The sequence below is a fragment of the Salvia hispanica genome, chromosome 6, assembly GCF_029641045.1.
Source record: "Salvia hispanica isolate PSC_SH4W2 chromosome 6, Shi_PSC_v1, whole genome shotgun sequence".
NCBI classification, from domain to species: domain Eukaryota; kingdom Viridiplantae; phylum Streptophyta; class Magnoliopsida; order Lamiales; family Lamiaceae; genus Salvia; species Salvia hispanica.
In genome coordinates, this window is record NC_142697.1 from 31,429,112 (window position 1) to 31,501,200 (window position 72,089).

General features: G+C 34.6%; 4 protein-coding genes and 2 long non-coding RNA genes across 9 annotated transcripts; 3 read left to right on the plus strand and 3 right to left on the minus strand.

Annotated features, from left to right (window-relative positions):
• Positions 1–5,173: 5,173 nt before the first annotated feature.
• LOC148923572 (pectin acetylesterase 11-like) lies at positions 5,174–7,150 on the minus strand. The gene is made up of 5 exons (XM_089061541.1): positions 7,098–7,150; positions 6,081–6,175; positions 5,670–5,749; positions 5,376–5,462; positions 5,174–5,302 (listed from the first exon to the last, which is right to left on the minus strand). Exons 1-5 carry the CDS (start codon positions 7,148–7,150, stop codon positions 5,174–5,176), a joined length of 444 nt encoding a protein of 147 aa, XP_088917667.1.
• Positions 7,048–11,087, minus strand: LOC125208644 (pectin acetylesterase 11-like). 2 transcript variants are annotated; one of them, XM_048108296.2, is made up of 14 exons: positions 10,938–11,087; positions 10,705–10,846; positions 9,687–9,810; positions 9,525–9,607; positions 9,279–9,423; positions 9,107–9,186; positions 8,815–8,901; positions 8,608–8,732; positions 8,446–8,506; positions 8,282–8,335; positions 7,891–7,968; positions 7,696–7,792; positions 7,463–7,620; positions 7,048–7,381 (listed from the first exon to the last, which is right to left on the minus strand). In XM_048108296.2, exons 3-14 carry the CDS (start codon positions 9,796–9,798, stop codon positions 7,226–7,228), a joined length of 1,236 nt encoding a protein of 411 aa, XP_047964253.1. In that variant the 5' UTR covers positions 9,799–9,810; positions 10,705–10,846; positions 10,938–11,087; the 3' UTR covers positions 7,048–7,225. The 2 variants fall into 2 exon arrangements, with proteins under 2 accessions (XP_047964253.1, XP_047964252.1); XM_048108295.2 differs by having other exon boundaries at positions 9,107–9,198.
• An 11,887-nt stretch (positions 11,088–22,974) lies between these two features.
• LOC148923573 (uncharacterized) lies at positions 22,975–24,699 on the plus strand. The gene is made up of 2 exons (XM_089061542.1): positions 22,975–23,440; positions 23,543–24,699. The coding sequence occupies exons 1-2, from the start codon at positions 22,975–22,977 to the stop codon at positions 24,697–24,699; spliced, it is 1,623 nt and encodes a 540-aa protein (XP_088917668.1).
• A 756-nt stretch (positions 24,700–25,455) lies between these two features.
• LOC148923574 (uncharacterized) lies at positions 25,456–26,053 on the plus strand. The gene is made up of 3 exons (XR_016132485.1): positions 25,456–25,614; positions 25,685–25,811; positions 26,015–26,053. It is a non-coding gene; the product is annotated as an uncharacterized LOC148923574 (long non-coding RNA).
• A 20,156-nt stretch (positions 26,054–46,209) lies between these two features.
• On the plus strand, positions 46,210–49,605 carry LOC125204104 (uncharacterized). Of its 3 annotated transcripts, none has more exons than XM_048102662.2 (8): positions 46,210–46,345; positions 46,478–46,558; positions 47,316–47,554; positions 47,660–47,742; positions 47,927–48,038; positions 48,139–48,213; positions 48,295–48,508; positions 49,124–49,605. In XM_048102662.2, exons 2-7 carry the CDS (start codon positions 46,483–46,485, stop codon positions 48,475–48,477), a joined length of 768 nt encoding a protein of 255 aa, XP_047958619.1. In that variant the 5' UTR covers positions 46,210–46,345; positions 46,478–46,482; the 3' UTR covers positions 48,478–48,508; positions 49,124–49,605. The 3 variants fall into 3 exon arrangements, with proteins under 3 accessions (XP_047958619.1, XP_047958618.1, XP_047958617.1); XM_048102661.2 differs by having other exon boundaries at positions 49,231–49,605; XM_048102660.2 differs by lacking the exon at positions 49,124–49,605 and having other exon boundaries at positions 48,295–48,672.
• Positions 49,606–51,843: 2,238 nt separating this feature from the next.
• LOC148923575 (uncharacterized) lies at positions 51,844–52,783 on the minus strand. The gene is made up of 2 exons (XR_016132339.1): positions 52,711–52,783; positions 51,844–52,230 (listed from the first exon to the last, which is right to left on the minus strand). It is a non-coding gene; the product is annotated as an uncharacterized LOC148923575 (long non-coding RNA).
• Positions 52,784–72,089: the final 19,306 nt, after the last annotated feature.

Consider the following 72,089-nt stretch of genomic DNA (forward strand, 5'->3'; position numbering starts at 1 on the left):
GATAAGGTTCAAGATGGATAATGCCAAAGCTGCTTCAACTCCTCTATCACAGAGTTTTAAACTATCTAAGGAGCAGGCCCCTAAGTCTATGCAAGAAGCAAGGGAGATGGAGTCTATTCCTTATGCTAGTGTGGTTGGAAGTGTCATGTACACTATGATCTGTACTAGGCCAGATTTGGCCCATGCTATCTCAGTAACTAGCAGATATATGGCTGATCCTGGGAAGGAGCATTGGAATGCTCTTAAATGGATTTTGAGGTATATGAAGAGCACTAGTAGTTGGGGTATTGTGTTTAGTGGCTGTGATAAGGAGAGTGAAGAGTTGGTGGTGGGATATTGTGATGCAGACTATGCTACAAATCTTGATAATAGAAAGTCCCAAACTGGTTATCTTTTTACCTTATTTGGCACTGTGATCAGCTGGAAGTCAGGGCTGCAGAGTGTTGTGGCTTTGTCAACAACAGAGGCTGAGTACATGGCTCTCACAGCAGCTGTGCAAGAGAGTTTCTGGATTCAAGGTGTTATCTCAGAGTTTGGTTTGAAACAGAAGACCATGGTGGTACATTGTGATAGTAGCTCAGCTATGTGCTTGGCTAAACATCAATATTTTCATGAGAGAAGCAAGCACATAGATGTGAGACTACATTTCATTAGAGATGAAGTTGAGAAAGGAAGAGTGAAGGTGGTCAAGATTCACACCTTGCACAATCCAACTGATATGCTTACTAAGTCCCTAGGAAGGGACAAGTTTGATCACTGCAAGGAACTGATAAATGTTTGCTGTAAGGTCTGAGGTGTGTACTCAGGTGGAGATTTGTTAGAATGAGTGCGCACTCAGAATTCTGGAAGAAATAGAAGAGGGAAGCAGTTTCAAGAGTTAGAAACTAGCCGTTAGAAAGTTAGTTAGTTTGTTACAATTCTTGTTTCTTGTTTCTTGATTGGTTAGTGGCAGTTACCACTCTTGTGCCAGCTTTAAATAGCTCGGCTTTTGTATCTTAGAGTCAGATTTTAGTCAATAAAAGAGAATCCCCTTCTCCAAGAAAACTCTCTCAATTTTCATCAAGATTCTAGTGTGTGTGTTCTCTGTGTGTGAGTGATTGTTCATACCGAGTGAGTGTGTGAGATAATCAAGGTGTGTGAGTCTTGCTAAGCTAACAGTTATCAATCACGTTGAGACGGAGAAGTTCGGACACTAGTCTTTAATCCTTTAATCCATGAACAAATTTGAACAATTTCATATTTTTAATCTATTGAGTACTACTAACTAATAAATTTGAACCACAAACTCTAGTGGATGAGTGTGTGATCGACTATCGATTCCCATCTATACATATGTCATGTAAATTGACAATCGTCCAAAAACATAAATCATAGTAACAACATTATCAATTGTAATTATATTTAAAGGTTGGTCAAATTGAAATTAACTTAAATACCTCCCAACACATTTTATTGTGACACTCAATAATGGAATCTTACAAGACCTAAAATTTTACTAATAATGGAGTAATATGCTAGTTTTGCTTTTAATTGCTCTATTTGCTTTACTAAAGATGATAATGGGCTTTTTTATTTTATTTTACTAGTGATGTTTAGACTTAAGTCCCACACACTTCCACTTGTACCTTTTAGGGGCACTTTCTTTTTGGATTTGTGTTTCATGGGCAGAAATTATTAGTGTTGCACTAATTTATGTATTTATTTATTTTTTTTCATAAAGGAAATACACTGATTCAAAGAGAACTTTATTTTTATTTTCGAAGTTGTATATACTCTTTTTTTTGAAGTGTTTATATATGTTTATTTGGATACGACAGTTTTTAGTGCACTTTTGCAATCTATCACTCATTGCACTAAATCTAACAATTTTAATGTTAAATTTGTTGTCTTAATGTGAACTACTTATGTCTCCAGTACACTGATGACTTTATTTATTTATTTTTCGAAATGGGTTTTATAGTGTCTAATTGCGATTAATAGGATAGGAATGTTGATCGTCGATGAATTGGACATTGCTCTTTGAAATACTGGTCATGTAAATCCCACAATGAAAACACAAATATATCACACAAATTGACTAATTTAATTGATGATATAAATCAAAAAGCAGGTTCGCTAGTCGATAGAAATCCATGGATTCTGTCCTAAAACCAATTGGTGATAGGAGGAGGGCCCATGAGACTTGTATACTCATTTCAGTTCTCTTTGTACACCGATGTGGGATAGTTCTAATATTATTTTTTAGTTTCAATTGCCAACACCCTCCCTCAAACCCTTCAAGGTGAACCTTGGAGGGGTTGGACTTCTTTCTAATTGGTTGAACGATTGGCCCAATTTTTTTTTCGATCGGTTGGACCACTGGCCCAAATTTTAAGCCCAGTATAATATACTGCTGGGTCAGTCATTTTTTTTCGGTTTCGACCCAGATATACTGCTGGGTCAGTTAAGTTTGACCCACAGTCGGCGACCTGCTCTGATACCATGATAGAAATCCATGGGTTCCATCCTAAAACCAATTGGTGATAGGAGGAGGGCCCATGAGACTTATATACTGATTTCAGTTCTCTTTGTACACTGTGGGATAGTTCTAATATTATTTTTTAGTTTCAATTGCCAAGACTAGTAAATTATTTGAGAGAAAGATGCAATATAAATTATGAAACTCGATTTATTTTGCAAATTGAGTTGTTTGTCTATAATATTGCGAATATAATATGAAATTATAATAATCCTCTTGACGAATTATCGTCTAGTCCCTTCCCATGTCTTCGGAAATAGTACATTCTAAAAATCTGAAATCAAATTCAAATATTATGCCAGACAAAATTAATAGAAAACTTTATATGTAGTACTATATTTGAAAATTGAAATACTAAGAATTTTGATTACCCATCATGAGATGTAGTCGAAATAAATGGGTTGTATATATGGGCTTGTCAATAAAGAGGCTAAATGGGCCACGAGTCATACAATTCTACTCATTTTGTATTTTTTCAGCCCAATCGGCGTGGACCGACGGTCAAGTATTTCATCGAACATTCTCAGTGCAACATTTAAATACTAAATCAGTAGCAATCCAATACATAATACTATCTTATTGGTAGTAGATATGATAATCTTTGGTTAGGTAATCTTCTCTTTTTTTCAACAACTAAAATAGAGTACTAGATTAGATCATAAGATAAAAAGACATTGGTTTTAAGTAATTAATCTTATATAATTTGAATAAACAATTTGTATCTATAATAATACAATTATTAAATAAAGTTTGAAATATATTATAGGAGTATCAGCCTTGACAATGAGTAAGTACGGATGAAGCTCTACTGCTAGCCACGTCTGGGTGTTGGCAAGGGTAATTGTTTTTTAAGTCATCAACAATAGCAAAGTAGCATTCCCAATACGCCGTATCCTGAAGGAGAAAACAACAAATACCCCGAGGGTAATCATTAGTAAAGTTGCAGATCTCTTTCAGCAGCCCAAATTTACATTCATCAATCCAAATCTTGTAGCACTCTTTCAGATCGACACTCATCACAACCAAACTACTTATCATAATCAACATCACCATCACCATCACTGAGTTTTGAGGACTCATGCTTCTAAGATACTTAATATAGTTCCACCATCTTGGTTTTATACATGTCATATCACCTACTTAATTAATTTCATAACTCGTAACCTATATTATCAGTTACCACCATCAATTAACTTGTAATTAATAAGTAAAATTTAACCAACCATCACTTAAATTGTAATTATGAAGCTGAATTTAACTGAAAATTTTAAGCCTTCATTCATAACTGAAAATAGAAATTCAAATTCACGGGCTATCAATTCATGGCATCTAATGATGCATATAATCCCTACACTTTTTCTCCAAAGTAGGTTGGTTGTCGCCAGTGCAGTTCCGTGGCAAGTCCTTGAGCATGCCTATCTGATACGATCATGGAGGCCGTGCGTCAAGGATTTCAGCTACAGCTGGATTCAACCGGCAACCATCCTATTGAGATGATATCCGAAAGCCATGAAACTGCCACCATCGTCTTCGTCTTGAAAATAGCTTCGCGTGGATATCTTTCGCATCCCAATCGGAGTTCGAATGAGGGAGTTATGGCAGTTTTACAGAAGTCGCGCAGAACTGGTGAGAGTTCCAGAAGGAACACCCGGCCGGGTGTTTTCACTCTGAAAATCACCCGACCGGGTGAAATAGCGAAATGGAGAGGGAGTCCAGAGAGAACACCCGGGCGGGTGTTTTGCACCATGTAATTCACCCGACCGGGTGAATCACTCGAGACTTAGTTTTTGTGGGCCTTTTTCACATTTTGGGCTCTTAGTATAAATACCTTTTTGGTGTCATTTTTCATTCGAGAGAAGATTGTGATTGAAGTTACCTCCCTAGTGAGTTTTTCCTCTTTGAGGAATATATCCAATTCCTTCCTTAAAGGTTGCTTGTCTCAATTTCATAGATTGATTCAAGTAGATGTATGCATCAATGGGGTGTATCCAATTGAGTAGTGGAGCCAAGGGGTGATATAGCTATTGAAAGTTGCCTAGGGTTGTTTCCGTTATTTTGGTCAAGGTCCTATGGTCATAACTCTTTCATCTCATCATTATACACATGCTTTCCATTCCTAATCTTCCATCAATTCTTGTTTAGATTCAATTTTTGTTGGTTGGATGATCTATTATCTTTTGTCTTGTGTTGATAAATCGAAAATAGAATCACAAAAATAGTTAGATCAAGCATCATAAATGGGTAATCCTTGGGAAATGGATCATAAAATATATGGATCCTTATCACTATCTCCTGGAACTCCCTGATATGAGTCAAATGCTGATTCCATTAAAATTAAAGGGGTTTGGATATTTGAGACCAAATTTTCAGGAAATAAACACTACAAATATCGATATGATTATGAGGAATACTTAATTATATTATCCAGAAAAGTAATGAAAATTTGGATGTGCATGGTGTGGGTAACATATTCGTCAAACCCTATATATGTACATAGCAAAAATTGAGGAATAAATGTAAGAATACACATGTTAATAAATGAGATAAAAAGAATACATACATGTGTTGTTAAGAAAAATTAATCAATGACATAGTTTACAATAATATATTCAATAAAAAAATATTTTGATAATTAGGTAATTAGTCTAGATAGTCTTACCCATGAATAAAAAAGCCTGAATCAGATAAGCACTTCACTCTTGTTGTTTTGTGTAACAAAGATTGAAACTTATCACAATGTAAAGTAGTGGCTAGTTCACCAACCGAAGTTCCTGATAATAAAGCCTATAAAATAATATAAATTAATATCAAGTAGCAATCATAATTTAATTAATTAAAGAGTTACTATAACACATACATTTTTAGCATTTCCCATTCCGATTTGTAGAAGCTCATCCATCATGGCATCATATATTCTCACACATCTATAAGTCAGGTTGTGATCCTGTGTAAATGTTTCAAAAATTGAACAATTGAGTGAAGCGATGTAGCTATAATTGAATTGAGTAAAACATACAATTGGGACTAGACCGCACTCACCAGTTTTCTAGTTCGTGTCAAACTGTCTAGTTCGGGTTTTAAAAGAGTGCAGGTAAGGTTAAATATAACTAATTGTGCTTATTGGTGATATGGAAGAAATTTAAAAACTTACCGGGTCTACATCCTCAACATCGGACATGAAAGATGAGCCGTCACAGTAGAAGATTTTGAACACGTGCAAGTTGTAGAAATCTGAAATCATACATATGCAAGCATTAAGTTATACTCCCTTCGTCCCGCTTTAGCAGTCCCATTGACTTTTATGCCTTCTTTTTGTAAAAATGATAAAAAATAGTTAAAGTGGAGAAACGGTAAAGTAGAGACAATAATGTAGATAAGACTCTTTTCTATATTATTCTCTTTCTTAATTTACCATTTCTCATCTTTAACTATTTTTTATCATTTTTACAAAAAGAGGACAGAAAAGTCAATGAGACTGCTAAAGCGGGACGGAGGGAGTAGTATATTTCAAATTAGAGAAATGAATTTGTGATTTTGATTGGATTTAACTAGACATATATACTGGGATTAAAAGTGGAATTGTTGTCGAGCATCCCATCGAAGGGTACGCTACCATTATTCGTCGATATTAGCTTAGCACTACTTCCTAAAGGATATCTGACTTACAACCGATCGAGATGATCAACGACACTCAAGCTCACATACAAAATGCTCTCTACAATTACAACAAGAACAACTATGAATCTCATCAAGAAAGTATCTCTCTATTCTGATCTCTCTTGTACTCTCGGATAGTGGAAGAAGAAGTTGAATCTCTCTACACTCTTCACTCCCTTTTACTTGAGCTAAAGAAAGTGTTAGCTCTCCCAAAAAATCCCAACTCTTTTTGGCCGTTTCAACTCCCAAAAACAAGATGACTAAAGCATTTTCCTTTTATCTCACTTCAGTCCCAAACTCTTCCTTATTTGTTAGTTCCACCCCCAACATATATTAAGTGGCAGTAGTAATGTAGCCATGACTTGTGTCTCTACATAATAATTAAAATAAAAAGTGGAATGTTCTGATCTTTCAATTTCAGTTGTTTCCTTCTATAGTTAACTGGAAACATTTTATTAGAGTTTTGTTAATCAAATGGGAAATTCTAAAGTAATTTCGTTTTATTTTTCATTTTATTAAATTCTAGGAAGACATGTTGAGGTAACTTCCCCTTCATTTTTCGACTAAACAATACTTGATCATCATATTTTGGCACCTTGAAAATTGTGTTTTGCAGGTATGGGCTTATATTCTCAATTGGTAACACACAATTTTGTTGATTAAAGGCTGAGCTTCGTCCCTAGAATGCCAACGAGCAGCTCCGGCCCGAGTAGGTATGATAGACTTTGGTTATGTCACTCTTTTCCAACAAATAAAACATAAGAAATCATAAGATACAAAGATATTGGTTTTGAGCAATTAATCTTACATTGTTTGATCACCAATTATTAAATGAAGTTTGAAAGAAAGTATTGACAATAAGCAAACATATCTGTAGCAATAATTGCAACATCAACAATTGTGTATTTATTAAGTCATCAACAATTGCAGAGTAGCAATTTCATAATCACCATCACCATCACTGAGTTGCAACATCTAGGTTTTATAGATGACATATCACCCACATAATTCATAACTGAAAATGGAAATTCAAATTCACATGCTATCAATTCATGGCATCTGATGATGAATATAATAATCGCTACACTTTTTCTCCAAAATAGGTCGGTCGTCGCCAGTGCAGTTCCGTGGCAAGTTGTTGACCATATCCATCTCCTGGAACTCGCTCCGGTCGAAATACCAATCTCCCACGGCTTCTGCTATATTCTGAAAAATACACTTCATATTAAATCAGTAGTTTGTGACCAACCAATTTGTGTGACAGATACTTTATATAGTTTCACTTACTTTGTTAGCAAGTCCGTTTCCAACAATCAATGAGCATGTCGAACTGCTTATGTCTTCCATATGGCCATGTAGGTAGCAGCTATGTACAAAATAGCCTCTTCTGGAGGAGCTATTTGCAATTGTACTTTTCAGCGTATTTATCAATATCAACCTAAAATCTAAATAAAACAAATAGTATGAGAGATTGATTCATATTAAATCGAGTTAAAAAATGGTAATTATATTGTATATACCTTTCATGATTTCTAGCTCAGTCGAATTGCAAAGCATCAAGTTTAGGATGCAACTAGTCCATTGCGGGCTTCTATCCGGGAACAAAGTAACTCCTATCTGTGATGGGTAGATTGGAAATAAAAAATATATATAATTAATGACATCAATGATATTAATGAATACCAATAATTATTACATTATAAAGTTGCTCATACCTGATATGCGTCAAATGCTGATTCAATTAAAAATAGTGGGGTTTGGATATCTGGGACCAAATTTTCAGGAAATAAACACTACAAATACAAATATGATTATGAGGAATGCTTAATTATATTATTGGAAAAGTAATGAAGATAAGTTAACTAATACTCCCTCTGTCTCACGTTACTTAAGTCACTTCTTTTTTGCACTCGTTTCGAAAAATGATAATAAATAGTTAATGTGTAGAGAGAGTAAATTAAGAGGAAGAATAATACAGAGAAGAGTCTTCTCATTCGTATTCCCTCACTTACTTTATACTCTTTTTTCAACTATTTATTATCATTTTTTCAAAATAAGTGCAAAAAAAAAATGACTCGGGTAACGTGAGATAAAGAGAGTTCATACCAGAGTTGGGCTAAATTTGGATGTGCATGATGTGGGCAACATATCCGTCAAACCCTATATATACATAGCAAAAATGAGGAATTGATGTAAGAATCCACGTGTTAATAATATATAATATTACTTGATTATATAACAAAGTAGACTGAAATAAAAAGAATACATACATGTGTGGATACCACTCTAGAGAAGAAAGATTCCCTCCAATCAGCCCCATAAAAATGCTCTCTAGTGAGCCAAACAAAATTAATCAATGATATAGTAGTTTACAATAATATATTTCATAAAAAAAATTTCGATAATTAAGTAATTAATCTAGATAGTCTTACCCATGAATGAAAAAGCCTGAATCAGATACGCACTTTACTCTAGTTGTGTTGTGAAACAACGATTGAAACTTATCACAATGTAAAGTTGTGGCTAATCCACCTGCCGAACCGCCTGACAATAAAGCCTATAAAAGTAATATAAATTAATATAAAGTAGCAATCAAAATTTAATTAAATCAAGAGTTATTATAATTTAATAGCACATACATTTTTTGCATTTCCCATTCCGATTCGTAGGAGCTCATCCATCATGGCATCATATATTCTTGCACCTCTATAAGTCAGGTTGTACTTCTACGTAAATGTTTCAGAAATTGAAAAATGAGTGAAACGATGTAGCTATAATTGAATTGAGTAAAACATACAATTAGGACTAAACTGGACTCATCAACCTTCTAGTTCATGTTGAACCATCCAGTCCGGTTTTTAAAAGAGTGAATGTTAGGTTAGTATAACTAATTGTGCTTATTGGTAACATGGAAGAAATTTTAAAACTTACCGGGTCTACATCCTCAACATCGGACATGAAAGATGAGCCGTCACAGTAGAAGATTTTGACCACGTGCCAATTGTAGAAATCTGAAATCATACCTATGCAAGAATTTAGTTATATATTTCAAATTAGAGAAATGAAATTGTGATTTTGATTAGATTTAACTACACATACATACCGGGATTAAAGGTGGAATTGGAGTCGAGCATCCCTCCAAAGAATGTGACACCATTCTGCGCCGTCGACATAAGCTTAGCACTACTTCCTAAGTGATATCCGGTTTTATCGAGGCATTCAGCTACATTCCGACACCACCCACCACCCTTGCAACTCCAAATTGTTAGTCGTATTATTATAAAAGCTTATAAAGTCAACAATAATGGAAGTAAATGATAAAAATCCAAAAAAGTTCATATTCATATACCTCTAGGTATACGTGCCAGTTGTCTACTCCGTCTCCGAACCCTGGGCTGTAAGCATAGGCCGGAGGGGTGCAGTCTAGACAGACTATATATACAAATAGTTAAGCAATGAATTAGCAACAATTTAGAATTAAACATATGTATATATGTGTGTGTGTGCGTACCAGCTCCTCTGGCTACAGCGGAGTCCAACAGAGTGATGGTGACGTTGTGGCCTGCTACGATTCCGGCCGCAACCAGAGATAGGATAGTAAGTGCCAGTAGTAATGTAGCCATGACTTAGTGTCTCTGCACAAAATTGACTTGTTAATTAGTTGGCAAAGACAAGAAAAAAGCACAAAATTTGTAGCAGAAACACAACAATTCATCATAATTGCAGAAGGAAGCCGATCCATTGGAGAACTAGTGCAAGGATAATCCTGAAACAGATGACTAATAGTGTGTTTCTTCATCTCTAAACCTTGTAAAATTTTAGTTAAAGCCTTTGAATGAAACAAGGATCATGATTTGGGATTTATGAATGCCAACACATCTGCTGCTTCTGAATAATAACATTGCTATGTACAAATCCTTTTTATAACACATTCTCACAACTAGAGAATCAAGCATCATAAGCACAAACATATGTATAGCAGGTTAGCATAAAAAACACGAAAGAGAAGTGCATCTATCCGAATACTACTAGTTGTGGATGTTTCAACTTCACAAGAATCAATCAATCAGTAGCATAAATTAATTCAATAGATTCCATAAGAATAGTGCAAATGATCAAATCCAACAACCACCTAATTTGCAGGACCAAAACATGAGACTACGCCTAATAGGCAAGTACAACATCAGCATGGATCATTAGAAACTTCCTTCACAACCATTTCACCACTGATTAATTACAAGGGTCCCACACCCACAGATATGAACAAAGCATTCTGAAATACACCTAAAAATTCATATATACGATTGAATCACTTGAGCTCGATCCTTCTTCTTTTTACTCTCGACTAAGTGTTTTAATAAATGTGTAGCTATCTAACTTCCCTTTTATATCAGCTAGACCGCTTTCACATATAACTACTTACTGCCACGTAGCATTATGGTCATTTCAAAATCAAGGAACAAAATTAATGTCATTTGAGCAGTAGATCTGAAAGGAAAGGAAAGGAAATGGGAAGTAGTATAACATACCGAGACGGTGAGGAGTTCAGAGGTGGCGATCGGCGAAAGTGTGTGTGAGACTGAGAGCGTAAGCAAGCAGAGAGAGAGGCAGAAGAGTGAGACTGATTGTGCAAGCAGTATGAATGGAGATGGAGATAAACTTTCCTAAAATCTGCATTAGAAAGGTCAATTAATTAAAAAAATGGAATTAAGTTTCAAAAATTAGATTTGTGCAAGGAAAGGAAAGGGGAAGTTTAACATACGTAGACGGAGATGGAGACGAAGCCGACGAATTCAGAGCTGACGACCGGAGACGAAGCTGAAATTCGAAGCAGAGGCGGAAGTGTGTGTGTAAGCTGTGTGAGATTAAGAGTGTAAGCTGTGTGAGAATGAGAGTGTAGGCTGTGTGAATGTGAATCTAAAATCTCCACTCTTATTAATGAATGGAGATATCCATCCACCTGCCAAACTTTCCTAAATCTGCATGGAATTGGAGTATTCTTATTGGTCTACACAAATAGTATTATTCTTTTTTTTTTTTTTTATCTTCTCACTCTCAACATACATATCCCATTCCCAATTTTAAATTAACTCATTTCTCCACCTATAAATAAGATTATATACTACTGAGATTAAAACTTAATGGATTGTTACATGTTATTTTTTTGGATTGTAGAATACTAATATTTTTAGAGACAAAAATGGGAGTTTTAGAATTCGGAATCGACTCAATACCATTTAGTTGTAGTAGTTCTCGTGATTAATCTAATTTGAACTGAATTATAGTAGTATTTGAAAAGGAAATAAGAGATATGAAAGCATTTTGATTCAGCTTCTGGAATATATACTTGAAATGGAAACAGGAGATAAGATAGCATTTTAATTAGGCTCCTGTCCACATACTATTATCACTACTACTGAGATTAAAACTTCAAATAAAAAGCATAAATATTTACCCAAAAAAACTATGGGAAATAAAAAAATGATCAACAAATTTGAGGTCTTTAACTCAGACAGATTATTGATACTATATCACTATTAGTGTTCGAGTTTTACTTTGTTATTAATCCATCCAATTTTGAGATCTTTCTCAACAATTTTTTAATCAATAGGAGTATATGAAAATTAATGGATTGTTATATTCTCGTTAATTTTTTGGATTATAGAACAAGGAGTATTTTTAAAGAAAAAATCATTCAAAAATTACTCCCCATGTCCGCGAATAGGAGTCCCTTTTTTTTCATTTCGGTTGGTGTGCATGCCGTGAATAGGAGTCCCGGTTCACTTTTACTATTATATGAGCCCTACATTCAACTAACACATTCCACTCGCATTTCATTTAAAACTACTCCATATGAAACTTATATTCCACTAACTATTTTTTTTACTATTTTTCTTAACATTTTTTAAAATCCGCATCCGAAAAAAATGAGACTTCTGCTCGCGGACAGGAAGCAAATGTTTTATGAGTTACAGCCTTAGAAATTGACTCGGTAATGTATGTATCCACTTCCATTTTAGTAGGAATTCACGTGATTTTGTATTCCCAAGATATGAATTCATATTTTAATTTGACCAACTTGAGACATTACATTTCCTAACTTAATGTGATATATGCCCGCTATATAATAATGGAGCATTAACATTAATATTTCAAAACATATCAACTGATGCATCTTAATATTGCATTCACTTTTTTGCCTGCTGAATCTTGTAAAACATGGGCCATAAATTTATTATTGCACCAAAAGTAGTGTAAAATTATAAAGATGATAATTATTTTTTACTTTAAATAGAACAATTCCTAATCTTTAGGTATATCTGCTTTGCATTAAAGGAATGACTTTTGGCCTACCATCCAATTTGTCGCATTTGTAATCTTTTGCAATATCATATCCATAGATTAGCAATATAATTATTTTCAATTTAACACTTGAAAATATCATGTGACAATATTAGCTAAAGTTAACCCGATAAGAGTGGGTATTAATTAGAGATCAACAAATTGGGAGTTCAATGTATTAAAACCAAGGCTTGATAAATATTCTGAGAAAAGAAAGTAGGTCAGGTCACCAGCCAATACAAAAATTCGGAAAACAAAATCAACACACATTTTTTAGGATTGCCCTTCACATTGTCCACTTCAATAATTTCATCAAGATTTCTTGTTTTGCTTTCAAGATTAGTTACTAAATAAAGCTATACATGTATGAAGTACTCCCTCCGTCCCACTTAAAATGCAACATTTGGGAATCGGCACGGGATTTTATGTAGTATTGTTTTGTGAGTTAAAGAAGAGAGGGGAAAGTAAGAGAGATGAAAAAGTAGAGATAGAGTTGTTTCCATTTTAGGAAACGTTTCATTTTTAATGGGACAACCAAAAAAGGAAAACGTTTCATTTTTAATGGGACAGAGGGAGTATATGATTTAAGAACTTTAGATCGTGAAAATCTAAAATAAATATATTTTAATTTAAAGTATACAAATGGCCCATTTAAGAAGTTTTATTTTTTGTGTTAAATGGAGAGAGAAAATATTATTTTTATATTTATGTGAGAGAGAACTTTTCCCAATAATGGAAATGTAACGTTTTTTGTGAGACAAACTAAAAAGGAAAGTTGACATTTTTGTGGGACAGAGAGAGTATATAAAAACCCACCGTGAATGGCCCATTTAGGAGGTTTTATTTTTTGTGTTAAATGAAGAGAGAGAAAATATTATGTTTATATTTATGTGAGAGAGAACTTTTTCCAATAATGGAAATGTGACATTTTTTGTGGGACAAACTAAAAGGAAAAGATGACATCTTTTGTGAGACAGAGAGAGTATATATAAAAGCCCACTGTGGAGCTCGAACCTGCGAGCCCAAGGTTAAGAGCCTTGCGCTCTACCAAATGAGCTAGACAGGCTTTTGTTTGTTTTTGTAACGTATTAAGTAATATATATGTATATAAAATTATCAATACTCCCTCCATCCGCTATTAGGAGTCCCGGTCACTTTTGGGCACTGGTTTTGTATAAATTATAATAAATAGTTAAAGTGGAGAAATGGTAAAGTAGGAGAAACAATAATGATAAGAAGACTCTTGTCAACATTATTCTCTCTGTTACTTAACCATTACTCCACTTTAACTATTTATTATCATTTTTACAAAACGAGTGCACAAAAGTGACCGGGACTCTTAATGGCGAATGAAGGGAGGACATAGTAGTATTTTCAAACTGACAAGCTAATGGTTCAAAGTTTTCATACGTTTAAAGCGATTAAATAGATATATACGTTTAAAACCGGAAGAAGAATCTTTGTTGTCCATTTTATGGCTCAAGGTGTTAATGAAATACATTCATTAGTGTAATCAAATTATCTATTCTATTATCAACACTAAATCCTCTAAGTAATACTATATCACAATTACAACGAATCAAGTGTTTATGGGCTTCTCCACATGTATTTTGGGGTCAATATGATTCTCACCTATTTTGTCTATATATAATTGTTCTTTTAAAGTTGGTAAAAAATAAAATTTGTCCAAACTTAGTACCTGTAATTTTCAAGACCATACTCCTTGATTAAAATTGGAAAACATATAAAAGTCACGTGGAGGGCCCAGATTGGAGAATTCCATATAAGTCGTCTTTCATATTTGCCCCTATCTTCGCTTTAGATAACAACCTTTCAACAGTTATGAACAAGGGTGTTTTCGTCATTTTCGTTATCCTCCCATAAGAGCATCTCCAATGGTCGGCTAGCGACCGGCTAGCCGATTCGCGGCGCTGGCCGATCGGCTAGCCGAACCATTGGAGGCGGCCAGCGGAAAATCGGCAAGCGGGTCGGCGTGGGCTGGCCGATCGCTCGGCGCTGGCCGCCATTGTGGCGGCCCGATCGGCCAGCGCCGAATTTTATTTTTTTGTTTTTTTTTTAAACCTATATAAACGCGATTTTAGTTTCATTTTCATTTGCACCACTTGTTTTAACGAGTTTTCTCTCTCTCTAACTTTCTGTACAAGAGCATCATCGAGCGATGGATCACAACAACGAGTCCAGTCCAACGACGAGTGGATCTCAGACTCCCACGGTACCTGTGGGATCTGAATGGGGCCAGATGGGCGGGCAGATGGGCCCAGGGTTTAACGTCCCTTGGGGACAGTTGATGGGGATGATGGCCAGTGCGCCGGGGGGGATGCAGGGGGGGAAACAGGGGGGTATGCCGGGGGGTATGCCGTGGGGGATGCCGGGTGGGGGGCAGGGGAGCTAGGGGAACGGCGGGCAGTCAGCGCCGGGGTGGGGAGGTATGCCCTAGATGCACAGCAGATGCTGCAGCAGATGATGAGGATGATGTGGCAGGGAGGGATGTAGGGGGGATGCAGCACGGTATGCATCCCGGGATGCAGGGGGGATGCAGGGGTCACCGGGAGGGGACACGGTATATCGTCCCTCGCTTGATTTTTTTACAGATTCGTCTCACACGTCGACCCCAGTGGAGACGCAGTTCACTGGCGATGACCTTCTGTCATTGCATGATATGGGGATCGATCTCGGGGATCCGGATACTCCCGTTCCAGCGAGGCGGGCCGCGCCGAAGAAGAAGACGAAGGGGAAGGCCAAGGCGGTCGGTGAGTCGTCGCAGCCCGTTGGTGACGACACCCCGGCCGCAGGAAGTGGACGGGGGATGAGTACGCCGGGGTGGTTGGAGGTGTGCGACGATCTGCTGGTTGCGAACAACTAGCGGGTCATCAACATGTGGGCGAAGATCAGAGCTGCCTATAGGAGGCACTGCCCGCACGGGAAGGACTTCAGCGGGGAGGAGGTCCGGAAGGGGTGGGAGCGCATCAGGGCTGCGGTCGGCCGTTTTTCGTCGTTGTACACCAACGCCGTCCGTCAGCTCACTAGTGGGCAGAATGAGGAGGACGCCCGGATGATAGTCGAGAGTCAGTTCCCCTTGGCGGGGAAGTATAAGGAGTTCAAGTTCCGGGCGGGGTGCGACGCTGGGTGGCCGAAGAAGCAGAGGTTGAACTATTCCGGCGACTACAGCAGCAGCAGCGGCGGATCCCACGACCTCCCCCCGGATGCTGAGGAGTTTCCATCCCCTCCTTCATTTGCTGGTCGCCCTCGTCCGGTTGGACAAAAGCGGGCGCAACGGGCTGCGAGGGGAGGATCCCCCCTATCGCCCCATGAGGTCCAGTCCTCCGCCCTCCCACCCGCCCCACTCGAGTACACTCTCCATTCGCGTAACCATACGCGGGATCAGATGTAAAAGGTCTTCCAAGATTGGAAGACCGCCACTGACCCCACGGAGAAGATGTTTCTTCACTCGATGCTCGAGAGCATGCGGGTTGATTTGGAAATCACGAGGGCACGGCTAGCGAATTCCGACATGGGCTCAGATACCACGGGTGGCGGCAGCGGCGGTGGCGACGGCGACGAGGAGTAGAGAGTGGCGGGGCTCGTGTGTGGAAGCCCTTTTTTAAAAAAAAAATCATGTATTTTTTTTAAAAATCTTTGTACTTTTTTTGAATGAAATGAATTAATTTTCCCGTATATGTGTCGTAAATTTAATTCCGTAATTTAATCATAATTTTAATTCCGTAAAATGTAGTATTTTTTGAATTATTTTTTTGCGGCTGGTCTATGGCTGGCCTAAATCTGATGTGGCAGGTGTATTTTTAGTGCTGCTGACATGGCAGGGAGAGAGAATGGCTGTCCTATTGCTGGCCTATTGTTGGCCTATTTAGCATTGGAGATGCTCTAAGAGCATCCACAATGGCGACTAGCGCACCGGCTAGCCGATTCGCGTCGTTAGCCGGTCGGCTAGCCGAACCATTGGAATCGGCCAACGCCTTTTCGGCGAGAAAATAGGCGAGAGCTGGCCGATTTGCAAGCGCTGGCCGATGCGCTCGCCGATGCGTTGGCCGCCATTACAGGCTCCCGATCAGCGAGCGATCGGCCAGCGCAATTTTTTATTTTTTATTTTTTGAAAATTTTTGAAACACTATATATACGCGATTTTAGTTTCATTTTCATTAGCACCACTTGTATTAATGAGATTTCTCTCTCTCTAAATTTCTATACAAGAGCAACATCGAACGATGGACAACAACAACGAGTTCAGTCTGGTAACGAGCGGATCTCAGACTCCCACGGTACCCATGGGGTCTGGATGGGGGCCGATGGGCGGCAAGATGGGCGGGCAGATGGGCCAAGGGTACAACAACCCTTGGCAACAGTTGATGGGGTTGATGACGGGCGCGCAGGGGGGCGGATGCCGGGCGGGGCCAGGAAACGCCGGGGTGGGGAGGTATGCCCCAGATGCCGCAGCAGATGCTACAACAGATGATGGGGTTGATGGCGGGCGCGCAGGGAGGGATGCAGCCCGATATGTAGCCCGGGATGCAGGGGACCCGGGGGGGGGCAAAGTCTATCGTCCCACTCTTGATTTTTTTACGGCTTCGTCTCACACGTTGACCCCAGTGGAGACGCAGTTCACTGGGGATGACCGTTTCTCATTGCATGGCCGGGGTTCGATATCGGGGAGATGGAGACTTTGGGGGGGGGGGTTGTCGGGCCGCGCCGAAGAAGAAGAGCAAGGTGGTCGGCGAGTACGTCGCAGCTAAATGTTGGCGACACCCCCACATAGAAGAAGTGGACAGAAGATGAGTACGTCGCCCTGGCCAAGGCGTGGTTGTCGGTTTGCGACGATCCGCTGGTTGCGAACAATCAGCGGATCATCAACATGTGGGCTAAGATTAGAGGAGCCTACAGGAGGAACTGCCCGCACGGAAAGGACTACAGTGGGGAGGAGTGCCGGAAGGGGTGGGAACGCATCAGGGTCGCGGTCGGCCGATTTTCAGGGTTGTACGCCAACGCCCTCCGCATGATGTGTAGTGGGCAGACTGAGTAGGACTGCCGGAGGATAGCAGAGACTCAGTTCCCCAAGCTGGTGGTTTATAAGGAGTTCACCTTCTAGAACTGCTATCTGGTGCTGAAGGACTCCGAGAAGTTTCGGGCGGGGGTCGGCGCTGGGTGGCCGAAGAAGCAGAAGCTGAACTATTCCGGCGATTACAGCGGCAGCAGCGGCGGTTCCCACGACCTCCCCCCAGATGCTGATGAGTTTCAGTCCCCTCCATCGTTTGCTCGCCGCACTCGCCCAAAAGCGGGCGCAACGGACAGCAAGGGGATCCTCCCGCACTCGCCCCAGGAGGTCCAGTCGGCAGACCCCGCCCCCCACCCGCGTACACCTTTTTCTCGCGTCAAAAAATGCGGGAGCAGATGTACACGGTCTTCCAAGATTGGAGGGCCGCCACTAACCCCACGAAGAAGAGGTTTCTTCACTCGATGCTCGAGAGCATGTTGGTCGATTTGGATGCCGCGAGGGCACAGATGGGGGGCTCAGATGCGAGCTCAGATGCCACCGATGTGGAGATCCCGGGTGGCGGCGGCGAGGACGGCGGCGACGGCGATGAGGAGTAGAGAGAGGCGGGGCTCGTGTGTGGAAGCTCGGTTTGTTTTTTAATTATGTACTTTTTTTATCTATATACTTTTTTTATTTAAATGAAATGAATGAATTTTCCCGTATATGTCTCGTAAATTTAATTCCGTAATTTATCGTAAATTTAATTCCGTAGATGTAGTTGTTTTTCAATTATTTTTATTGCGGCTAGCCTGTGGCTGGCCTTAGGCAAGCCTATTTGATTAAAATGATGTTGTGGCAGGTGGATTTTTAGTGCTGATGACGTTGCAGGGAGAGAGTGGCTGACCTATTGCCATTGTGGTAGCTCTAATGATTATCAGGAACATTCTAGTGCTGAGGTTTCACAAAGAGATCCAGAGGAAAGGAAGATTTTGGAAAGCTGGTATGAACATCAAAATTTTAAGAGAGCATGTGCTGGATTCCATAACAATAATGTTGTCACTCCCCAACTTTCCAATGACAGAAGGCTCGGTTTTCGCGACTAGTGGGGGATTGAAAGAGCTAGGAGGAAGAATGGGGAATACAATTGTACAATTGCATCATGCCCACTATTTCCCCGCTACTTCAATCCCCCACTAATCACGATAAACCGAACTTTCTATCCTTAGAAAGTTCGGGTGGGACAACATTATTCTTATGGCATCCAGCATATGTTCCCTTTAAAATTTTGATGTTCAGACCGGCTTTCCAAAATCTTCCTTTCCTTTGGATCTCTTTATGAAAGCTCACTACGTTAGCACTAGAATGTTCCCAATGATCATTCATTGGCTGTCGCCGGCTCTTTGAGCACCGATCTGTGATTTTTGTGGGCGAATTTGAAGAATTTCGGTCAAATGGAGACATGTTGGCTGTCTCCTTTCCTTAAAGTTTTTTGTGGAATAGTTTATTTAATGAATTTATCTTCATTTTCAGGATTGGAGTATATATGGAATAGTTTATTTAATGAATATATCTGCCTACTAATACTTGATATCATCATTCAATCAATTTTGCTACAACGAATATATTGATTGATTGCGAATATTTTTGTCATTATTCACTCAGGTTAGTCTATTTTCAATATTTATAAAAGGATTTTATAAATTTATTTAAATATTATTGTGTTTAATTTTTTTTACTATTTCTATTGTGTAGTTGTTGTTACTATTTAATTGCAATTTCTATTTATCCATATTTATATTTTTGGTGATGAAACTTATAATTTATTCATATTATTAACTATTTTGTAGTTCTGATTTTTAGTATTAAGTATTAGTGTATGATTTGCACTTAAAATTCATTTTAATTGCACATTTTCTTTTTTTATACATCTGAATCAAATAACACATTATATTATTATATATAAACATCATTACCTCCTCATTATACTTTGTTTTACTTTAGTCTTCTCCGCTCAATTCACAAACTACATTTATCTTTGAATTATTTACGATTTGTGGTCATTAAGTAAAAATAATACGACGAGTGCATAGCACGAATGGTAACACTAGTTTAAACTAAATATAAGGCAACGTCAAGCTCAGTATATAGGTTTGGTAGGAAACGATAATTTAAGCATGAAAGCATAAATTCATGAAATATAACTTGAGCTTTCGTAATTGCATATATGTTTGTAGGGGCATGTTAGGGTGCCACTACCCCTTAAAATAACATCATACCACCATTTCTAGCCAATCATTTATACACGTGGACGAATAATAAGATGCCACGTGGCAAAAAAAATCTGGAAAAAGACGGTCAGCTATTTGCTGGTCTTTATCCAGCAATATTTCTTGTCCAGCAATATCCAACACACTATACAGCAATCTATAGATCGCTGTGTAGTGTTTGTAATATTGCTGTGTAGCGTTTATAATATTGCTGTATAAGCGGTGTCACGGTGTCATTTTAAGAAGAGTTGTCATTTTAACATAAACTTATGTTTGTATTCTCATAAGTGTTAAGTTTGATTGCAATTCAATTCATTGTGACTAACAAACCCAACCTTTTGCCACACCACTATATAGAGAAACAATGAAAACGAACTACCATAACTTTGAGCTAGACTTCAAATATTATTTTGCATATGCTAATGAGCCCCGATTTGATGATAGATAGTTAAATTTTATTTCCTATATATTAAAAGTTTGAGTCGTTCCACTTGGAAATATAATATGCAGTAATAGTTATAATTTTCATCAAGTTGACAAAAGAAACACACTATGCTTTTTTTGTGTCAAATGTGATCGGTTAAGCCAACCGTAGTGAGTAGTGACCCCTACTTTCGAGCCATGTCAACTAGGATTTAAAAATATACTATTCCATCAGTCTTATAAAGATAAAGACTTTGAAATGACATAACTTTTTAATATTTTAAAATTAGTAAAGTATGAAAAAATAGAAGTAAAACTAATTTGAGAACCCAATTTATATGAAAGAAACATTTGTCAGAAATAGAACTAATAGACTAATTTTGTAGAACGAACTAAAAATAAGAAAAAAAAGACTATTGTTTAGAACGAAAGGAACATTGCTTAGGATAGCTAGGATCATAATATTTTAGGAATTGAATCTTATGAAAACACATTCTTAATTTAAATTAAAAACAAAACAAAAGAATCTCAGCTAGTGACATTTCCGTCATGCCATCATTGTCGTCCGTATATACAAATACAAGTATACAATCAACCATATTTTCCTTTTCACCTAGTTAGATTCTAGAAGATGTAAACAATAATCTAGTAGAAGATGTAAAGAATCAAAGAACTCAAGAAAATACATACATCGGTAACATTTTGGAAGTAGCTTTGGTATGTCTGCACTCTTTCCCCTTTTCAATGGTAGGGGAAGCCACGTTTGTCATGTTCCTTGTGGTTTTGGAGGCTTTGTTTCATTTTTTGTTGTTCTTATTATTTGACAATCGATCGGTTGCAGCTGTCACTACAAAAAAAAGCGGCTGTTTGTGACCACTTTATTGCGAGCACCGACTTTTGCTCGCAAACTTGTGACCACTTTATTACGAGCACCGACTTTTGCTCGCAAACTTGCGAGCATAATAGCGAGCATACACGAAAACAACATCCATTTACACCCATTTTTTGCCGGCTGGAATAAAATGAGGGATTTTGCGAGCACACCTATAGTGCTCGAAAGTTTGCGAGCAAAGGGTGCTCGCATCTGTCACAAAATATACATGTGCTCGCAAATTAGTGAGCAATAATAGCTGCTAGCAAATTAGTGAGCAAAAATAGGTGCTCGCAAACTTTAGTTCTTATCCAAATCTACTTTCTTCTTTTCTCATTTGTTACCTTTCTCCACACCGTAGATTCCATCCCTTCCATCCCTTCTGCCATCAGCTTCCACTCATTGCAAAAATTTTGCCAGATCTACTTACATAAAAGTTGGGAGTAGAGAAATATGGGGAAGCAAGCTTATTAAATTTTGATATTTTCACATTATTGAAAATTGGGGGTAGAAAGATGTGGGGAAGCAAGCTCATCGAATTTTGATATTTTTCAATTATTGAAAGATAAAACTTTGATTTGCTAGTTATTCTTCTAAAGTTGTGGGCTAAATTATTATACTTGATTTGTTAGATATTCTTTAAAGTTGTGGGCTAAATTATTATACATGATTTGTAAGATATTCTTCTAAAGTTGTGGGCTAAATTATTATACATGATTTGTTAGCTATTCTTTTAAATTTGTGGGCTAAATTATTATATACTTGATTTGTTAGATATTCTTTTAAATTTGTGGGCTAAATAATTCACAATATTATTATACTTGATTTGTTAGATGCTTTTCTAAATTTGTGGGCTTAATAATTCAAAATATTGGTGTACTCGATTTGATCTATATTATGATATTTGATTTGTTAGTTATTCTTATTTGTGGGCTAAATAACTCAAAGTATTATTACACTTGATTTGATTTATATTGTTTCTTGACTAAGATTTATGCGATTTGGAGGTGTTTCCGCTACCCGTCGGCCCAACTTGGCATTTTCCAATTATTAAAAGGTAAAACTTTGATTTGCTATTTATTCTTCTAAAGTTGTGGGCTAAATTATTATACTTGATTTGTTAGATATTCTTTAAAGTTGTGGGCTAAATTATTATACATAATTTGTAAGACATTCTTCTAAAGTTGTGGGCTAAATTATTATACATGATTTGTTAGCTATTCTTCTAAATTTGTGGGCTAAATTATTATATACTTGATTTGTTAGATATTCTTTTAAATTTGTGGACTAAATAATTCACAATATTATTATACTCGATTTGATCTATATTATGATATTTGATTTGTTAGTTATTCTTATTTGTGGGCTAAATAACTCAAAGTATTATTACACTTGATTTGATTTATATTGTTTCTTGCCTAAGATTTTTGCGATTTGGAGGTGTTTCCGCTACCCGTCGGCCCAGCTTGGCATTTTCCAATTATTAAAAGGTAAAACTTTTATTTGATGAATATTTTAATTTGTGGGCTAAATAATTCAAAAATATTATTGTACTTTATTTGATTTATATTGTTTGTGTATGATAGATAGTAAAATGAATCAAATTCCGGGAAGAGAGTGGATGTATGAGAGAAAATTTTCCACCGGAGAATTGAATCTTGATTTTATTGATGGTTTGGATAAGTTTATAAATTTTGCTGTGCAACATCCCTCTAGAATGGATGGTTCGAAAATTAGGTGTCCATGTGCACGATGTGATAATAAAAATTTTCTTCATACGGACACGGTGAAGGAACATCTTGTGAGAAGGGGGTTTACTAAAAATTATTATGATTGGAGATTTCACTATGATGTTGAAGCGTCGTCCAGCTCAAGACAAATAGAATCCATGCATTGTGATCCACCATTGAATCCGTACCAGCACATGGTGCATGATGCGTGGGGACAATCAGGTGCTCACGAGCATTGGCAGTATGTTCTGCCTACATACATGCCAGAGCCCCCATTCAATGAGTCGCAGCAGTTCTATAATTTGTTAGAAGCGTCTAAGTCTGATTTGTGGGATGGGTGTGATTATTCTGAGCTGTCAACAAATGCTCGAATAATGACTATGAAATCTGAACATCGAATGTCTCAGCGAGCTGTTGACGAATTGTGTCAGTTTATGGAGGAGCGTTTGCCAAAGCCAAATCGTATGCCTAACAGTTTCTACAAGTGCAAGAAACAAATGCAGACTTTAGATATGCCCCATCTGAAGATACATTGTTGCAAGAAAGGATGCATGATCTATTGGAGAGAAGACGAGAATAGGACCGAATGCAAAGTTTGTGGTCAGGCTAGATTCAAGGATAATGGTAGGAGTCCATTCAAGAAGATGTATTATTTTCCTCTGGGCCCAAGATTAAGACGATTATATGCGTCTGAAGTTACAGCTCAATCCATGCGATGACATGCAGAGCACGCCCAGACTCCAGGAGAGATGTGCCATCCAGCTGATTCTATAGCCTGGAAAACTTTCGACAAGTCACATCCCTTATTTGCTTCTGAATCAAGAAATGTCAGGTTGGCACTTAGCACAGATGGATTTCAGCCATTCGGCCAAAGTGGTTCACAATACTCATTATGGCCGGTAATTTTAACTCCATACAATTTGCCGCCGTGGATGTGCATGAAAGATCCATACATGTTTCTCACTATGATCGTGCCAGGTCCGAAGAGTCCAAAACAGAAAATTGATGTATTTCTACAACCCTTGATTGCAGAGCTCAACGATTTATGGGCTGAAGGAATTCCAGCATACGATATATCTAGAAAACAAAACTTCCAGTTGCGTGCAGCACTGATGTGGACTATCAGCGACTTCCCCGCATATTCAATGTTATCAGGATGGAGTACATCTGGGCACCGTGCATGTCCGTATTGTATGGAGGACTCACAAGCTTTTTCCTTGAAGCATGGACGGAAAACTACTTGGTTTGATTGTCACAGGAGGTTTCTCAATAGAAATCACCGGTTCCGCAGAGATAAAAAGAATTTCATAAAGAACAGAACCGAACATTCCGGTCCTCCTTCGATCTTAAACGGAGAACAGATACTTGATAACTTGGAACAGTTTGAGTACAAGAGAGTGTTTGATGAAGGTGCAGAAACAGCAAACTCCGAGTTGAGCAAGATTTTTGGATGGAATAAACGAAGCATATTTTGGGATCTTCCGTATTGGAAGACAAATGTGATTCGTCACAATCTGGATGTCATGCACATAGAAAAAAATATTTTTGACAATATCTTTAATACCATCATGAATGTGGAAGGCAAGACAAAAGATAATGCTAATGCAAGAAGAGATTTGGAAGAACTTAGTATACGGCCTGAACTTTGGCCATGTGATGGGAAATATCACAAGGCTAATTTCACACTTGATAAAGAAAGTATGAAATTATTGCTCAAGTGGCTCAACATTTTGAAATTCCCAGATGGTTATGTTTCTAACTTGTCAAGATGCATTGATATGAAGAAACACAAGTTGTACGGTATGAAAAGCCACGACTGTCATGTGTTTATGCAACGATTGCTACCAATTGGACTTCGTGAGTTACTTCCACACGATGTATGAGAGCCTCTGACAGAGTTGAGCAATTTCTTTAGAGATCTTACTGCTACAGTGATACGAGAGGCTGATATGACAAAGTACAGTGAGTCAATTGTGAAATGAAGGTTGAACTAAACTGCCTGGCATTCTATTAATCTGGCTATTCTTTTGTAGTTTATGTTGATCTGCTGCTACTGGCCCTAGACTGAAAGGCCTAACTGAAGCTTCATCTTATTGGTGAGTATAGCTTGGTTTATATTAATCTAGCATGATGTTACTGATAAGTTCATAGAATATTGTTTAAAATTGTATGCATTAACATATAGCTTATGCACTTAAATCTTTCTATGTTTGGTCACATGTGGGTCTTTAGAGTTCGTTCAAGGTTTTCTGCTACCGAAGAGTTTCAGAGGTAAATAATTTAATTATGCTACCTATAATCTGATGTAGTTATGCTGAAATAGAGAGGTGTTTTGCGGCTCTATTTTAAATTTGTTGATACTGAACAGTTTCATTTAGAGCACATTTTGACTATATGCACGCATAGTTTCTGTAAACCAAAAATTTGCTCATTCAATCTGCTCTTATAGTATTGCCTCCTTACAATATTCTATAGAATGATACTCTGAATAGAAATCTGAGGAAATTGTATTTTTAGGCTTGACATGGCAGCAATAGGCTCGCAGATTGGATAATACTTACTATTACTCTTATCGTCAGTAGTAGGTTGGATAGAAACATGCGAGGAGGATTTACAAGACAAGGACGCAGGTTGGCTCTTCTCGATGATGATGAAGAAAATGCTCATGAGGAAGAAATTCATGTCGAAGAGGAAGAATTGGAGGAAAATGATACAGTGAGCGGAAATGGTACAGTGAAGGACCATCCTACACATGATCAAGAAGGCCGTATATTCATTCATCTCAGGAATGATGGATTGTAAGTGGATAGATAATTTTATACATTTTTTTATAAATTTTAAAGTTTATAACTATATATTGATATGCAGATTGTACCCTTCCAGAGCTGTGGCGAACATATTGAAAGATGCTTTCCAAAATATAGTGCACCCAACTGCATTCTCACAAGCAAAACTTGATGATTCATGCATTGAATCCTATTGGCAAGAATTTAAGGTAATTGTATAAACTATAATCCATTAGAGTAAAGAATGGTCAATGTTTTACTTGATATTCTAATTGTAGCTTAGAATTTCTTGATCTAATTGAATTCTTTTCTTTATTAACATTTGCTGGGAAGTCTATAGAATTTTTATATATTTTATTTAATATTTTGTTATATAACTTTTTTTTTTCTTTTCTTTTATATGATTTGGCAGGCCCATGCCAATATTGAGAACTATAATCAAGACCTTGCCAAAAGTGCTTTTCATACAAGATGCAAGCGTAAGTATGGCAATCATATCTACAGACTGAAAAATAGGAAAAGAAAGCCTGCTTACTTCATGGATGCATTGTGGGAAGACTACACTAAAGCATGGAATACGGCTGCGTCTATCAAGGTTTCCGAGAGATGCTCGAAGAATCGTAAACAAGGATATGAGAAAGCCCCCGGCACACATTGTAACGGATCTATTTCATTTGACGTTACAGTGGAAAAGATGGTAGACATTACATTTTGTAGTTTAACTTGTTCATTTTTTAATTATCGTTAATCATTTTGAATATTGTTTGCAGATTAAAGAGAATAATGGGAAGATGCCTAAGTTTGTAGAATTTTATATAAGGGTTCACACGCGAAGAGGCAAAGATTCACCGGGGGAGTTGTGTTCGCAGCGCGCCATAGAAAAAATGGTAATCTCAAATTAATTTGCTTACAAATTTATTTATATATAATTAATATTTTAGTGACAACTGCTGGAAGTAAATATGAATATGATGGTAGTAGTGACTATGATAATCACTTGATCCTTTGATGATCACCCCCAAAATATGAAATTAAATAAGATATCAAGCATTTTTTGGTCTTGCATCTTTGGGATTTTAAATGAAGAAAAATGGGTACTGCCTTGCATCTATGCTATGCTTCCATGATTGATTCTATGTGAGCATTTCATGAAAAACCAAGGCAGTGTTGAAGGGGGTTTACCATTTGCTGATATCATTACTGTTGAAATAAAAGGTTTGTTATGAAGGAGTGAACAGGTGATGAGCATATATGTGAGTGTGCTATATAAATCTGATTCTTGATTACTCTTGAAATAAGAGGTGTTGTAGTTTGGAAACCTCACCATCTTCTCATTTCATGTATTAAATTGTTTTCTTGGCTCTTTTGATTTATGAGAGTAGCAGATAAAATCCTTTAGCACCATTTCAGATTGAATTTGGCAGCAATGCATTGCTTTCTACGAGTTTTAGGGTCATATGCAGGTTGTAATAGACCGTATATAGCATGTGCATGCATTGGTTGGAGTAGACCATATCTTGATTGATTAATATCTGTATCTTTTAGTTCTGCAAACAAGGGGCATTGATGCTTACTGTTTTCTTCTTTTAGTTCTGATGCTTAACTGATGCTTACTTGCTTATTGTTATCTTTTAGTTACTGCATTGGTTTGAAGTCTTATTATACATGTTCATAGGAGCAAGTTAAGGCAAGAGCCGATGAGTTGCGGGCTGCTGGGGAAGTAGATCCAGATTTTGATCGCATTTACCTTGACCTTTTTGTGAAGAATATGAAGAGAAAACAAATTCCCGGAGCTGGACAGGCCACAAGCATTTATTTCGCTGATGCTAGCAGTTCGTCCACTGAGGGCTCAGGCGTTAGCACGGAAGAGTTACAAGCAATGCGAGAACAAATCACAATTGAGATGCGCGCGGAGCAGGAGCAGCGATATGCGGAGCTGGAGATGCAAAATGCAGCGTTGAAAGCGGAGCTGGATAGTCAAAGTGCAGAGCGTGATGCTGCTTTAGCGCGTCAAAAAATGGAGTTACGCGCTGAATTTGAGAAAGAAAATGAGAGGATGTTAGAACTATTGTTGGATCTTACTAAAAAGGTTAACCGAATTAGTAAAAACTGAAAGTGTAAGTTTTGAACTATTGTTTTGTTTTAGAACTATTGTTGGATTTAATGTAAGTTTTGAATTTTGTTCTTTATAAATTGTCAATTTCAATTTTGTTCTTTATGATTATCCAGATAATAAATTAGAAAAATAATGAGCACAAGAGGTGCTAGCAGAAAGAGCTGTCGATAATGCGAGAACAAATCACAATTTTGTGCTAGCAGAAAGAGCTGTCGATAATGAGCACAAGAGGTGCTAGAAAATTTCGAGCAAAATGGAGGTGCTAGAAGAATTGCGAGCAAAATGGAGGTGCTAGGAATATTGCGAGCAAAATGGAGGTGCTAGAAGAATTGCGAGCAAAATGGAGGTGCTAGGAATATTGCGAGCACATACATAGTTTAATCGACATCCACCATTAGCGAGCAAAAAGGTGGTCGCAAATGAACTTCTGCTCGCAAAAACTACTCACAAATTTGCTACAAGCGCTATAGCTAGCAGAGTTTTTGCTCACAATCTGCTAGCAAAACTTATATTTGCGAGCACTTTTATATAGTTTTGCTAGCACTCTGGTGCTCACAAACGAGCGCTTTTTTTGTAGTGTGTAAGCCATATCTCAACTTTAATGATTTCGATAATGAAATCTAATTCTAGATTTGAATTAATTCAACCACAACATTAATACTATAAAGTGGAAATAAAATCACCAACCTTCATCCATGCTTTCTTTATTTGATGTAGAAGTTGAAATCCACCAATTGATGTTCGTCCTATCTTTGACTGGATCCACCATAATTGATGTTATCTCCTCTTTGACCTCAAGTCTTTACTGATTCTTTTAATGGAGAAAGAATCAAAACCGAAAATATATGTGAATTAGCGATACAACTATTCTTGCGTACTGTGTATTCCTTTTCTATATGTATGCAAAAATCAACACAACTTTAGTGCATGCATTTTACCATTATGCATGTGTTTTTCATATATCATAAAATGAAGACCGTGTCTGTATATATAGACATCACCACGACATTCCTCAAAAAGACGTGTCTCTTTAATTTGCTAAATAAATGAATAGACACACCTTTTCAGTTATGGAAGTTAATAAAGGAATTAACCACTTCCTTAATCTTAATTAACTGTCACTTAACCAACTTTATTTGCATCATATAATCCGAATTCACGTAACACTAAGTATACACGTACAATCATTACTTTATAATATATATATACCCTATATAGGGATGTATTCACGTCCTTTTTGCATCTTTTGTTCTTTTTCCTTCTCAATCTTGGCCATTCAATTTAAATATCTAATGGCCCAAAATAGAGCCACTTGTATTTAATTAAAATATTAAAAAATTCGAAAAAGGGTAGAAAAGGAAGTTGACATGTTGACCATTTATTTTCATTCCATAATTCACGCATCCCATCCATAATTCACACCTCCCATGATTTGGTAGTTATATTGCATTAATTTATTTTCCTTTTTTAATCTTGAATATAATAGTTGATTAATTTAATTATTTTTGCAGCATCTTTATATCAACTGGAAAACTCTTAATTTTGCAGAAAGTAATGTACGATTTTAGTTATTTAATGTACCAATAGTATCTAATAATGTGCACGGATCAGTGAACAATGCACAAATTGAAGAGAATAATGTTGAAATTGAATTTAAACCATCCATTGTGCTTTACATCGTCATAAATCTAGACAAAATACCCTACAAATCTATTTCAAATCAGTTGAACACCTCCTGAACAAGAAATGCAAAAGCTCCAAATCCCAGTCAATGGACGGCTTCCTTCTGCCGTGGAGTTAGGTTTTTAAACAATTCGGGAACTCGGTTGAGGTCCGTCGACAGTAGAGATGGTCGACTTTCTTCCCCTTCGGCTTCCTTTTCTCTGCGTCTTCATGAGAAGTACTCATCTCGGCCCTTTGTTAATCCAATCTCCCGAAACTTCAAAAATCAATAATGTATTGCATTGATATTATATAATGCACACTACTTGCTATATAATGTACACATGAAAGCAAATAATGCACGATTGAATATAACATTTAATCAACAATCGATCGATTTTTTTTAAAAACCATGATACATAATATATATCATTGTCTACAGTAATGTACAAATAGCAACAAATAATGTACATATGAATACAAATTTCACTCATTTTGCAGGTATTTTATCACAGCGTACAATAATGAACAACAGAGTGCTATATAATGTGCAAAAACCAACAAATAATGCACAAATTCAAGGGAACCAATCGTTGTAATTGGACACAAACTCATCATATACACCACATTCTACTGTAATGAACAACTTCTTGACGCTAACAAAATGCAAATGCAACAGATTGCTATATAATGTACAAAAACCAACAAATAATGCACAACGTCAAGGGACACAATTCCAAGTAGCGTAACACACAAAATTCATATAAACAACTGGTTTGAATAAGGTATAACTTCTTGAAGACTACAAATGGAGAAGACATGAGATTGCTCACCTGCATTTTGGGTGTTTTGGGTATTAGATTGTCTGCCTCTTTTCGCCATGGTTGTTTTGTCAGACAAATCAACAATCAATTAAAAACAACAAGATGTAGTCTACAAAATCCACCATTACACAGTTATAAAGCAGTAATTAACTACAAACTTCAACAATGGACAAACCCCGACAAAAACGACAGCGATTTCATGATTTCCGGAAAAATAAACAGACGATTTGTGAAAATCGTGAAAAATCAACCCAAGGTTTGTGAAAATCGGCGATTCAAAGTGTCCATTAACCAAAAAATGGAAACACCTACCTTGTTGTCGACTGGAAATTGACGGTCGCGCGCGAAGGGATTGGGTCTTCAACTGCGAAACGGCGGCGGAACGTTGATTTAACGGCGAAAATCGAAGGTTGGGTTGATTTTCGGTTGCTTGGAGTAGCGGCTAGGGTTTTAGAATGGGGGGGATTAGGGGAGACGAAATTCAATCGTGAGTTTGAGGAGTGAGGCGGTTGGAGTGAGAGAGAGAATCAGTAGACGGAAAATCCCGCTTATTTCTCGCACTTTCCATTTTTTTTCATTGTTGTTTTACAATTATACCCATATAATGCACAGAATTAACCTAATAATGCAATACGGGCTCAAATTTCCCCTTTTAATCTAGTCCATCCATTCCATCAATCTAATGGTTGATATTAAGAAGGAAATAGACACTTAGGGTGCAATAGGACCTTAATGCTCCCCTATATATATATATACAACATGTAAATTTAAATATCAACACAAAGATATAAGTTTATCAACATAATAATATTGATAAATTTATGTATTTGTGTTGATATTTTTAACACACTAAATTGATGTTAGTTATTATTTATTACTATAACTTAGTTAGTATTTGATCACACGTCTACATATATATATATATATATATATATATATATATATTTACACATATAATAAAAGCTTACGTACATATACATAAGTATATTATAATGAACCATTCATATATACTAGTATATAATTATGATATATAATATCATAATATACTTATTTTAGAGATAAGAGGCAAGGGTTATCAATGCACCCGATTCTAATTCTTTAATCGAAACCGATCCATCACGGTATCGTCTTTAATATTAGAATCCTTATCATTTAATATAAACTTGATCCTTATAATTAAATCGATAGACACATAGGTCATATAACAATATAATATTCTTACATTCTCCCACTTGACCTTTGTGTCGACTTAATGGTTCAATTTCCATAATGTGCACTTTTATATCAAGTTCATAAATCCTTTCAATACCATATAAAATTAGAACTAATCGAATCATGGCAGTCACACATCATTAAGCGACATGATCCCTTCCATGTATCACAAATCAATTCTAACTTTATATTGTCCTTTCATTGAGATGATCCTTTATTCTCAATTTATCATATGTTATCCAAAAACCATAATTGTATACAATCTATAATGATAACATATTCAATAAACAGAAACACAACTTTAATTGAATTCCAAGTGTCTTACACCTCATGAGCACAATATAATTCACGTAGCAAGGCGTTCTCTATAATACCCAAATGCTTTTCATGGCTAGTAAACATTTTGGGTGATAATCCTTTATTTAACGGATCCTTTATTTAAGAATCAATGGACACTTTATGTTTCTGTACTTCTTCATTTACCGATAAAAAACTACAACGCCATGCATATCACCTTTCAAGTACTTATCTTTCCTTTAGAAGAATATTTTTGCGAAATTATCACAATAAAATCTCAGCGGCTTGGCTATAATGTTAACAGTTCCAAGTCCCGAGATTAAATTTCGCAATCATTTTTCATGAACTTTGGCCTCAAAGCATGCCAAAATTCAATGTTCATAGTGGAAATAGCAATGACAAACTATTTTCCACTTTTCCATAATATTGCTCCCATGACTAAAAGGAACAAACAACCAAACGTCAATTTTCTACCATTGACGCATCCGGCATAGTCTGAATCTGAATATCCATTGACTTTTAAGTCATCGGATCCCCTTTACATAAGCATGTGCTCTTTGGTGCCTTGCAAATACCTGAGAACTTTCATTGCAGCTTTCCAGTGATCCTTTAAGGATTACTTTGATATCAACCCAACATTTCATTTCCAGTGATCCTTTAAGGATTAGTTTGATAATTTTGGACGATAATGTAATATTCGGTCGCCTACATGTTTGAACATAGTTCAACCTCCCAGCCACTGATGCATATGGAATTCTTTCCATTTCCTTACGCTCCAATTCACTTTTAGGACATTGTCCCCTTTCTAAATTGGAGCTATCTTTAAAGAGCAATTTTCCACTCTATCTCTCCAAAATTTTATTGATATATCCTTTATGAGACAAATTCAATAATCCTTATGATAAACTCAAAATATTTCTATTTGGATCACATAAGATGTCTCACTCATATCATTCATTTCAAAAACCTTATTCTCCAATTCACTTTTAGGACATTTCATTTACCGAACTTGTCTCCCTTCTGAATTGGAGCAATCCATACAGAGAGATACTATTTGTTAAGATCATGTAACATATCCATGTCATTTGCAAAAAGAAAAATATCATCAACATATAAGACTCACTTTATAAACTTGCTCCCACTGATTTTTACATAGATACATCGATCAGTAATGATCTCTACAAAATCATATCACACAATGGTATAATTAAACTTTTAAAATACCATTCCCAGGAAGCTTGTTTTAGTCCATACATTGACTTACTCAGCTTACATACTAATTTTTCTGGTCATGTGGTCAAGAATCCTTCAGGTTGGCTATATATATTTTCTCTACAATTTCTCCATTCAGAAAGGTGGTTTTTACATCCATTTGGTGAAGCTCATGATCATAATGAGCCACCAAAGCCAAAATAATTCTTAAAGAATAGTCACTTTTCATGGCTCGTTGGAATGAGTAAATATTTATCACGGCTTATGTCACATTCACTTTTAATAGTGTAAACCACAACATATTTTCTTTTCCTTACTGATCGTTTCAATATTTATTGTGGTTCACTATTCTCTTCTAGAATTGTGACAGGTTCATCTACTTCATTTTCGGTGAGTGGGTTTTACACATCATGATGTTGTTCTATTGTGTCTTTTGATTGTGACACAACAGGAACAACAGTCTTAGGTGCAACAACATGTGGTTGAAACTTATCGTGGACTTCATGAACATCCACCTTTTACCATTCCCATTGTTTTCACCATTTTCAATGAACCTAGCATTTCCCGTTTAAAATATTCTCGTACTATAGTTAGAACAATAAAGTGTATACCTCTTTGATTTTTCCGAATAACCAATAAAAAATACACTGACAATTCTTAAATCAAAATCTTTTCATGTGGACTATATATAACATTACTTATGCTCGACAACACCAAATACGAATATGCCTTAAGATAGGTTTCCTTTCCGTCCACAGTTCAAAAGGAGTTTTAGGAATTGTCTTACTGGGAACCTAATTAAGCATATACATCATAGTCTTTAAAGCATAAATCCACAATGAAAAGGGTATAGTATAACAACTTAACATACTTCTAACCATTTTCATTAATGTACGATTCCACATTTCTATTATACCTTCATGTAGCGGAGTATTAAGCATTGCATACCGCGTACAAATGCCTCTACTTCGAGAAACTTTACAAATGGACATGGATATTATCCATAAAATTTCCATAAAACTCAACATCTTTATCCAATCTCACAATTTTAACTTTTCTATCTAACTGTCATTCCACCATGTCAATGAATACCTTTAGGACATTCAATGACTTGGATCTTTCATACAGAAGACATTTATTCCATAATGTGAATAACCGTCGATAAAGATGATAAGGTATTTCTCACCAACCCAAGAAGGAGTATCAAAAGGACCGAGTATATCAGTATGTATTAACTTAATAAGCTGAGTGCTTCTCGTGACTGATTTCTTTATAATGTGTTTAGTTTGCTTCCCTTTAATGCAATCTATACATATATTTAGGACACTAAATTCCTATTTTTGAGGAAGACTTTCATACTTTACCAACCTCGTAATCCTTTATTTGGAAATAGGACCTAATCTTTAATGCCACAAGAACGCCAAACTTTTACTTGACAAAAAACGTTTAACGCCTCGACTCTCAATATTAAATAAGGATTCAGAAACTTTACATCAAGATTGTATCCATTAAGTGAATCAAATAATGTACCATTACCATAATAGTAATCATTTTGGTACGATGTGGATACACCATATCCAATCTTGATATTAAACTTAAGTTATCCAATCCACTTACAGAAACAATATTTATAGCACACTAAGGTATATAGAGATAACCGTTAATATTTACATGACATCCGATGTCTAAGATCTATCTGTAAGTCTCAATGCCTTCGTTCTATGCCTTTATCACGTTTCTTATGAACAATTATTGTTCAAATCCTTTTGTAGATTAGATCGAACTGAATCCATGTTAAATATGAGTCAGATGAATAGTAGCACCAAAACTGACCACTAAGTATTATTAGGTTTTTCGATAAGATTTAATTTAAAGTAAACAAAACCGTTATGTTCAACTTTCTTATCGAATCAAGCCTTCCTTTTAGGACAATCTTTTCTGAAGTTGCTTGCAAATGAAACACTTCTTTTCCTTATGGATAAGCTTTTCCAGATTTTTCAGAAAACATTTATCCTTCCTTTTGTCCTACTTACTTAGTATTCATTTACTGGTGCCTACACCTCCAAGGCCTATGAGATTCGCAACTAGATAATTTATCTTCTTTAATCTTCCTTCCTTTTAAATCGACATAGCCTTTAATTCTTTAAATGTCTCATTTATCTTTAATGGTGTTGTAATACACCCGGAACTCGCTAAATTCAACATGTAGGGAGTTTATGATAAATTTTGGCCGACAATTGCTCATGAACTCCATTCTCAAGGTCATTAACTTTATTGTCTGTCAAGTTAGAGCATCCCCATCCGTGCTCTTAGCTAAGAGCACGGAAGTGGGCCCGGACATACTTTTACTGCTTGTCCTTAGCTAAGAGCACAACACCCACATCCATGCTCTTAGCTAAGGACAAGTTCAAGGGTCCCACCATTCTATTATTCAATTTATATAAAAACATTTTCACAATATTAAAATGCATTAAAAATATCCGGAGTACTATTACAAATTATAAAATAATTAAAAATTACATAATTCAAATCCTAAAAATTAAAAAATACATAACTAAAATCCTAAAAATTAAAAATTACGTAATTAAAATCCATAAAATTAAAAAGTATGAAAAAGTATGAATGAGAGATAATTTGATGTTAAAAATGGATGATTAATGTGTGTATTTATAGATGATTTTGGGATTAAAAAAAATTCACAAAAATAAAAAAAAACGTCTATAAACGGCTCTATTTTTTTGGGAATCCAAAAATATTTTTTTTTTTTTGGTATTATTTTGAATTTTTTATGAATTTTTTAAAAAATAAAAAATAAAAATCGAATTTGCCAACGTTAATGCCGTTGGCCAATAAGAAGACGCCACGTATGGCTGCTCAGCGGCACGGACGTGCTCTTAGCTAAGAGCAGCGCCGTGCCGCTGGCACGGACGGACGAGCTCCATCGGCGGACGGACGAGCTCTATCCAGCGGCACGGACGGACGGACGCACGAACGAGCACCGCTGCGGATGCTCTTAGACATGTTTGTCACATGATCGTGAATCGACTGAGACCAATCAAACTTCTTTGTAGTAAGCCCATACGTTATGCTTCTACAATTAACTTATCAACCAAACTCGATCATGAACACTCTTTAATTTGCTTAATGAATTCCTTGCATTTTCTGTCATGGGCAAAGATGATCTCAAATTTTCTGCCATTATCATTCTCATAAGGCTCAACCTGTTTGATCGCTCCCAATTCTTAATTTAGACTTTCAATTACGGAGTTCTCATCCATAATGGTTGAGATTCCTCTTCCGTTAGTATGGCATGGTACAATATCTTTACACCAGCGTAAGCCGGATCTTGTTCGGACCAATCTCCATAATTTTGCCCATTAATTTAAGACAGAGTTAGCATATGCACACAAATTTTATAAAGCTACAATATTTATACATGCTTATCTATAAGTGCTTGAGTTCTTTAACACAGATTCATAAACAGTAATAAAACTTTAAATAACATGCATTCAAGCAACCTTTGAGTAATATTTAAGCACATGTACTTTCAGTGATGCTAAATTATATACTTTAACAATTAATCAAACTAAACATAAATCAAATAAGCATGTTGCCTTTGGGTTCACATACTAAATGACACATGAATAAATGATTAATCCACTTCGTATTTATTAACTATATACAATGATCCACCTTTGGGTGATCTCCCAGTATATAGATAATAAAATAATTGATCAATCAAACTCTTATGTCATTTATAGCATCTCTATAATCATGATCAATTAATTAAACATTTAACATTTTCAATAAATAAATGCAATATAACAAGTCCACTTTGGTGATAAATAAGTTATATATTATTTAAATATTGAAATCTTTAATGGGTAGAATATCCTAAAATTGTTTTAACATTTCATAAAACAATTACCCAACACACAAGCGGAAGCATATTAATCAAAATCGAAAAATTCAAGACCATTCGAATTTCGATTTTGAAATCATATAAATGGTGAATTAACCAAATCTAGATTGGCTCTGATACCAACTGTAAGTCATATCTCAACTTTAATGATTTCGATAATGAAATCTAATTTTAGATTTGAATTAATTCAACCAAAACATTAATACTATAAAGTGGAGATAAAATCATCAACCTTCATCCATGTTTTCTTTGTTTGATGTAGAAGTTGAAATCCACCCATTAATGTTTGTCCTATCTTTGACTGGATATTCCATAATTGATGTTATCTCCTATTTGACCTCAAGCCTTTACTGATTCTTTTAATGAAGAAAGAATCAAAACCGAAAATATATGTGAATACGCAATACAACTATTCTTGCGTACGGCGTATTCCTTTTCTATATGTATGCAAAAATCAACACAACTTTAGTGCATGTATTTTACCATTATGCATGTGTTTTTCATATATCATAAAATGAAGACCGTGTCTATATATATAGACATCACCACGACATTCCTCAAAAAGACGTGTCTCTTTAATTTGCTAAACAAATGAATAGACACACCTTTTCAATTATGGAAGTTAATAAAGGAATTAACCACTTCGTTAATATTAATTAACTGTCACTTAACCAACTTTATTTGCACCATATAATCCGAATTCACGTAACACTTATAAGTATACATGTACAATCATTACTTTATAATATATATATGTACACATAATAAAACCTTTCATACATATACATATGTATATTATAATGAACCATTCATATATCAGTAGTATATAATTATAATACTCCCTCCGTCCATAAACAATAGATCTATTGTTATTCGGCACGGGTTTTAATGTAGAATTGGTAAAGTAAGAGAGATAAGGAGAAAAAGTAGGTAAAGTAAGAGAGATAGGGAGAAAAAGTGAGTAAAGTACGAGAGAGAGAAGAAAAAGTGGGAAAAGTATGAGAGATAAACTTTTCATTTTTAGAAAGTGATCTATTTTTTGTGGACGTCCCAAAATGACAAAAGTGATCTATTTTTTGTGGACGGAGAGAGTATATAATATCATAATATACTTATTTCAGAGGTAAGAGAGGAGGGTTATCAATACACCCGATTCTAATTCTTTAATCAAAACCGATACATCACGGTATCGTCTTTAATATTAGAATCCTTATCATTTAATATAAACTTGATCCTTATAATTAAATCGATAGACACATAGGTCATATAATATTCTTATAGTATCATGTGTCGTGTTTTCTTGACTGATCTTGTTTTTTTTTTGTTTTAATTTGTTCGTGGTTTTGTAAGGACTATGGGTGTTTGTGGCAACCCCTAGCCTCTCCTCTGCTTTTCTTTGCTTTTTTTTTTCATTTTGCTTTTGTTGTGATTTTGGTCCGTTTGTACTTGTATGTTCTTGGCTCGTCATTGAGTCATAGTTTGAACACACTTCATAATTATAGAAAGAGGTATTGACGCCTAATATCACGAAACTTTTTAAAAGTTTATTTTTCACACGGAACCCTAAATTTGGCATATAACATCACGAACTTATATAGTTGTTGCATTTTTATGACCAGCGGTAAAATCCGACTACATTAAAATGAGATAGATAATCATATTTGCATTCTAGGGACTTTGCATGGGCTATAATTTTTCAGTGATAACCATATCTGACGCGTTGTGATGGCAAATGAAATGTAGTCGGATTTTATCGTCGGTAATAAAAATGCAACAACTATAAAGTTCTTTCTTGAAGTTCGTGTAAAAATTAAAAAATTTATATATTCTGATTTTATCAATTCCTTTTCTATTAGTAGGAGTATTGTTTTTTAGCTATTTTTGGCGGACTCTAATTACTTTCTGCCTTGTCTCTTCCTTTTTTTTTATTATTATTTTTTTATATATACGTGTACTTTTTTCTTTACAGAGTGAACTTCAAAAATGGTCTCTGGAATGTGGGTTTATCTCGAAAATGGTCCATAAACTTTAAAAATATCACCAGTAGTCCCTGAACTAAAGGTTAATATAAAAAACGGTCCTTTTGCACTATTTTGGGACAAAAATGCTTATTTGAAAGGTTTTGGGGGGTTTGGGCAATTTGGTCATTTTACATTTTTAACATTTTAAATCTGATATTATTTCAGTCATGTACTATATCTGATATTATTTCAAAATTATCATTCTTCTTCCCTTTTTGTCATCCTTCACTTTGGTTCTTTATTTCAATATTAGATTTAATTTTACAAAATTAAATTTTAAATTTCATTTTTTAAATATCAATAAATTTTTTTAATTATAAAAATCATTAAATAACAAAAATTAATAGTCATAATAAATATTTGATAGTGCCTAATATTTAATCAATAAGATATGCCAACGTCTTAGTTTTAATCAATATTTAATAGCTTTAATCATAAATAGATCATATAACACGATTTATTCTGAAATAAATACGCATCTAATGTAAGACTAATATAATTTTTCGTTTATTAATTTGAAAACAATCAAAATGACTAGAAAATTTCAACAAAAATACTCCTATATAAAATTTTTAGTCAATTTCATAATATTCAATCACAAACAATTATAACAACCGAACGAAGGCTAAATAGAATAGCTCTTATTTTTCCATCATGATTAATATTATTTTTCTGTACTTCTTCAATTCAGCTGAATATTATACTCTCCCCTGTCCACAAAAAATAGATCACTTTTGCCATTTTGGGACGTCCACAAAAAATAGATCACTTTCTAAAAATGGAAAGTTTATCTCTCATACTTTTTTCATTTTTTCTTCCCTCTCTTATACTTTACTCATTTTTCTCCCTATCTCTCTTACTTTACCTACTTTTTTCTCCTCTTTACCAATTTTACATTAAAACCCGTGTCATACACAAAGTGATCTATTTTTTATGGACGGAGGGAGTATTAAATAACAAAAATTAATAGTTTTAATCAATATTTATAGTGTCCATGATTAAATAGTTTTAATTAAAACAATTTATTGATATTTAAAAATTAAAATTTAAAATTTAATTTTATAAATTAAATCTAATATTGAAATAAAGAAATAAAGTGAAGGATGACAAAAGGAAAGAAGAATGATAATTTTGAAATAATATCAGATTTAGTACATAACTAAAATAATATCAGATTTAAAATGTTAAAAGTGTAAAAAGACCAAATTGCCCAAACCCCCTAAAACCTTTCAAATAAGCATTTTTGTCCCAAAATAGTGCAAAAGGACCGTTTTTTATATTAACCTTTAGTCCAGGGACTACTGGTGATATTTTTAAAGTTTATGGACCATTTTCGAGATAAACCCACATTCCAAATACCATTTTTAAAGTTCCCTGTGTAAAGAAAAAAGTACACGTATATATAAAAAAATAATAATAAAAAAAAAAGGAGGAGACAAGGCAGAAAGTAAGTAGAGTCCGCCAAAAATAGCTAAAAAACAATACTCCTACTAATAGAAAAGGAATTGATAAAATCAGAATATATACATTTTTTAATTTTCAAATGTACGGAAATACAACATTTTGATTCAATTTCACTCTGCCTCTCTTCCTAAAACAGGAAGCGACGGATTGAACAATTAACTCAAACATCATCCTCTTCACCGACCTCCTCTTCGCCGGAAAAACACTCCCTTTCTTGGCTGTGAATCGCGCCGCCGCATCGCCGCCCTCAGCTGCCATCGAGTTTGTTAATTGTGTTATTTTCGGAGTGATGATGTACTTGACTAAACGAATTTATAGGAAAATCTCAAAGATCAAAATAGGGACAAAACTTAGAATGGAAGTTTTCTAATTGAAGGTAGAATGACACGTGCCCTTCAATTTAGTGTTCATGTACATTAGAATTTTACAATGTCTCTGTCGGAATCTATTAATATACAGCTGGACTGATTATTAGTACATCATCTTTATAAAAAAAAAATTGAAAATGGAATTTTACGCAACTTTCCAAGTACTTATGAAGTTCACAATTTATTTTTTATATTTCTCATTTTTTATTTATAAACTACTCCATTAATTAAATTAATTTATAAATAATAATACTAAATTTTTATAATTGAATTTAAGTAGTGCATGAGCTTCATAAGTTTTAATTTTTTTATTTATAACTATTAACTTAAATTCAAAATTTTAAGTAGTCATGCATGAATTCAATGAGCTTCATAAGTCCACATGATTTAAAAATATTGAATTTAAGTAGTGCATGAGCTTGAATTCGATGGTATTATCCGACCACTTAGATATGAAGTCACTAGAAGTTAAAGATGACAATGATTGGTTATTAGCTTTGTTCCTAAAAGTATGTGAGTGAATTTTCTGAAAATAGAAGATACTATTAAAATAAAATTTTAAAAGAAAATTATTTGATAAGTAAATAAGGAGAATGTGTTATGTGAGACTCTGAAAAATAAATTAGGAAATGAAGGTATTCAGATATGAACAAATTCAATTTTCGAATTAAAAAATTACTACTAGATAGTAATTAAAGCACGTTGCCTGCTTGCAATGACTGTGTGCTCATTGTTCAATAGTACCTTCAAAATATGAATAAAAAAGAATTATTTTGTCATATTGTGCACAATTAAGTAGATATTGCTCCCACCAACAACTAATTAGCACCACCTATATTAATTTGAGTTCGATTTTAATGAAGGAATTACTAAATAAAAGTATTGTTAGAGGCACAAGTAAAATACTACGAGTATCAGTCTTTACAGAATCTCATTAAAATAGAAAAATCTGATAAACGTTATTTAAATTTCAATTATCTAACTGGATTATTCATAGAGAGCCATAGTATAATTTGTAATTAACTTGCCGTAACAGCCAACGCAAAGAAATAAATGCAATTACAATCGTGGCAATGAAATGCTAACACAAAGGTCCAAATCGGAACTGACTTCTAAGTTCGAAGTTGCAAGCCATTTTTTTCTAACTATAGATAGTTCACAAAGATTTTGATTCGTACCACAATCCAAATTAACACATCATATATGCATGCAGGGCCCATATTTGCAAAGTAGGGACGGCTTTGAGGATGATGATCGGAGTTGACTTCCAAGTTCAAAATTGCAAGCCAATTTTTTCAACCACTGGCGTACCTACATGTAATGGGGGAGGGGCTTTAGCCCCTAAAAAATTCAATTTTTTAATTTTTTTCTATTACAAATTTTAAAATTTATTCATATTTTGTATTAGTATATAAAAGCCCCTAATAATAATTTAAATTAGCTGAAAATTTATATTTAAATATATTTTTAAAAATTTAGGCCCTACTCATGTTCGTTTCTGTGTCTGCCCTTGTTTTCTACTAAAGATAATTAACAAAGATTTTGATTCGTACCACGACGCAAATTAACACATAAAAAACGCATGCATGGCCCATATTTGCAAGTTAGGGACGGCTTTGAGGATGATGTTCGGATGTGAACTTTTGTGGTCACTATCATACACGACCCTTCATGTCATTAGACAATTTTGACATGTTGAGCTCATGCAATCAATGTTTGGGAAGAAATGTTATGCATATGACAGTTTTGGATTATTAGCGACCTTAAATATTCAATGTTGAATGCAATGACGGATGCTGTATATTTTAATTTGAAGAGTGCAATGTAGAGGCGTTTCGTCAAGTGGTCAGTGTCATGTTGAAGAGTGCGATATAGAGGCGTTTCGTCAAGTAGTTGGTGTCATGTCATTTCATCGTAGAATTTTTTTAATGAGCAATTATTATCCTAAACATCTAGATGATTTAGTAATCCATTAATTTTAAACTTAACTTGTTTCCATTATTTTTGAAGCATATCGTTAGGAAACATTTCTTATATAAGTAATACTACCACTAAGCCATTATTGTTCTAAATTAAATTCGGACAAGCATGTTAATTTGTTCTATCAATTTCAAATCTAAAGTAGAAGACCAATAACTAATTGAATTTTTTTTTCGATTATTAAAAATTTATCAACTTCAAATATAATCAAAATGGAACCAACTCAATTAATAAAGTAACTAAATAATCGAATTTTTAGTAAAAAAATTGCTTATTTTGTTTGATTATCTTATGGTATGATTATTTCATTTCTAAAAGCCATACACAATAATAGTTCATAATTAGTATATATGAGCACAATATTAATTTATTAGAAATTCGATAGATATGATGAATAAAAACAGCTACTTTTATTATTTCCGGATTAATCCCCCCAATCTAGTTAAGTTTTCAAATGGTTGCCCTACAGAGAAAAATCACTCATGTGCTTATCGTACAAAAGTGAATTCAAAAACATAAAAACTAAGTATATTCACGACCCTTTCCTTAAAATTCATCCATTCTCTTAACAATTTATGGGGGCGTGTGGGAGACAAACTGCCCTCCTTCACGCCTTCGTGTGTGTCCTGCCGGAGGGGACACTCCCAACTTGTCTTACCTGGATGAGACGGGAAATGCTTTTGTTGGTGTTTTGCAGCTGCTTTAAGAAGAGTCGTTGGCAACGACTACTTGAAACTTTTAATATGAGAACATATCTACTCAAAAATATTTTTAAAATTGAAATTCAAGTTAAAAATTTGACAACCCAGGTGGGCGAATGACCGCCATTCATGCGAGGTGTGACAGCCTGCACGCCATCTCATTGCCTCCACAACGCGTTGTAGGCCCATTGACGAGATTCGGCCGTCAGTGTATTACCCATGTCAAAATTTTATACTCATTCCATTTTTTAAAAATAGCAACTATTTCCATTTTGGGTCATTCCTTAAATGTAGAAACTTTTGAATCTTTCTATTTTAGGACATGAACCCTACAATTCATTAAATCTACCTTCACTACGTTTTCTTTTTCTCTTTCTTACGTTACTCATTTTTCTTTTCCTCTCTCTTACTTTACCAATTTTTCTCACTTATTTTATCAATTGTCCATTAAAATTCGTGTCGTTTCAAATGTTTCAATTTTTTTAATACGGAGGGTGTATACTAATACTACTACTATTAATATGAAATAGAGAATTACTAGTAGTACTACTTAGAGCACTCCCAATGGAGTTCCCTTATTTCTCCCTTATTTCTCCCTAACTCCTGCCACATCAGCGCCACATCAGCATCACATTTTATCCCCAGTTTTTAGCCAACCCCTACAATGGTTTCTCCCTTATTTCTCCCTTATTTCTCCCTAACTCAACATTTCATTTTTACATCATCACTAATTTAATTGTTTTATTTTTATATATAATAAAGCTAGCTTATTTAATTTATAAAGATAAATCAAATAAATAGTAATAAAGTTCGTTGTATTAAACACGGGTACACATTACAACGAAGAAAATTAAAAAAAAAAAAAGTACACGAATGGAAATAAAAAATCAAAAAAAAAATTCAAAGAAAAAAAAATTCAAGGGCGGTGGGCGCGGTTTCTATTTGCCCACAATTCTTCGATGATATCGTGTTGTAGTGCTTGATGGGCCTCCTTCTGGTGTATGTCCATGAACGCCTGGAACCGTTCATGTTCGTTGTGCGGTACACCCTGGCGGGCGGACTCGGTTGAGACACCGTGACTCGATGATGCAACACTTGGGTCGTTGGTGACGTCGAGGACGCCTTCGTGTTCATCTTCGATGATCATGTTATGCATGATGATGCACGCATACATGATATCGGCAATATCCCCCTGGTAGAAAAAGCGCGTCGGACCCTTTACCAGTGCAAATCGCGATTGGAGCACCCCAAATGCCCTCTCCACATCCTTGCGCGCAGACTCTTGCGCTCGGGCAAAATACCTTCTTCTATCTCCGAGTGGGCATCTGATCGTCTTCAGAAACACGGGCCATTGCGGATAGATGCCGTCAGCCAGGTAGTACCCCATGTTATGCACATTGCCATTGGCCGTGAATTCGATGGAGGGGCCTAATCCGTTGATCCGCTCGTTGAAAAGGGGCGAGGAATTGAGAACATTTAGGTCGTTGTTCGACCCGGCTATACCAAAATAAGCATGCCAAATCCAAAGCCGTTGGTCGGCAACGGCTTCAAGAATGATGGTGGGATGCGTACCTTTGTAGCCGGTAGTAAACTGGCCTCGCCACGCGGTTGGGCAGTTCTTCCACTGCCAGTGCATACAGTCGATGCTGCCGAGCATCCCCGGAAAGCCGTGGGTCCTCCAGTGCCAATCCAGTAGGAACTGGCAGTCAGCTGCGTCCGGCGAGCGAAGGTAGTGCTCCCCAAATATCTCTCGCACGCCCTGACAGAAATTCTTCAGGCACTCGTTGCCAGTCGTCTCGCCGCATTGCAGATACTCATCGAACATGTCGGCGGACCCTCCATATGCCAACTGCCGGATGGCAACAGTGCATTTCTGTAGGGGCGATAGTCCGGGCTTCCCTGCTGCGTCTCGCTGGAGCCGGAACTCGGGGTAACGCGCGGACAACGCATTAACAATGCGCAGGAAGAGGGAGCGGCGCATTCTGAACCGGCGACGAAATACATCTGCCGGATAACGTGGTTCCTCCGCGAAATAATCGGCGAACAGCCGATCGTGCGCACCAGTGTGGTTGCGAGGGATGTATCGGCGCCGCCGGCGGATTGGCCGTTGGGGGGGTGGCTGCTGCATTCGAGCGATCTCGCTTTGTATGCAGCGGGAGATATAGTTGTTGATTGGGTTGTTGGCGAAACCCGCTACATCCCATCCGGTGGGAGCGGGAGGTACCTCTTCTTCGGAAGAAGAATGTGATATTTCCTCGTCGGACTGAGCACGAGACGATGAATCAGAACTCATTTAATAAAGATGGAGAGAAAAAAGATTGAAAATTTGTGTGAATGAAGTTTGTGGGTGATGAATGGAGGAAGAGGATGAAATATTTATAGGGGTGGGATAAAATAGCCGTTCGGCCAAAAAAAAAAAAAAAAATTTTAAAAATCGCCGATTATCGCCGAGCGTCGCCCACAGTGGCCGGCGATCGCTCGGCGATAATCCGGCGATAAATCGCCACTCGGCGAAGCAACGGTAACATTATCGCCGAATTATCGCCGACTTCGCCACAATGGCCGGCGATAATTCGGCGATAATCGGCGATTTATCGCCGAGAATTCGCCACCTCCATTGGGAGTGCTCTTACTAATTTTAAATTTAACCTTTTCTATATCGAATATACTTTCCAATTTATCCATATGAGTTATAATTACTTGAATGATATGAAAGAGATCATCTTACACATTAAATTGTACTTATTTCTTTGTCTAATGTCAAATTTATCTTAACAATAGCAAGGAAACGAATTTATATTTATATAAATTTAAAAATAAGTATCATGGTAAATGATCCAATAATTCCCGGGTTTGTACAGATACAAAAACTCTAGGGTTTTAAGAGGGTTTACCGACGCCACCGCTCCGTGCCAATTCTCCGCCGCCGTCTCCGACCTTGCTTTATTTCTTCAATTCTGCAAGGTTCAAGAAATTTATCGTTTGCCTTTCTAAATTTGTTGGTCTGGTCCGACCATTTTTCCACGGTTCTTTCAGTTCTAAGGGGAGTTTTCGCTGCCTTCTCCTAACTCGATTCCTTTCTCTGATTGAATGCAGAAGCCATGGGAAAGAAGGAAAAATCATCGAAAAGGAAAAACCGAGAGACCGGAGTCGGCAGTGAGGTTTTGTTGCAGAAGAGTAAGTTTTAATATGATTCTGATTGTTTTAAAAATGTCAATTTGCATTGGAATCAAGTTTGTAATGTAGCAATTTTTGCTTATGGTGCTAGCTCTGATTCTATTAAAGTTTTGATCTTTATGACTTGGATATGCTTGAGAGATTGTCTTTTCCGTCTAGTAGTTCTGATTTTCCCCCAAATTTTTGTTTAATATAGTACTCCATATATTTTGGTGGAGAGTGGAGTGCTGATTGTTCCTCGCCCTTTACCATTTATAATCAAATATTGTTGAGTGCAAAAATCTCGATTTTCACCTTATAACAAACACACCTACCAGTAGTGATATGCTTCATATTCCCTGTCCGAATTTGTCTGGAATAGCAAGGTTAAATTGAACTCCCTTTACACGTATTAGGGCGTTTTATCAGTAGCTTCTGCTGTACTTTTCACCTAAGCACTTTATAGACTTAAGTCACTGAATGAATCACAGTAATATGGTCGCTGCACGAAATTGATTATAGTGTAGAGTGGTTCTTATTGCTGAATTGCAATATTGAGATGCTCCATTATGATTTTCCCTTCTTACTGAGTGCTTAGTAATGAGACAGGTTGAACTATTTTTCATTTATAAGTTAGTTCAGGATGGTTGCTATTAGAAGTTTCTCTTTCTTGTCAGTTGAGGATACTAATAGAAATGATTGCAGTTATATTTAAATATATACACGACTATACTTTATGGAACTTTGAAGCATCGTCTTCTATCCTTGTGGATTTAAGGTATTGGAGATAAAGATGGATTGGATGCCATCGATGACTTGAATGAACCAACCATGGGTGAAAAACTTGCAAGCCTCAAATTGGAAGGAAAGGATGATGTCCCAAACCCTGAAAATGCAGACTCTTCTCTTGTGGTAAAGCCACCTAGTGCAGACTCGGTTAATATTTTAGTTAAGCAAGCACTGCATGCTGATGACCGAGCCCTTCTCATAGATTGCTTATACAGACAGGATGAGAAGGTTAGTATTTCACTCCCTTCGCTTTATTGGTTGTTCTATTCTCACATTCTGTATGGAAACAGATGGCTGGACCTTCAGTTTTTCCTGATAACGAGTTATACGCAGGTCATTGCAAACTCACTATCGATGTTGAATCCTTCTGATGTCCTCAAGTTCTTAAAGTCTCTTGTGCCGATAATCCAATTAAGGTAAGAGAGTTAGGTGTACTTGTCAAGTTGTGATTGTCCTCTGAAGATTACTTCAGTAATTTTTTGTTCCTCAGTGAAATTACTTCATCTATTGGTAGTATGAACCTTGAAATTTTTTGAATTCTTAGATGACAAACTACAGTCTCATGTGTTGTTAAACTCTTGTTTTTTTAAACGTAAACAGGGGTGCCGTTCTGGCCTGTGCTCTTCCATGGCTCAGAAGTTTACTTCTCCAGCATTCTAGCAGCATAATGTCCCAAGAGTCTTCCTTGGCTGCTCTAAACACTTTATATCAGGTAAGAGGATTTCTCATGTTTATTAGGCTACATTTTATTTGGATTAGGGGATTATATTTCCACTGAATAATTTAAGAATAATTTCCACATGTTTATGCAGATAATAGAATCAAGAGTCTCAACCTTCAACCCTGCTCTTCAACTATCAAGTTGTTTGGACTTGCTTTATGCAGAGGTGAGTAGATGCTGCTGAACGTTTTATATTTTATGTTTAACATATGAGAACAATGCGGTGAATACGAAATTCTTGGTACAGTCTGTTTACGATGAAGTGGAGGAGAATGATGTAATTGCACCTGTTATATATGAAGATGAGGATGATAGTGATGAGGATGAAAGTGATGCAGATTCTTCTATGGAAGTTGACACTGTGGAAGATGGTGAAGAACCTATACTCTACAGTGACATCAGTGATGCAGAAGAGGATGGAAGTGACTAAACTGATCATCAAATTCTTTGCTGCCTGACATGTATGTATAAGCAAGCTCTATCACTCATAGTTCACAAAGTGTAGAAAAATGAATTGTTCTTTGATTTCTATCACTATCCCCCTGTTCCATTCTTGTCATGATATTTTGTACTTCCAAAGAGTTATAGCCACCTTTTGTCTCATTAGCATTTGCATGTTCTATAAGATTTTTCCTTGCCTCCTCCCCCCTAATGTTTTGATTTTCTGCGTATCCTTTTAACCGTAGTTTGCATGCTGTTCTTAGCTTGCCATCCAGTATGTCAGAAAATTGTATTAGCACCTTCGTGAGTGAACATACGTGTGTATTAAATGTCTAAATCTATCGCAAGGAAATATATCATGTGTCTGCAACTACAGAAGAATGGCTCAGATATAAGAATAAACAATAGAACAAATTCTGGGATTGTTTACATTTCTAGACATTACAAACAGGAGCTGTCAATACCATGAGTAATCTGCTATTATGCTGTGTAAAACAATGTGAAAAACATACTTAAACCAGTTGAAACAGACTCTTATGCTTAACAACGCATGAAGATGTGATGATAAAACTTCATATGCTAATTGTTACTAGTACCGACTTTTGCTTTGTTGTTGTCACCCCCTGCAACTTTAGCAAGAGATTTTCCAAAAGCTCGAGCGATCGTCTTGCCCATCATTGTTGAAACATGCTCCCTCTGTTTTGGAATAACACTTGCCTTTGTTCCCTTTGGTGGTGCATAGTTGCTGCTGCTGGCGCTCTCGTTGTTGTTGGAACCCATTGCTTGCTACCTTTCGACGATGTGTGTGTGTGTGTCTGTGTTTGAGTTAGTTGTGTATGTATGTAAGTTAGATCTCTGTATTTGCTTTGATAAATAGAAGGATGGTGGTGCTTTTATAGTACTTATGCTTGTTAGACTTTCTCAACTTCATAAAAATGTGGAGGACAACAGCCAGTGTGTTTATTTGTGTGTGTTTATGTGAAGAGAGACACAGTGAGAGTGTTTGTGAGTGTGTGAAGATGAAATAGGCACACGTCAATGGTGATTTAAGAATATGTAAGAAGTGAAATTGTAAACACCAACATTTGACGTGTGGAATTTTGTGGCATTTAACATATATCACTAAGAATGATTTTACGCGTTTTTTTGGATAATACAATAACATGTCGCAATACTAATATTATTATATTGATCTAACTAAGATGGGATGACGGATTTACTATTGTTCCTGATGTTTTCAAATCTTTAAATAAGTAAATTATGTCCATGGATTTAGATTTATATACTTTTCCGTCCAAAAAAAATACTCCCTCTGTTTCACGGTAATAGAGGCATTTCATTTTGCACATTCATTTTTTGAAAAAATAATTATAAATAATTAAAGTGGAGAAAAAGTAAAGCAAGAGAGAGAATATTATAGATAATACTCTTTTTTACATTATTCTCTCTCTTACTTTACTCTCTCTCACTTTAATTATTTAAGATCATTTTTTCAAAACGAGTGCAGAAAATGAAAGTCTCTATTACTGTGGAATAGAGGGAGTAGTCTAATTTGTGGACAATATGAGTTTTAATGATAAATTAGTAAAGTAAGAGAGAGATAAAAGTGGGTAGGGTATGAAAGTGAGGAGAAAAAAGAAGAGAAAAAGTGGATAAAGTATGAAGAAAAAGTTTCTATTTTCATGGGTGCAACAAAATGGAATATGAGATTATTTTTTTGGACGGAGGGAGTATAACTTAGTTGTAACTTGGTAAAATATTTCTTACTACAAATAAATTGGAAGTTCTTACTCATTTAGTGTAGGTGTGTGACTAAGAGTATGTGAGTTATAGCACTAAAAGAAGTGGACGTATTTGTGTTGGAGTGCAATGATCTTTTTCCTTTTTGTCGTAATTATGTATTGTCAATTGGTGATAGTTGAGGTGTGGACATACAATTATGCGACTTATTTCCACTTTTTGGCATTTCTCAATATCAAAACTTGATCCACTAACATTTTAGGAGGAAAGGACTTTGCTGTGGAAGTTCAAATGTTACTATAATCTTAATTTTACAATATGCTCTCTTCTCTTCGTATACAAATAATAGTCTTCTTTTACTATTATGGTCCGTCCACAACAATCAATTCACTTCATAATATTTAGTGACATAGCCCACCACCTTTTCTCTCTTCCTCTTATATATCCATTTTCAGCTAATAATATTTTAATAATATTTTCTTTATCGCACTATCAATTTTACATTAAAATCCACGATTGTCCACTAACCAAACTAACACGGACAGTGGGGAGGGAATATTTAATTGAGAAATTAAGATTCTTAGCGAGTATACTTAATATACTAGTGATGTAGAATGCTCAACTCAAATCACATTAAAATTCACAAGATAGTAGTTGGGGGATAATAGGTTAGTTTTTTCCGCTTTACTGCTTAAATGCTAGTAATAGTTATATGTCATTCTATTAGAATGTTGATTAATTAATACAGTACGTGATCAATTAATGATTTTTGATCAAATTTGTGTCTTTTTTTTCCTTGTTCTTGCTGTGGTTTTCTTTTCCCCGCCCCCCCCCCCCCCCCCCCGAAGTCGACCACCACATCCTTGTAAATTTATTTGTAATAAGAGAAGGCCCCTCCAAAATTAAATTGTACAATGACATCTGCCGTGTGGGGCTATACGCCATCTTACTACGTAAAAACAATCTTATCGTATATACGTGTTTTAGATAAAGATTATGAACAAATCAAATTATCAAGATTTTTACAAACGTGATGCTTTATGAAATACAATTTCTTAGATTTTTTTTTGTTTTACGTAGTTACTTTGAAATTTTGGTGTGCGTTCGTGGCAACATGTTTATTAACATTAAATTACATAGAAAATAATTTATCTTTTCATAACTATTTAAAATGGCTATAAATGTCTTTTGTTTGTTCCCATATCATTTAATCAATAAATATTAATATTTTGTTTAATATAAAAATGTCTTCTTGTTGAAGCTCTAATTGTACTATATATGGTTAATTTACTTCTCTTTCTTTATTATATCTCTTTGTTTAAGATTAATATAAAAAACTTATAAACAATTGTTTTTGAAAATTTGTTTAATTTATGTAAGATAAATTAGATATTTGTTTTCTGGAAAAAGTTTATGAAATATTTTTGTCCCTAGTACTATGAAATTTCTAGCTTCACCACTAAATCACACAAACTATGAATCTACGATCAACCCTTTTCTTAGATAGGGATTTAAATTTTTGAATTTTTTCAGCATTTTTCTTGATGATAGGTAAAAATTCTAATTTCACGAGCGAAGAGAATAAAATTAGTGCATGGTATACAACAAAACCACATATCCACAATCAATATATTTTTAATAATAAATAATGTAAACGTTTACAGACAGAATCAAATCACCACTATCGATTTGGTAGACAATCTATAAAAGTATTTTTCTGACCTATTTCACAACACATGCAAATTTGTGACTAGTAGACATATAATGATATAATGAAAGAACATTATGGAGTAAAAATATACTATTGATCATCACAAGGCTTAACTTTTCCCTTATCTTTGTGGTCTTTATAAACCTCAACAACAGTGTTGGCAGCTTTCTTTCCAAGCTCTCCATATTTCTTCACTGCCATTGCTGTAATCTTTCCTCTTTTAGAACCACTACTTCCCTTCTTCTCCCCACTAGTGCTCCCTTCTTTGCTGGGATTCATCTTCACCCTCTTCTACAAATAGAAACCGAATTTCGATGAGAAGTTAGTTAGGTAAAAAAATTTTATTCGATCACGGTGCAATTCAATAACGAGAGACGACGTTAGTTAAACTTGTTCATGTTTGAACAAATGATTTGTCAGATTTTTAGTTTATCTATCACTAATTTCAGTTTGTTGAGTTGTTATTTCATCGCTTAGTGGTTCATTGATATCAGGTTGTTAAAAAAATGAACAAATCAAAATAAAAAAATTAAATAAATAAGAATGGATTACCAACGTAATCCAATGTTGGTACGGGGCAATCGCATCCATTGGTAAATTTAATTACCAATTGATTTTCGGGTTCATCGACATGTGATTATGTCGATAATCCCCGCTTTTTTAGTGACAACAGTCAAGAGAAAGTGATGGATTAAGAATACAATCTCCTATACGAACACAAACTATATTGGGAAGTAAATTTGAAAACCAAAACTAAAACATAGTACTTACTATAATGAGATGACCTCTTGATTGATTCCTTTTATTTCTAATTTGTTTGTGTTTTGAGTTGGGGTGGTGTATTGTTTAAGCTAGAGTTGAGAGATATTTATAGTAGGGGTTGCCAAATGCCCCTTCTTTATTGGTTCAATTTATGTTTTCTTCTCAACTTTCGTTACTAATTGCTAGGTAATTTCTGCGACATTCTAAAAATATACAAAATATAATTTGATTTTATAAGTATATAGCCAAATATGTGTGAATGTGTAGACGTTTATGATGAAATTTTTCTTAGTCAGTAAAGTTTAAATCCCATTATTCCAAAGAGTGTATACCTAACTTACACATCTCTTGTGTTCCTGCATGTGTGTGGGATATAGAGAGACAATGCACAAAAATAAAAATAAAAAGAATGAAAACTAAAATCACATTTTCCAGGAATTTGCTAGGAAAATAAGAATAAAAATAATACTAAAATCTAATGAGTTTAGAGGAACATGGGCAAGTAATTTCATTATCTTGGGTATTATTTCCTCCTAAATCAATGGAATATTACAAATTAGAAATAATCTTAAGGCCTCTTGTTGTTATTGGTTCTTACTTTCGAAGCTAACAAAGCAAACTACGTTGTGGAGAGAGGGTAGAGAAAGCAATGTTCAAGGTTGAATCATTAGTCATTACATTGAATGATATTGTTCCCTTTATCAATTGAATATTACTTATGAAACTAAATTAACTAATCATAAGATATATCCCATTTTGAGATATTTAAATTATGAAATTTGATATCAATTTTTTCAACTGTATTGTGTACAAAATAATGTTTTTGGTGATGCTCAAAATGACATTCATTTGTTAAAATATTAATTTTTTTTTCTTTTTTCTTTTTAACTAAAACAGTAATTTTAAACATCAACAAAGTTGTCGTTGTACACGTATGAGGCAATTGAAAAAAATAAAAATTTCATGATTTAATATTTTAAATTCAAACTTTATGAAATTGACCAAATGTTTACCGAAAATTCTGTAATTTAAATGATTATTATCCTTAAAATAAACTATATCCACCTTTATAAAAACTTACCTACTTTCATATATAAAGATATAATTACCCCTCATTAATTACAAGTGAATCACCTAATATATATACTCTATTCTTCCATGATTACTTGACATAACTTTCTTTTTTCATATGCACACGATTCATTGACACCTTAACGTTTAACAATTTTTTGATAATGGACCACATATTCTACTGATTCACTTTATCCATATTTTTTCCTTTTGAATAAAGAGAAGCAAATATATCTTTCCAAAACTGAAGTAGGTATAACACTTCACAAATGCCCTAATCATTGAAGAATGATTTTTTATGAAAATGAGGTAAATATGATAGTAGTTATTTATTTTTCCTCTTCCGTTGAAAGATGTTCTAATCACCAATTATGAGTGGGGCCAACTTTTAAGTTATTGGTTGTGATCTTTTGCAACTAAGTTAGCAATGTTATGTCTCACATATGCTTAATCTCTAGGCTTCTTGTTGATTACGCGTTATTTTGGTATTGATTTCTACACGACGTGAAAGAAAAGAAAAAGTTAAATTAATGTTGATGCATATTCAATGATTTGGGTAATTAATGAAATGTGGATTTTCAACGTAACATAATTTGGTGGATTTTGTTATATGCTTTTTTCTTGCTTTTCCACTTTGTTTTCCCCAATTCCACCATAGTAAATTTCTTTGTAACAAGAGATCGAAGGCCACAATATGTATTGTAGAGTAAACCAATCAAATAGCCACTGTAAATTTTGATATTTTTTTAAGAAGAAGAAAATCATGAATGTATGATGGTTCAAAATCATTACGACGAAGTATCACAATAAAAGCAGAAACCTTAGTGTAGAATTTGCATGAGTTCTTTGCAACTTTCGTTTACTTTTCATGTTGATTTACACAATTTTAATTGGTTATAGAAGCCAACAGATTTGATTATACATTTTCAACTAGCTCGATATCTTACTAATTTGATAAATTTAGTAGTAGTATATCAATAATAATTCACTCAACTTAACAAAGGAAAGTTTTAACATATACCCGAGATCTATATATTCAATTCAAACTAAATCAAAATTTAAGTTTTAAAATGATTTTCCTGATTTTTTATCAACTAGATGAGTTTTAGACAAATTTTGGATTGAATCGTTGGTGTGTTTTAAAGATGATTATATATGCTTTAATATTAAGAGCATATATTGATGAGCTTCGATGCAATTACAATGAAAGCCAGATAATAAAATTACATGATAAAGTTATAGTACATCAAAACATAAAATTTTTGGGTTATAAAATTTTGCATTAAATGCTATGGTATGTGGATTAATTGATGAGTGATTAATTGCATGGTTTCTTTGTGACCCAATTGTGTATCGGAGTTGAGATTGATTGAATAGTCAAAACGTGGAAAATATGACGTGGTTGTTGAATAATCAAAGATGTGGAAAATATGACGTGGCCGTTGAAATGTCAATGTGTTGAGAAAATGAGGTGGAAGTAAAAAACTGGTTGATTTTGTGAGAATACTTTGATGCAGAGTAATATAATTGTGGCGAATTATTTCCCAAGGGTTGAGTGAGACTAAATAGGATTTTCATAAATATCCTACACATATTATTGGAATTTTCGATCCTATTATTTATTGGAGAAGGAATCCTATTTTTCTTGGATTTAATTATTTGCTTGGGATAATTATCAAAATTAAATCCAAAGTTCAATTATTCTTTAATTCCTCTATGGAATTTTCGAACCCCATCTTAATACATGGAGATTTCGAAATCTCCTATTTTATGGGAGAAGGGATTATTTTTATTATATTAATTGATCCCTTGTTTATTCTCTTCCATAAATAAATTCAAATATCCTAGCATATCTTGCCATATCTAAGAAGATCCTGCCATATCCTATTTAAATTAGGATTTTAATTTGAATCCTTGTGTAGAGATTCAAAAATCACGCCTATTCCATATTTAATTGGGAAGATTATTATTTTTATTCTGCTCCGTGATATTTTATTCTGCTCCGTAAAATATCCAAATAAAATCATATGCTAATTAAATAGCATGAAATTCGAATTCCCCCTTATTTCTCACTAGAAATAACGCCAATCACTCCCTAAATCTTTCCAAATCTTTAATTTATTTAATTAAAGATATTATATTTTGCACTCTATAAATAAGAGTGAGAACCTAAACCCTAGATCAAGAAAACTGCCCCCCATTACCTCACACCGATCTCTCCCCACTCTCTCAAAATTTTCTTCTACTTTCTCCATTATTTCTTCATCTTTTGGAGAAGAATTGAAGCTGAAATTCAAGAATTTGTTGAAGAATCAAGATCCTACTTTGTTCAAGAATTTGTTGAAGAATCAAGATCCTACTTTGTTTCTACCGTTCATTCTATCGAAAAGGTATTTTTTATTTTGATCTTCTCTTCTTCTACCGATCAATCGGTGTTCTTGAGTCCACATGCATTTAGATCGAGTGAAGGGGAAATTAATCGATGAATTTGGATGCATATGTGTGTGTGTGACCGTGTGTGTGTGTGCACACCTCGGTATGCGTGCACACGTGTGTTGTGTGTGTGCGCGTGTGCGTGTGTTGTGTGTGGGAAACACTCATCCGTGACACGATTTGATGTGAAATCTGGAGTTGTTGTGTGGATAAAAGCGTTTTGATAATCGCACTTTGATTTTGGATGATGATATTAAAAATAATCGATGGAAAAAGGGAAACGTGAGAACATGCATGATTTTGATCCATGATTGAGACTTACTTGAAATACATAAATTAAAGGTGAGAGCTCGCGTTCTCGGTGTGATAACAAGAAGAAGAAGGTGCTTGAAATCTAGGAATCGAGGTGGGATTTATTCTTAAACTCTCTCTTATGTTGCAAATTTATGAAAGTGGAGCAATAAGGGTAGATTAAACTGTTATGTCATGCCTATGATTATTTTGGATCTTGTGTGTGCCTGATGCCTAGTTTGCGAGTGCGCTCCATTAGGCTATAGGGCTATATAAACGAATTCGGGTCTGAGTAGGGCCGCAAACCCTATCAAGCTAGTGTACACGAGAGATCGGGAGCCGTCCTTGCTAGTCGGCCGGTCTCGTGGGCGAAAGTGTGGCCATACTTCGTCGCACCATGATATTGTTGATTGATGAGAAAATGGGAGGTATTATTTGACTGGCCAGTCCATGATATATATATTTTGTGATACTCGATGCTTATCTTTAAATAAATGCAAAACCTCGAGTTCACTATGGTAAGGGTGGCATAACTATTAAAACGTTTTGACATGAGTCCACTGAGTATGCTTAAAATACTCAGCCCTGCATGTGTTTACCCTATGTGCAGGTTGAGCGGCGACGGGCGGTCGGTGGTGTTGAAACGGTTCAATCGAATAAGATGGATGATTGGAACTTTAAGTGTAGTCGTGTCTTCATACATGGCTCCGCTTACTCTTGGATTGTTTCCTCTGATTTTTTGGGAAAACTTATTATCTTTGGGTGATTTAAACTTATTTCTTCGAATTGGGATATTGTGAAACATTGCGTTTTGTTGGAGCTACAATAAACCTTTGACTTTTGAGCTTAGCCTATGTTATCTATTAAATCTTGATTTCGTGAATTAGCCGTTAACTTATTGCCTTGATACTTCATTAAACATGGTCAAATCTCTTTAAATGAAACCCTAGTCTACATTCTTGTTGCCATAAGTTCGCTTAGGTAGCAGTCGCCGTATTTATTATACCCTAGAAATCCGGGCTGTTACAGTTGGTATCAGAGCCTCAGTTCTTTCTTGCTCTGGACCCAAGAGTCTTGTTGTATTAGAAGCTGAAATTGTGGAAATTGATTAAATAATAATCGTCGAAAGCTCAACACCACGACTCGTCTCCGCTCAACCACGAAGAATGAGGTAACAAGTATCTCGATGAATATTGATATGAGTTTGTGAAATGTTGGAAATTGCGATGGGAATATTATACTCTGGTGAAAATGGAAATATGTCAATAGGAATCGAAGTTAATATGACGTCTTTGAAATTGTTGCTTGAAGTGTTAAATGATGAATATGCATGGATATGAAATTGCTAAATGCGACTATGCCAAGAATGATGAATGATGTTGTGCAAGTGAACTTGTATTTTACTCGATAAAGAAATCGGCAAATATGTGTTAGACTTTATGTGCTTGGATGAATGAAATCCTATATGATTGTGATTACTTGGCTGCTACGAAGCAACTCCTATGGGAAATATGAAGTAAATACTATGGCTTTTGGAAAATGTGGTGAAGTTATGAAACGGGAGACACTATGCAAATGTGTAATTGCTTTTGTTTAATAATGAGGCATGATGTATCACATATTGAAGTATGATTGTGAACACGTGTTGCTTGATGTTGAGATTTGTTATTACATGTTCAAACTGCAAATTTAACTTGAAGGACGTACATGTTGATTACTTGGAAGGCGAAAATTTTAATGCATATTTGGTTGAAATTATATGATTTTGAAAATGTGAAGTCGAAGTATGACGCATGTGTAGTTGCAATTATGTGATTGTGAAATAGATGGACATGAACTGCATGAAGTTGGAAATGCGATTTTGTGGATGATGCATTGACTAAGTGTTAATCTTTACATATATTAATATACGATGGATGTTATGCTATGGAACGTCGTATGACTTATGGGGATAAACATGCTTGATTGTGCTATGAATGAATGAGTTTCATGTGGTGATAATCTATGACCAATGAAGTACAAGGTATCGTATAGAATCACTATGAGAGTGAAATGTGAAATTTGTGAACTTTGTTGCGAACGTAGAAGCCCTACGAAGCTTGAATAGCATTTAAGTAATGATTGAATATATGTTGAAATATGAGACTTCAAGCTATGCTTGAATTTATCAAGTGCCTAAGAAGTAGGCTATAACTTAGTTATAAGAGGACAACCGCAATATCACTTTCCTGAGTGATAGAATCAACAAAAAAAAAAAAAAAATGTTGAACTTGGTGTATCCTTACAATGGTGAGATCATACCTAAGATCTAATCAAACTATGCAGTCTTGCATACCATGCCAAAGTGGCGACGCGACACAAATACGACGACGTTTATGACACATTAAGACCACGTGTATAATGGCAATCGAAAATGACTATGTGACATGGCAAGAAGAAGACTTTGAAGATGCGACCATCAAAAATAGTTATTAATTTCGATGATACGATGAATCTCAACTTGGAATCCACGGTATCATAGAACGATGTTGCCATGTTCAGGCTCGGGAAAAATGTGCGAGGGAGTGCAACCTTCGTAGCTGGAATGAACGATTCTTTTTAGTCAACAGTACTTACTTGGATTCTTAGAAAATTTCACGGAACCTCTCGATTAACAGTGAGCCCTTGTTTATCTAAGACCTTGTTGGACTCAGAACTTGCATGTAATACCCATTATTTCTTTTCTTATATGAGTCATGAGTCACTTGTCTCGAAAGTTGGTGTTTGCCTTGGTAACTTTGGATATCTTGATTGAGTAGTCTCCTTTGATTCATCATAAGGACGATATTTTGATTTTATGAGCTTCCGTCGTTGAACGTTGATCCTAAAGTTGTTTGCAGTTATGACCTTCAGTATGATCACATCTCCAGGCCTGTTTTCTTCAAGTGATGGAATATTCTTCTTGGAATTTTTGTTCACCTCATCATTTCGCCAGTTCTTTCTTACAGAAGTGAAATTCTTTTTAGCACAGTGATTTTTCTTTTGGCAACACCAAGTTGAGGCTATGATGTTCTCTTCTTTGTTAACGGGTTTGATCGTGTTAATTTTCTGAAAAGTTCCAATCACTTTGAGTTGCCCTCAACAAACGCGTGAATCCATTGATGTGATTTCATTTTTTCAATAACATGATGTCGTTGAACCATTGTTAGTGCTACTTCATGACATTGTTAGTTTATTCAATAAATTAATACACATATAACTGACATATTACAATGATGAAACTGAACCTCGTCCACAGCTAGACAAATGATAAATTACATTTACATTGACAGTATTGAGAAAACAAAAATAAATAAATAATTAAGAGTACATAATCTCTCATAAATTGAAGAATTAATCAGCAGAAGGAGAAGGATTGATCTTTCCCTTGTCTTTGTGATCCTTAAGAGCCTTAGCAGCAGATTTAACAGCCGCCTTTCCAAGATATCCAATTTTCTCAACTGCCATTGCTTTAACACTTTTCCCTTTTTTCGGAACAAGACTCTCACGGCTCGGCCCTCCTTCGTTGCGATCCATCTTCTACCTCTTCTCTCTCTCTGTGTGTTTTGCTTGACGGTTTTTTGTTGGTATGGTGTGTAATTGAAGCTGGATTATGTGTATTTATAATGGAGAGAGCTTGCATTTTGCTTTTTCTCCGTTTCTTCTTGAATTACTTTGTTTTTGGAAATTTCTATGTTGATGGTTATTGTATGTTTCTTTGTTAATGAAGCGAAATTCATCTTGGGGTGTTCAAATTTGCATCACCACTCCTGTACACATCAACTGTGGTGCTGTGTTGAAGAGAGACACACAGAGAGAGAAATATCATATTGCATGAAACAATCTTACTAAACAATCCATAGGTTTAATAATTACTGAACATAAATATTACTCCTAGCATTATTGTTAGTATGTCTTGAATCAGTATAGTTTGCCACTAGTCGAATGGGAGTCTCGCTATGATATGTTTCTATTTTAGGCCTTAATATTTATATTTGGGCCTAGCCCGTCGTCTGTGTGTCTATTTATATAGGAGTAGGGTACAAAACTCAGTAATTTGAAAACAATTTGAATAACATCTATTCTCCGTTTCTATCTGTAGACGTAACCAACACAACATTGGTGAACCATGTAAATTCTGTGTCTCTTTACGTTTATGTTTGTTATTATTTTTATCTATTGAATGGGATTATATGAAGGAAGACAAAAAAAAAGGCCACATTCAATTTTATGAAGGTGGAAACTGTGAAACAGTGTAGGGTGTGAGGATTGTGAATTTTTCATGAAATCACATTTCTGAGGTATTTCCTTCGTACATTAATTAACCACTAATTTCTGTGTGGTTTCAAGGAAGAAATAGGAGATGTTGCTCATGAGTTTCATTGATCACGTTTTGTGATTTTTGAAGGCCATTTCTCAATTTAGAACACGTCGAAAATATTGCAATTTTTTTCGGATTGATTGATGAAATATCGAGGCACCATCTTGTGAAAGACTAATTTGCAGGATTATTTTTTTGGAGATCAACACCTCGCGTGTGTGTTTGTGTGTTCGTATTTAATCTTGTGTGTATTTTAATTGGTGTGTGTATATTAAGAATGTTTATGAATCTAGTTTAGATTTGTGTGTGGCATTCTTGATTTGGTGCTTGTAATTCCACTGCGTGTTTACCGCGTGTGACTAATTCCTTTTCTTCCATTTGTTCGTTTTCATGGGACTACTAATTTGAGGACTAGACCAACATTATTTCAACTGTAGCAACTGTTGTACTTAACCAATCATAGTAGCATACCATATACAATATTTTCTCTCTGGGCAGTGATAAATTAACAAAAATTGTATATATAAAATTGGACATTTTAGACATTTTACATCTATAATTACATTAATGACGATTAATTAGTTTGTATATTACATATTTACCCTTTCGTAACTATTTTAGGGAAAAATTAAGTTTGTTAACTAAATAACTACAGATTTAGGAAAGTATTAAGTAGTTCTATCTTAAAGCTACATAATTACAGATAGATCAAAACTAAAAAGATGGATTCATCACATTTTTCATCATACATTTAATAAAATCTTGGGTAAGTAATTAGTCAGACTCAACATTTAAATGCTACAGTATTATACAATAAAATTTTATTGAATAAATTGACATATAAAATTTTAGTCACTAAAAGAACGTCACATAATGTATTTAAATATTTAGGATTATCATTCAACTAATTATAATTTATTATTTCAATTTTCAGTATTCTAACTAATTAAAGATTATTATTTTGATTTATATATAATAAAAATAAACTAAATAATAATAGTTATTCAAAAAACTATCTATTTCTTTGTTAAATGGAATAGTAGCGAAATTATAAATTATAAATATAACTACTTGTAAATATACTTAATTAATTAGTATTGTCATCCAACTAATTAAATATCATCACGTCGATTTCCTTGAATACTAGACGTTTTGACTCAAAAATTATGAAATGAATACAACAATAAAAAATAAATTAAAACAAACAATCATTCGATCAAACTATTTTAATAGTATTAAATAATTTTTAAAATTGTAAATTATGAACAACCACATATATCTACACTTAATTTTATAATACTAACATTAAACTAACTGATAATCATTAATTCAATATCTTGACGCAAAATCATGAAATAAAAATAAATTTGATATATAAGTAATAAAAATAAATTAAAACAATAGTAGGAGCATTAATTATTATTCACATCCAAATATTTTATTATTCAACAATTTTAAATGAGAATTATAAAAATGACCATATATATATATATATTATATATATACTTGATTTCTTAGTACTCTCGTCCAACTAATTGATGATCGTTAGTCGGTTTTTTTGTGTAATCTACATCTTGACTCAAAAATTACAAAACAAACATAATACAATGTATAATAGTAAAAAATATATTAAAATGATAATGGTCATTCGCATTCAATTATATTATTGTATAACTGAATAATTAGTTAAGAAATAATGATTAATATTTTATTAATATAAAAATACTTATCGCTAAAAGTAATTAAAATTAAAAAAATTATGTATATGCTTTTGGATATTTAATAAAAAAGGAACAAGTTAAGGAAAATATTAAAGAAAAATAGCGCAAAAATAAAAAGAAAACACAAAATATATTAAATTATTATGACTATAAGTATGTTCTCATGTATAGTTGACATTTCAGTTATATAAAAAATTATTTTATTATTTGAATTTATTATTTTCATATATTGAATTATTTCATTGTAACAATATTGATGATTTACATCGCATGACAATTTGAATGAAATATTAACAAAAAAAACCCAAAAAAGTTATGAAAAAATAATATGAATGACAATAAAACACTAGATACTAAACTATAAAATGAACAAATATAAATTTCTTTTAAAAAGTAGTATAGTACTTTATTAAATTATATACTACGGAGTAGTATTTATTTTATAATTAAATATAGTAATTTATTAACATAAATAGTTTAAAACCTAAATCAATGATATTTTCCTAAACTAGTACAGTTAGAAATATCCAACATTAATTACTAAGGGTAAATTAGTCATAAAATATTATCCTCAAAATAGAATTAAATTAAGGGGTATTTTGTATATACAATTGTTGTTAATTTATCTTTATCCTTTATCCTTTCTCTAATTATTTGCGCATTAGTTCTCTCTCCTTGTCAATTGTCATATTCCTTAATTAGGTTTCTTTTGTTTTCCCTTTTCATTTTTCGATCATAACCAACTTCTATCTCGAAATTCAGGAAATTCATATTATATATCTTCGGCCGTGAAATTATAATTTTTACCTATCATCAAGAAAATTGCAGAAAAAACTCGGAATTTAATTTCCTATCTAAGAAAAGGGTTGATCATATACATTGGCGGAGTCACGGTGGGGCTAAGGGGGCCCTTTGGCCCCTCACCCATTTGACTTATTCCTATATAAAATTTATGTATGCAAGGATTTACAATTGATCTGGTAGCTGAGTTGGTGGGTGTTTCAGGCAAACCAATCTAACAGATATGGGTCGAGTCCGATGTCTAGCATTTTGACTGTATTATTAGTTTTTATGCCCTTTTGTTAATTTCTCTAGTAATTGTACACTATAATCTTATAGTAGCTAATAATTTTAGTTTATATCATAAAGAAATTTTCATGTATTATTAGTTTTTATGCCTTTTTGTTAATTTCTCTAGTAATTGTACACTATATAGCTAATAATTTTAGTTTATATCATAAAGAAATTTTCATGTTAATTTTCTCTAAGGAGTAATTTTTAATCTTCTACGTAGCTATTAATTTTTGTAATTACAATTAAATGATTTTCATTATTTAACTATATAAATGACTCCTATCTCTTTAATTCCATGAATATATAAATATTTCATATAATATTATTTAGAAATCACTTTTAATCATATCTTTTATAAAAATCTAGACTAGAAGAAAATAATTCATTAATTCTATAAATACATAGATATATTATAGTAAAATCAATTTGAATAGTATGGTTTTTGTTATAAAAAATCTATTCTTTAATTTTTTTTTATTTCGATGTTGTTACTATATTTCTAAATTTCATTATTCATGCTCTAATTATTTATCTCATTATCCATTTCTAGAACACACTACCACTTATGCCGGAGTTGTTTCTGCGTCGTTAACATAGAAAACACTCAACAAATTTTAGCAGTAATTTGGGCCCCCCGGATTAGAATCCTGGCTCCGCCACTGATCACATATAAATTCATATTTTGTGTAATTTAGTGGTGAAGCTAGAAATTTCATACTATCAGGGACAAAAAGATTTCACGAACTTTTTCAGAAAAACAAAAATCAAATTTAACTTACATAAATTAAACAAATTTAAAAAATCATTGTTTTTAAGTTTTTTATATTAATCTTAAACAAAGAGATATAATAAAGAAAGAGAAGTAAAGTAACCATACAATTAGAGCCTCAACAAGAAACAAAATGCTAATTATCAAATTTAAATGAGTAACTAATAAGAATTTTAAGAAACTATAACCTTATAAAATTATTTAATTATCTCTAGAAAATTTTGAAATTGGACCACAGACCCCATTATATCATGTAGCTCTGCTTTTATCCCCGAATTTTAGCGTTTTTCCATAATATCTATCATCATAGTAATATTTTGCAATAATAATTTTAGGTCTAGAATATTGTTCGTGCGTTCACGAAAACTCGCAAATACTTGCATATTCTTGAAATGTTAATATTTGGCAAATAGTCATATTAGTTATGAAAAGATGAATTATTTTCTTTGTAATTTAATGTACTTAACATGTTGCCACGAACTCACACCAAAATTTCATAGTAACTACGTAAAACAAAAAATATCTAAGAAATTGTATGCAATGAAGCATCACGTTTGTAAAAATCTTGATAATTTGATTTGTTCCTAATCTTTATCTAAAACACGTATATACGATAAGATTGTTTTTACGTAGTGAGATGGTGTATAGCCAGCAGCCCCACACGGCAGATGTCATTATACTACAATTTAATTTTGGAGGGGCCGTCTCTAATTACAAATAAATTTACAAGGATTGGTGGTCAAATTAGAGGGAACAAAAAAAACCACAACAAGAACAAGGAAAAAATGACACAAATTTGATAAAAAAATCTTTTGTTGATCACGTATTAATTAATCAACATTCTAATACCAACTATAGAATGACACATGACTATTACTCCCTCCGTCCCCGAATAAGAGTAGCACTTTTCCATTTCAGTCCGTCCCCGATTAAGAGTAGCACTTCATTTTTACCATAAATGGTAAGTAGGTCTCACATTCCATTAACTCACTTCACTCACATCTTATTATAAAACTAATATAAAAAAGTGGGTTCGTCTCACATTCCACTAACTTTTTCAACCAACTTTTCTTTACATTTCTTAAAACTCGCGCCCTGTCAAAGTGCTACTCCTAATCGGGACGGAAGGAGTAGCGTTAAAGCAATAAAGCAGGAAAAATTAACCTAAAATAATTATACAAATAAAATAGTTGAACTCTAATCTTAATAATAATAAGAAATGTGTTGGACCTAAAATACATGTATGGAAGCTCACAAACGTGCACTGATTCACTTCCTAATTTCAGGCTACATGCTCAAAAAAAATTCAATAATATAGTAAATTTCTTTAATTTCGAAATAGAAGGTTGGAAAAAAAAAAAAAAACAGAAGAAATCTGAAAAGAATGAATATGACAAGGAAAAAAAATTGCCCAAAATGATTAAAGGAAATCATTGTCTATGGTACTATGAATCTATGATTGGTTAATTAAGGTAGTTACTAATGTTGGTCCTAGTCTTCCTTTTCTAACCCAACACAGAAAAAGTCATCCTCAAATTAGCAACGTTCCTACGTGAGTGCAAGACTTCAATTACAAACAAAGAAATGAAAGAAAAAGGAAAAAAGTCAACACAAGTACCAAATTCAAGAATGCCACACACAAATAAAGTAATCTAAATTATGACAATGTGAGTTAATTATTTTCATTTCAATTGAAGTCAATTAATATGTTTCCTGACCTCGTGCTTGGTGGTATTTGTGCACATACACACAAATTAAATACAAACACACACATACACACGCGAGGTGTTGATCAGTTGATGTCCACAAAATTAAACTTGCAAATTAGTCTCTGTCACAATATAGTACCTCCACATTTTATCAATCAATATGAAAGAAATTGCAATATTTTCTTCCATGAAACCACACAGAAATTAGTGGTTAATCAATGTACGCAGAAAATACCTCAAAATTTTGATTTCATGAAAAATTTACAATTCTCGGACCCTATAATATTTCATATACTACTATTTCACCTTTTTCATCTTGATAAAATTGAAATGTGACCTCTTTTTATTGTCTACCTTCATATTATCCCCATTCAATAGAGAAAAATAATAATACTCCCTTCGTCCTGTTTTAGGAGTCCTGGTTGATCAATTTCGGGCGTCCCGCTTTAGGAGTCCCGGTTGTAATAAACTAATAAAAAATGCCTACAAAGTAAGTAAAAAAGTGTTAAAAGTGGGTCCCAAAGTGGGACGGAGGGATTAATAATATAATCTTTATATTCAATATTTTAATTTTTTCAAAGTCGTAATTTCATTATTTACTAGTAGTAATTTTTAATTTTTTCGAAGTCGTGGGACTGATTCAAATTAATTTCGCCTTTCTTTGTGTGTGTGTGTGTGTTTCCAACACAACAACACAGTAGATGTGTAGAGGCACCACAAGATATCAACTTTGAATTTCGCATCATTAACAAAGAAATTATTAACAAAGCTTGACATTCAGCAACAGAAATTTCTGAAAAATACTTACAAATTAGAAAAAACAGAGGAGAAGCAAACCAAAAGCTCTCCATTATAAATACCCCATAATCCAGCTTCCATTATTCACTTGTAATTAATGAGGGGTAATTATATCTTATTTATAGGCATACCAGAGTTAATTAATGCAATGAAATAGCCAGTAGATCAAAGACGCAAATAAAAAATTGTTCGCCGTTATTGTCCGCTCGACAAAAAATACACAATCATACCCATAGTTTAGCTACAATCAATAATAATTTTATCCATGAGCCCCAAAGAAAAAAAATACAACAATTTAAAGAACATTTATATAGTTTATTCAATAAATTAATATATATACACATATATCTGACATATTACAGGGATGAAACTGAACCTCGTCCTCAGCTAGACAAATGATAAATTACACTTACATTGACACTTTGACAGTAATGAGAAAACAAAAATAAATAAATAATTAAGAGTAAATAATCTCATAAATTGAAGAATTAATCAGCAGAAGGAGAAGGATTGATCTTTGCCTTATCCTTGTGATCCTTAAGAGCCTTAGCAGCAGATTTAGCAGTCTCCTTTCCAATATCTATAAGTTTGTCGAACATCATTTCTTTAACACTCTTCCCCTTATTCGGAACAAGACTCTCACGGCTCGGCCCTCCTTCGTTGCGATCCATCTTCGACCTCTTCTCTCTCTGTGTGTGTTTGATTAACAAAAGAGTATCTAAAGATTAATTATCTTGGTTGATGGTTTTTTGTTGGTGTGGTGTGTAATTGAAGCTGGATTATGTGTATTTATAATGGAGAGCTTGCATTTCGCTTCTCCTCTGTTTTTTCTTGAATTACTTTGTTTTTGGAAATTTCTATGTTGATGGATGTCAAGCTTTGTTATTGTATCTTTCTTTGTTAATGATGCGAATTTCCTTGCTGCTATCTTGTGGTGTGAAAAATTGCAACCACGCCTCTACACATCTACTGTGTTGAAGAGATGGATGCAGAGAAAGAGATAGTTTCATTCATACCGCATGGAACTAATAGGAAATTAAGTGGATTGGTCACACAAGTTTGAAAAAATTTACAACAAATTACTAGTAAATAGTGAAATAAATTCCATGTCTATTATTCTTACTAAACTGCAAATGGGTTAATAATACCGAAAACACCGTATCATATACCTTACTGTAAATTCGGTATAAAAAAAACCATACCTTTATCTTAACAAAATTTTTGGTATCGAACTTCGGTATATCTAATTTTTGGTATGACGAATTTCCATACCAATATCATACCTCATTTTCAGTCAATGGCGGATCCAGGAACTAAATATCGTGGGGTCGAACGATTTAATAATAGTACTATTTAAAATAATTATTTAAATTATTATTTTTATAAATATATATTTTAATTTATATAATTTATATACATGCATACAACATGTATAATGTTATTAGGATATTGACGCCTAATATTACAAAACTTTTCAAAAATTTATTTTTCCCACGAACTTTGAACTTGACATATTATGATATCACAAATTTAAATAGTTGTTGAATTTTTCTCACCGGAGACAAAATCTAATTACTCCTACATTAAAATGAGATGGATAACCAATCTAGCTTCTAGAGATTTTGTAATCACACACCACTATCATTTTAAGTGGTAACCATATCTTATGTGATGTAATAATAAATGAAATGTAGCTGGATTTTATCGTTGGTGGAAAAAATTCTACAACTATTTAAATTTGTGATATTACATGCCAAGTTTAATATTTGTAGAAAAAATAAATTTTCGGGAAATTTCATAATATTAGGTACCATTATCCCAATTTTTTTTTAACATCCAAAGTTTTACAAATGTAAAAATAATTTGAATATGAATACGATATTAATATTGAAAATTTTAATTATAAAATCAAAATTAGAAGAAATTAAGATGTATTTATTTTATATTTATTGAAGTATGTGTTTATGTTAAGTAAAATGATATATTTATATATAAAAAACAAATTTAACCTTAAATGAAATTATTAGATTAGATATATTTTCTAAAGAACTAAGAACATTCTCTATGGAGGGCCCATCGGCCCTCCATAGCCCCACCACTGTGGCGGAAGGGCCTCCTTGTAACGCCCCGCTTTTTAAACCCTAATTTTTGGGCTATAAAAATTTTTCATTAAATGCTTCTAATGCTAAGATATATGTGGATTAAAATGATGAGTGATTTATTGCAATATTCTTTGTGACCTAATTGCAATATGGAGTTGAGTTTGAGTTGAATAGTCAAACTTGTTGAATATGTGACGTGGCTATTGAATAGTCAATATTGTGGAAAATATGACGTGGCCGTGGAATGGTCAAAGTTGGTGGAAAATGTGAAGTGGAGGTGAAATTCGATTATGTGAATATTTTGATGTGGGGTGAAATAATATTGTGGTGAATTATTTTTCATAAGGGATGAGTGAGAATTAAATAGGAACATTATTTATTTAAGTGGAATTTTCGACCCCTCCTATTTATGGGAAAGAAATCCTATTTTTCTTGGATTTAATTATTGCTTGAGATAATTATCCAAATTAAATCCAAAGTCTGAATATTCCTAAATTGTTCCATGAATTTTCGGCCCCTATGATTTTTTTTAGGAGATTTTCGAAAATCTCCTACATATGGGAGAAGGGATTGATCCCTTGTTTATTCTCTTCCATAAATAAATTCAAATATCCTAGCATATCTTGTCATATCTAAGAATATCTTGCCATATCCTATTTAAATTATGATTTTAATTAAATTCCTTGTGGGAGGAATGAAAATCACGCCTATTTCCTTTTAATTGCTGAGAATAATTATTTTATTTTGCTTCGTGATATTTTATCCTACTCCGTGAAATATTCAAATTTAATCATAGGCTAATTAAAAGGCCTAAATTTCGAAATCCCCTATTCTCTCAACCAAATTTAACGCCACTTCAACCACCAAATCTCTTCCAAATCTTTATTTATTTGATTATTGGATTATATCTTGCACTCTACAAATATAGGAGGAGAATCAAACCCTAGCATCACAACAGAAACCGCCCCCCCTCTCTCACGTCGCTCTCTCTCTCCCACTCTCTCTCAAATTTTTCTTCTACTTTCTCCATTAATTCTTCATCTTTTGGAGAAAAATTGAAGTTGCAATTCAAGAAATCTTGAAGAACCAAGGCTATTACTTGTTTCCTACCGATTGTTCTATTGAAAAGGTATTTTTATTTTGATCTTTTCTTCTTCTACCGATCAATCGGTGTTCTTGAGTCCACATGCATTTAGATTGAGTGAAGGGGAAAACAATCGATGAATTTGGGATGCATATGTGTGTGTGTGTGTGAGACCGTGTGTGTGTGTGTGTGCACCTCGGTATGCGTGCACATGTGTTGTGTGTGTGTGTGTGCGTGTGTTGTGTGTGGAAAACACTCATGCGTGACACGATTTGATGATAAATCTGGAGTTGTTGTGCGAATAAAAACGTTATGATAATCATACTTTGATTTTGAATGGTGATATTAAAAATAATCGATGGGAAAAAGGAAAACGTGGGAACATGCATGATTTTGATCCATGATTGAAACTTACTTGAAATACATAAATTAAAGGTGAGAACTCGCGTTCACGGAGTGATAACAAGAAGAAGAACGTGCTTGAAATTTAGGAATCGAGGTGGGCTTTATTCTTAACTCCTTCTTATGTTGCAAATTATGATAGTGGAGCAATAAGGGTGGATTAAACTGTTATGCCATGCCTATGATTATTTTGGATATTGTGTGTGCCTGATGCCTAGATTGTGAGTGCGTTCCATTAGGCTATAGGGCTATATAAACGAATTCGGGTCTGAGTAGGGCCGCAAACCCTATCAGGCTAGTGTACACGGGAGATCGGGAGCCGTCCCTGCTAGTCGGCCGGTCTCGTGGGCGAAAGTGTGGCCACACTTCGTCGCACCATGATATTGTTGATTGATGAGAAAATGGGAGGTATTGTTTGACTGGCCAGTCCATGAAATATTTTGTGATACTCGATGCTGTTCTTTAAATAAATGCAAAACCTCGAGTTCACTATGGTAAGGGTGGCATAACTATTAAAACGTTTTGGCATGAGTCCACTAAGTATGTTTAAAATACTCAGCCCTGCATGTGTTTTCCGTATGTGCAGGTTGAGCGGCGACGGGTGGTCAGTGGTGTTGAGACCGTTAAATCGAATGAAATGGATGTTTGGAACTTTGAGTGTAGTTGTGTCTTCATACATGGTTCGCTTTCTCTTGGATTGCTTTCGCTGAATTTTTGAAAACTTATTATCTTTGATTGGTTTGAACTTATTTCTTCGAATTGGAATATTGTGAAATATTGCGTTTTGTTGGAGTTACAATAAACCCTTGACTTTTGAGCTTAGCCTATGTTATCTATTAAATCTTGATTTTCGTAATTAAGACATTGACTTATTGCCTTGATACTTCATTAAACACTTGGTCAAATCTCTTTAAATGAAACCCTAATCTACGTTCTTGTTGCCTTTAAGTTCGTCTAAGTAGCAGTCGCCGTATTTATTATACCCTAGAAATCCGGGCTGTTACACTTCTGGCGGCTCCCCACTCTCTCTCGAAATGGGCCGATGTATCGGCCTTGGCCGTCGACGAGGGCTCGTCGATCGGCCCTCCATTGTGGAGCAAGGGCCTATCGACGGCCCTCCCATGTTTTTTTGTTTGTTTTTTATATTTATTTTTATTCCATTTTTTCTACTATAAATACCACATCCAATTATTTACATTTCCCACACCAACACCTTATCTTTTCTCATTTTATCTCAATACATTTTCTCTCTCTGGTACATTATTAAATGTCTTCTGGTAGTGATTCCGACGACGAAGTCATAAACCGAGTGGTGCAGCGCGTGCTTGCCGGGGCTAAACAACATCGTGAAGAAGAAAACCAACGAAGATTTGGGTATTAATATTTTTTATTCTAATAAAAAATTAAAATAAAATAGTGATGATGTGAAAATGAAATGGAATGGGAGGGCCCTTCCATTGCAGGAAGATAGACCCTTTGGACAAATGCTGATGTGGAATGGAAGGGCCCTATGGGAGGCCCTTCCATAGTGAATGCTCTAATACAAATAAAGAAAGAAAAATTCAAAGCCTAATTTACAATCAAATACACATAAT

Bases quoted from the DNA above. Each gene is read 5' to 3' on its own strand.
- LOC148923572 (XM_089061541.1), bottom strand. From the start codon at position 7,150: ATGTTGCAACTCAGTGATGGTGATGGTGATTATGAAATTGCTACTCTG. The intron at 6,176-7,097 runs GTTGATGACTTA...GTTGTAAGTCAG, and splicing joins GAAATTGCTACTCTGCAATT to ATATCCTTTAGGAAGTAGTG. The intron at 5,303-5,375 runs GTATGTGTTATA...ATTATTTTATAG, and splicing joins GAATGGGAAATGCTAAAAAT to GCTTTATTATCAGGAACTTC.
- LOC125208644 (XM_048108295.2), bottom strand. From the start codon at position 9,798: ATGGCTACATTACTACTGGCACTTACTATCCTATCTCTGGTTGCGGCC. The intron at 7,969-8,281 runs GTATGAACTCTC...TTGTATTTGTAG, and splicing joins CCAAATTTAGCCCAACTCTG to TGTTTATTTCCTGAAAATTT. The intron at 7,621-7,695 runs GTATATACAATA...TGTTTTATTTAG, and splicing joins TGAGCTAGAAATCATGAAAG to ATTTTAGGTTGATATTGATA.
- LOC148923573 (XM_089061542.1), top strand. From the start codon at position 22,975: ATGCATTGTGATCCACCATTGAATCCGTACCAGCACATGGTGCATGAT. The intron at 23,441-23,542 runs GTAGGAGTCCAT...GATGACATGCAG, and splicing joins GGCTAGATTCAAGGATAATG to AGCACGCCCAGACTCCAGGA.
- LOC125204104 (XM_048102662.2), top strand. From the start codon at position 46,483: ATGGGAAAGAAGGAAAAATCATCGAAAAGGAAAAACCGAGAGACCGGA. The intron at 46,559-47,315 runs GTAAGTTTTAAT...TGTGGATTTAAG, and splicing joins TGAGGTTTTGTTGCAGAAGA to GTATTGGAGATAAAGATGGA. The intron at 48,039-48,138 runs GTAAGAGGATTT...ATGTTTATGCAG, and splicing joins CTCTAAACACTTTATATCAG to ATAATAGAATCAAGAGTCTC.